General features: G+C 48.3%; 1 protein-coding gene across 2 annotated transcripts; it reads left to right on the forward strand.

Moving 5' to 3' along the window:
• Positions 1–32,268: 32,268 nt before the first annotated feature.
• On the forward strand, positions 32,269–52,589 carry ETS2 (ETS proto-oncogene 2, transcription factor). 2 transcript variants are annotated; one of them, XM_021070986.2, is made up of 10 exons: positions 32,269–32,481; positions 36,687–36,758; positions 39,832–39,943; positions 41,280–41,399; positions 41,724–41,924; positions 43,382–43,465; positions 44,665–44,889; positions 45,741–46,004; positions 48,040–48,158; positions 49,252–52,589. In XM_021070986.2, exons 2-10 carry the CDS (start codon positions 36,687–36,689, stop codon positions 49,465–49,467), a joined length of 1,413 nt encoding a protein of 470 aa, XP_020926645.2. In that variant the 5' UTR covers positions 32,269–32,481; the 3' UTR covers positions 49,468–52,589. The 2 variants fall into 2 exon arrangements, with proteins under 2 accessions (XP_020926645.2, XP_020926646.2); XM_021070987.2 differs by lacking the exon at positions 32,269–32,481 and adding an exon at positions 32,571–32,703.
• The last annotated feature ends 18,734 nt before the right edge of the window (positions 52,590–71,323 follow it).

The raw sequence follows: 71,323 nt of genomic DNA on the forward strand, positions 1-71,323 counted from the left end.
TTGGTATTGCTATTGGGTTTATATATATATATATGTCACTTTTAGAAATAACATTGAGACAACACCAATGAGAAAAGTAACACCAGTTGCATAGAAAGCAGTTCTAACAATGGAAATCATAGTATCAATAAACCTTGATATTCTGAAACATACTATCACCCTCCCATCAAGTGTCTATAAATATAGTTCTAATAATTGATACAGAGAGAACAGCTAACAAAGATGGCAGCATGAGAGCGACATTCAAAAGTTTAAAAAGAACTGGTGACGTGCATGTTAAGGTAAGGACTTTTTTTCCCATGTATGCAAATATATCCAGGATTTTAACTGAGTAGTAGCAGTGACTAATGACTTTGTTCTTCTAGAAATTGGGTTACACGATCTAGCTTCTAGGAAGAAAGGCTGTGAATTCCTTGAATTTATGCCAAGAGTATTCATTGTCTCTCCTTTCCAGAAATTCTAAAGGAACATATAGCCAGCTATTTTTATTAATATTCAACATGAAATCTAGCTTAGCATCATTGTGCTCATTCTGCATAATAATAATTATTCCTCAGCTGTATTGACCTACAGCTAGCTCCCTTTTGAGACATAAGGATGGATCTTCTCCATATATGTTTCATCAAATGTAACCTTCTCACCATTTTTGCATGATTTGTTTTATTTTTGTGCTTCTTTTGCAGGTGAAGAGTGTAAAGCTCAGGGAGCTTAAATGATTAATACAGGGGCATATGCTCATTCAGTAGTAGAGCAGAGGTGAAGGTTCAACTGAGTTGGGGCTCAAGGATTGCCAGGAGCAAAACCAACACTGGGTATCTCAAGTGAAATAGTATGTGTAGTAGTCAGGGCTTTCTGCAGGGACAGAACCGATGGGATATGTAGATATATAAGATATAAGAGGAGATGTATTATGGAAATTGGCTCACACAATTCCCATATTCCCTATAATTGGGCGGAGAAGTCCCACAATATTCATCTACAAGCTGAACCCCTAGAGAAGCCTGTGATGTAACTCACGGTGAAGTCCAGAAATTCTGATGTCTGAGCACACTAGAGATGGATGTCCCAGCTCAGGAAGACTGAGAGAATTTGCCCTTCCCATGCCTTTTTGTTCTAGTCAGGCCCTTAATGGTTTGGATGGTGCCCACCCATATTGGCGAGGGCGAATTTTGGAGCACTCTACTGAATCACTGATAATCTCTTCCAAAAACATCCCCCACAGACACACTCAGAAATAATGTTTTATCAGCTATCCAGGCATTCCTTTGCCCAGTCCAGTTGACACATAAAATTATGCCAATAAAGGGAAATAAGTTAACTGAATATGGATAAAACTAACTAACCAATGGAAGGATGTGGGAAAGGGCAAATTTTTGTTGATTGAGCCACCTGGTGGTTTGTGGTACTTTGTGATGGGAACGATATAGACAAAGACTCCATCTTCAAACTGTACATCCATGATTTATGCATCTGTGTTTCTTCAACAGCAGCCACAAGGGTTTTCTTCTAGTTCCCTTTTTGTTATTGATTTCCAGTGTGGCAATGGGACCAAAGAAGATGGCACAATTTACCATTCATTTGAAATTAGTTGAGGCCTGTCTTCTAGCCCAGTGTGTGCACACTGTAGGTGAATATTCTCTGAGTGCTAGACAAGAAGGTGAATCTATAGTCATGGCTCTGTGGTCCTTCTACATCTGTTGGGTCAGGCAAGAAAGCTCAAGAGAGGCAAGTGACAGTGGCCAACTCCCTCGCTCCAGCCAGCTAGAAATAAAAAGCCTTGGGTGGTCCTTGTTTATTTCCACACATATTTAGCTGTTTGGGTTATTTTATTTTATTTTATTTTATTTATTTATTTTTTTTTTTTTTTAGGGCTGCACCCATGGCATATGGAAGTTCCCAGGCTAGGGATCCAATTGGAGCTACAGCTGCTGGCCTACACCACCGCCACAGCAACACCAGATCTGAGCCACGTCTGCAACCTACACCACAGCTCACAGCAATGCCAGATCCTTAACCCACTGAGCGCGGCCAGGGATCAAACCTGCAACCTCAAGTTTCCTCATCGGGTTCATTTCCATTGTGCCACAATGGGAAGTCCCTGTTTTGGTTATTTTAACCACCATTTTCAGTTGTTCATTAACCTATAATGTGGTTTGGTACTTCTCAATGGATGGGCTCCCCCCTTGCCGAAATTTCTACAATGAAGAGCTTGCTCTGAACGTGGACTCAGCAACGCTCCTCTGTGTCTCCCGCTCCCCTGGCCTCCCAGGTCTCTCCTAAACTGCCCTTGAGGCAACAGGCTTCCTCTCTTTATCTGTTCTCCACACGGTGGCCAGACACCTTCTAGAATGAGCATCTGCTCACCTCACTGCTGCGATCCACCACCTCCAGCCCAGCCTCTACCTCCAAACCCCTAATGTAAACTCAAGGAGGCGCAACCCCCACCCCCCAGCTCATCGTGCTGTGTAGAAATCTGCACAATTCTTCCTGAGAAAAGTGAGATCCTCACAAATGGTGAAATGAACACGGTCGTGGCTCGCCCGGTTTCACGCAAGAGTTGGTAGTGGGCATCTGAAGCCAGGAGCCCTGGGTGAAGTGCTGGAGTTTGGGATTCGCCTCCCCGGCTCTCAGAGTCTGACATGGTTGGGAACTGGAAGAAAGATGTTGCAAATAACTGAGGCGGGACCTCAGTGGGAAGGTGGCTTTTGGATGGGCATCGCTCATCGCTCTGGGAAAAAAGCCAAGATGAAGAATCTGCCTGTAGGAGGAGAAACTCATATGCGAACATCCCAATGGCAATTACCTTGGTAGGGGAGAGGGTGGAGAGAGAAGAAGGGAGAAGAGGGAGGAGAGGAAAGGAGGGGGGAGGGAAGAGAGAAGGAGGAGGGGGAGGGAAAGGGAGAGTGTGGGGGGGTGGCCTGGAAATCTGCGGAAGTTCCTTTCTGCCCTGAGTTTCTGTTCTACACCCACTGCCAGAAGCTTTCTAGTATCACTCTGCTCAAAATAGAACCTAGCCTGAGGTCAGGAAGGGCCTCCCTGTAAGGTGGCCCTTAGAATGAGAGCTGCAGGAAGGGTCCCCCTAGAAGGGAAAACTGGTGCCCAGAATTTCCAGCTCTACTGACGGAATGGCTGCAGGGAGCTGGTCTACCAGTTTAAGTCTGAAATCTTAGATGGAAAATATTTAAATGTAAAGGATTCCTTTGTTTTTTTTTTTTTTTTTTTTTTTTTTTGTCTTTAACTGTGGCTTATGGAGGTTCCCAGGCTAGGGGTCGAATCGGAGCTACAGCTGCCGGCCTATCCCACAGCCACAGCAACATCAGATTCAAGCCATGCCTGCGACCTACTCCACAGCTCATAGCAATGCCGGAATCCTTAACCCACTGAGCAAGACCAGGAATGGAACCTGTGTCCTCATGGATGATCGTCAGATTCGTTTCTGCTGAGCCACGACGGGAACTCCCTCCTTTGGCATCTTAACCTGAGCATGCATTAGTCCAATTGGGTTCTTCAGGAAAAGGAGAGAGAACTTTCTCTCTGGAAGGTCTCAATCAAGTCCTTATCAAAGAAGAAGGCTTTCATCTTCAAGACTGTAGATGGACAGTTAAGACTCATTCGTTTTCATCCAGTGGTTTACTTTGCTCGTGCCAGAAACATCGCTCATTGCTAACCCAGTATCAGGCTCTATTTAAATCAAAATAGTTTCTATTTACATTGCTTAAAGAAGGGATTTGGAGAAGGAAGAAACAGGCTTTGCTGACAGTATTGGCTCCAACCCAGCTCTGAGCAAACATTGCCTCATTAATCTTCGGTACAACCGGAGGGAGGTTCAGCGTTCCATCTTACAGAGGAAGAAACAGGCTCTGTAGCCCAGGGGCTGGCTCCCCACAGCCTCGGGGCCATAATGTCTTCCTTAAAACAATAGGTGGATTCACACCATTGTCTGGTACAATTACACGGAAATTTTCTAAAATCATTTCTGCTCTATACACAGCAGTGGGACAGAACAAAGACCAGAAAATAGTACCTTACAGCGTCTTCTCCGTTTTCCATTTTTACTATATTCTACTAGATTCTCAAACTACTAGTTCTCAAATTAGAGAAGCAAGCAGTCCCACAGGTAGGGATGGAGTAGGATAGTTACCCAGGTGGTTGTAGACACCCCAGTAAGGGACCCCGGATAGAGAGGGAAACCTAGGGACCGTGGGGAGGCCACTCACTGTAAGTTAATCATTGCTCAGGAAAGCCCTCAGAATGAGGCAGGCTTGGTGGACTAGTGGAGGCGGGAGATAGGCCTCAGGTCACTGGGTGGGGGATGGAGAGGCCTGCAATTGGGTTCAGATTCAGGGCAGAAGTTTAAGGACCCCCCCTTCTGCTGATTTGAAGAAGCACCATGACAGTCTTAGTTTGACCTTATAGAGTCAAATACTCTCTTACCGGATACCAAGGAGGAGCTACTAGGTGAAGAAAGAGGAAAAGGCGGTCTTTTCCCACCCCCACTCCCCGTGGATGATAAAAATGTAGTCCATCGGATCCTTGGGGCAAAGTCTCCTTGCCTGCCTGCTTGCATCTCTCACAAGCATCCTGTCTTAATCAAGCTCTTTCTTGCCTATCACTACGTCTCTCGCCGAATTCCTTCTGTGCAGAGGTACAAAGATCCTGAACCTCAATAAGTCCAGACACTGGGTGAATGACCCTCATTTAAAAACTGTGGGTTCAAGTTCCAATCTGGGTTTCGTCTGGGTTCAAGTCCCGGCACATGGGTTCAAGTTCCAATCTGGGTTCCGGCTTGGTTCAGGGCATAAATGCACGTCCGTTTCACAACTTTCCACCAAAGCGTAGAATCACCATGATAGATCACTTCCCTCTGGCCAGAATGACCATCCTCGAAACGTCTACAAGTAACGAATGCTGGAGAGGTTGTGGGGAAAAGGGAACCCTTCCACACTGTCAGTGGGACTGTGAATTGGTATAACCACTATGGAAAACAGTATGGCAGTTCCTTAAAAAACTAAAACTGGAGTTACCATATAATCCAGCAACCCCACTTCTGGGCATATATCCAGACAAAACTATAATTTGAATAAAATACAATAGCCAAGACGTGAAGCAACCTAAATATCCATGGACAGATGAATGGATAAAGAAGATGTGGTACATATATACAACGAAATACTACTCAGTTATAAAAAGAGTGAAATAATGCCATCTGCAGCAACAATGGATAGAACTAGAGAGTCTCATACTAAGTGAAGTGAGTCAGAAGCAGAAAGACAAACAGCATATGATGTTGCTTATATGTAGAGTCTAAAAAATGATACAAATGAACTTATTACAAAACAGAAAGAGACTCACAGACATAGAAAACAAACTTACGGTTACCAAAGGGGAAAGGGGGGGAATAAATTAAGAGTTTGGGTTTAACGTGTACACACTACTAACTAGATAAACAACAAGGATCTACGGTGTAGCCCAGGAACTGTATTCAGTATCTTGTAATAACCCATAAAGGAAAAGAATGTGAAAGAGATTCTTATACATATAACTGAGTCACTTAACTGTACACCTGATTCTTATACATATAACTGAGTCACTTAACTGTACACCTGAAACTAACACAACACAGAAGTCAACTATCCTTCAATTTAGAAGAGAGGGGAGGGTGCGTGTGGTAGAGAATAAGGTTGAATCATTTTTGATGTAGTATAATTAATGACAGCAACTGTATTTCCTATACAGATTGTGTTGAAACACTGTGGCCTGGTCTGCAGACTGTGTGATGAGTAGGTATATAGAAGATAGATACAGAGATAGAAGATAGATACAGAGATAGATCAATCAGTCATCAGAGTGGCTACTGACCCTCACAATACCACTGAGGTAGGTGCTATGATCGCCACGTTTCAGCTGTGGCCCAGAGAGGGTCAGCATCTAGCCCAAAGTCACACAGCTAGTGAAAAGCAGAACCAAGAGCTAATCCATAAACCAGGGTCTAATCCACACTGTCAGGCTGCCTCTCAAGATACATCCAAAACAGGTGTTCCCGTCATGGCGCAGTGGAAATGAATCCAACTAGTATCCATGAGGACATGGGTTCGATTCCTGGCCTCATTCAGGATTCACCATTGCTGTGAGCTGTGGTACAGGTTGCAGATGCGGCTCGGATCCCGGATTGCTGTGGCTGTGGTGTAGGCCGGCAGCTGCAGCTCTGATTGGACCCCTAGCCTGGGAACCTCCCTATGCTGCAGGTGTGGCCCCCCACCCCCACACACAAAAAAAGATACATCCAAAACAGAACTCACCCTATACATGGTGTGAGCAATTCATTCTACTGGGTTGCTACTAAATCGAACTACAAATTAAAATATCCCATCTCAAGAAAATAAAAGTTAAAAAAATAGACCGGCATACTGTATATTAGCCTACATAATATACTGCATGTGGCTGCTCTGGAGCCAACTATTTCTTTGAAGGTTGTGTCCTAAAATTCAGTTTTTATAGGTTTCTAATCCCAAATTGGGCCTTTTAGGCCTGTTAAAGTAATTAAACAAGGATGCCATTAGCCTGATGTGGCTTAAGGCCACGGCAGCTTCATAAACCGGCCAGAACTTAAGCCTGTAAATGCCTCAAGGGTCTGAAATCAAAAGCTAAAGACGACCAGTCGTAAACAGTCCTGTAGGCCTTCTGCTGACAATCAGGCCTTTCCTGTCTTTGCTCCACGCTCTCTCCCCTGGGGTCTGTGCATTGGAGTGTCATTTCCAGTGGGTGCAGGCAATCTGGATAGAGTTTTGCTCAAAGAAATTAAAAAAAAAAATTTTTTTTGGAAGTGTAGTTGATTGAAAATGTGTTAATTTCTGTTGAACGGCAAAGTGATTCAGATGTAGATACACACACACACACACACACACACACACACACACACACACACACACGTAGATCCTGTCCTAATATTCTTTTCCATTATGATTTATTTCAGGGTGCTGAATAGAATCCCTGTGCCCTACCGTAGGACTTTGTCGTTTATCCATCGTCTGTCTTAATGGTTTGCATTTGCTAATCCCAAACTCCCAAATTCTCCAACTACCAGGCCATCCCTCCTCCGGCCCCCTCCCCCTTGGCAACCACAAGTGTGTTCTCTAAGTCTGCGGAAACTCAAAAAAAAAATTGCACTGTGCCTTTGTTCCTCTTTTAACAGGCCCCCAAAGTAACCATTGCAAAATGATTTAAGAAGACACCTTAGGTGATACGAACAAATTTTATTTCCCCCATCGTGAGGCAGACCGTCTCCATTAGGAGAACTGCAAAATGGGGCAGAAGCCAGGAGGCTTTTACAGAATAAAGAAGAAAAAAAACCGGGAGTGCTGTCCCGAGTGGCCTTGGCCTTGGGGGACTGGCTCATAGGAGATTCTGCATTTCCAGGCAAGCAAAGCATTTACAGGGACACAAAAGTCATCTGATTTGTTTGCAGATGTGGCACCTTTGGGCCAGAGCAGGGGAGCTTCCAGGTGTATATATAGCTTTTTCAGGGCCATACCTGTGACACATGGAAGCTCCCAAGCTAGGGGTCCAATTAGAGCTGCAGCTGCAGGCCTGCACCACAGCCAGAGCAATGCCAGATCCAAGCTGCAGAGAGCAGCAATGCTGAATCCTTCACCCACTGAGTGAGGCCAGGGACAGAGTACACGTCCTCATAGATACTAGTCCGGTTCATTACTACCGAGCCACAACAGGAACTCTCAGGGGAATTATATTATCTTTTTCCGTGAGGGTGGAGCCAGAAAGCCTGGGAGCACTGTTCGGTTATAAACCTTGTGTTTGCATCTTGACTGCCCAATTTCTCAAGTTTCTCTTGCAATTCCTGCATATCCAGTATATCCACCACTGAGCAAGCATCTTTTAAAGATTTTTATTTTAAATCAAGATGGGAATTTTCTTGTTAAATGTATGGTTTAATAACATCATAATATACATTATTTTCTTAGGCAGTCTGTTCTTGGCACTGATTTATTTCGCAAATATTTATTGAGCACCTACTCACTGCTGAGTGAATTGATGTAATGAGAACCAGGGACCTGCATCATTGAGAAGCCTGCATTTTTTTCTCCATTTTTTAAAATGGCAGTGGGCGTTGCCCTTGTGGCTCAGCGGAAACGAATCCGACTAGGAATCATGAGGTTGTGGGTTGGATCCCTGGCCTCGCTCAGTGGGTTAAGGATCCCGCATTGCCGTGAGCTCTGGTATAGGTCACCGATGTGGCTTGGACCTGGCATTGCTGTGGCTGTGGCCGTAGGCTAGTGGCTACAGCTCCGATTGGACCCGTAGCCTGGGAACCTCCATATGCCGCAGGTGTGGCCCTAAAAAGACAAAAGACAAAAAAAAAGAATAGTTGATTTACAATGTTGCTTTAGTTTCAGATGTACAGCAAAATGATTCAGTTACACACATTTTTTTTTCATATTCTTTTCCCCTATAGGTTATTACAAAATAGCGAATATAGTTCCCTGTGCTTACAGTAGGTCCTTGTTGGTTTTCCACTTTATATATAAGAGTATGTGTTACATATATGTTATAGTGTATATGTTAATCCCAAACTCCTGATTTATCCCTGCCCCCTTCCCATATGATAACTGTTAGTTTGTTTTCTATGTCTGTGGGTCTATTTCATATAAGTTTGCATATACGTTTATTTGCATCATCCTTTTTTTAAGATTTCATATATGTGATGTCACACGATATTCGTCTTTCTCTGTCAGGCTTATTTCACTTAGTGTGAAAATCCCTGGGTCCATCCATGGTCTTTTTTTCATGATTAATAGGCTCTGTCTTCCTTCCCCTTTCATCTGTTGATAGGAAGCCTGCATTTTCTCATTCACTATACTGCACCCCTGGGAAAAACAGCGCCTCTGGTTCCAGTAGGCTTGGCATGCTCTTATGAACAGGCTAAGTTGAGGAAGAGGTCCAAGTCCTTGGGATCCATGATGAGGTGGCATTAACTTTGTCAGACAAAAGCAAAAGCCAAGCTTTCTCACCTTACACACCCCCACAACACTGACCAAGGCAGAGAGCCTAACGGGCAGGTGACTGGCCGTCACCAGTCATAAGTGACACAAAGGAGTGAAGCCACCAGCAAGAAAGTCCAGTTCCTGTAGGGAGAGAGATGAGGGTATTTAAATGCCATTTCACGAGAAATAAGTCAATAGTTGTTTCAACTATTCGACATTTTCGCATTAAATATGGGGTAAAATTAGTTTTATATTCTAACTTTTGTCCAGGTGATGTTTCTAGATTTTAAAGCAATGACTTCTTTTTAAGTTGGCATGGGCATTGAATCCTCTCGGAGCCAGTATTTACAGGCCCAGATGTTTTCTTTTTTCTTTCTTTTTTTTTTTTTTTTTTTTTTTGCCTTTTCTAGGGCCGCTCCCTCGGCACATGGAGGTCCCCAGGCTGGGGGTCCAATCGGAGCTGTAGCTGCTGGCCTGCACCAGAGCCACAGCAACGCGGGATCCAAGCCACATCTGCAACCTACACCACAGCTCATGGCAACGCCAGATCCTTAACCCACTGAGCAAGGCCAGGGATCGAACCTGCAACCTCAAGGTTCCTAGTCGGATTCGTTAACCACTGCGCCACGACGGGAACTCCCCAGATGTTTTCCACCTATGCTTAATTATAATACAGCTTTACAAACAAAGAGTTGGACATTGAAAAGGGAAACATGAAAATGAATTATTTTAGAGTATAGTTCATTTAAACATCACCTTAAACTTTCTCCAGAGTCTCAGTAAACATGGCAAATATTTAATAACTCAAATTTATAATGGTTATAAAAGCCTTATCAACCAAATTATTTTATGATATCAAAAACATCTGAAGCGGGAGTTCCTGTTGTGGCGCAGCAGAAACGAATCTGACTAGTATCGGTGGGGATGTGATCTTAATCCCTGGCCTCACTCAGTGGGTCAGGGATTGGGCGTTGCCGTGAACTGTGGTATAGGTGGAAGATTCTGCTCAAATCCCGTGTTACACTGGCTGTGGTGCAGGCTGGCAGCTCTAGCTCTGATTCCTAGCCAGAGAATTTCCATATGCTGCACGTGCAGCCCTAAAAAGCAAAAAAAAAAAAAAAAAAAAAAAATCTGAGAGGAGTTCCCTGTTGGCTCAGAGTGTTGAGAACCTGGCCTTGTCACTGCTGTGGCTCTGATTACCACTGTGATGCAGGTGTGAACCCTGGCCCAGGAAATTTTGCATGCTGTGGGCACAGCCAAAAACAAAAAAAGAAAGAAAGAAAGGCTCGGAGAAAAAAAAAATGAGAAACTAAAATCTTAAAATATAGGCTCTTAATGAAAGCCGTTTATTAAAAGAATAAACTTTAACACCCAGGAGTTGGTCTTCCTAATCCTAATAACAGCCTATTTCTTTCACTTCAAAGCCCCCTTCTCCTTCTTCCTCTCCAGAAGCCCCTCTACCTCGACCCCCTGGTGCTGGTTTGGTTTTTTCACACCCTAAAAGGGGGACGGACCCCTGTGCAATATCAGAGAGAGAGTGCACAAGTGTTACAGGTCCTGGGCACCAGCTTAGAGATACTCCCAGCTCTCTCTGGGCCCCGGCAGCTGGGGGCAGGGGGCTGGGGGGCAGCGGGGGCACCACTACGCTTCTGGGTGGTGAAATCCTTTCTTGCACAATCCCCGCCAGGCCCATCAGGTGAAGGGTGCCATATTGATTTTCCTGCTTCCTTTCTGTTTGTCTCATTGGTCTTTGGTGGGCCCAGTGACTCACTCCCAACCCAGTCAGGACTTTCTTCATCTTGATAACACCTCGATGACTCATGCCCACAACACCTGGGGAGCTGGGTGAACGCACTGTTTGTTCAGAACACACTCACTCCAAGGCCTGTCCTTCCAGGAATCAAAATCAACTGGTGACCCTGGGCGGCTGCATCCCCAGGGTCCCGAACCAGAGCAGTTGACCCATTCACACTAGGTGGCTGTGATTAAGCCGACCTGGGGCCTCCTGGGACTGAAGTCAAGGTGTGTCCAATACACCTGTCTAGAAGGTAGGATGCTCTTCCAAGTGTGACCAGCTAACACAGGGCAGCTCGTTCCCTCTCCTTCCTTCAAGATTCAGCTTAAAGCACCTTTGTTCCATTCATCAAAAGGAATATTTACTGTTATGGTAATGACTCCCCTCACTGTACTCAAGGCTGCACCTAAAACACACAGGTCTTTCAGAAAACACAAAGGGGCATTGTGCAAACCACAGACCAGGGAGATGGATGGAGTGGTAAACACGCCTTTGACAGCTGTGTTGGAGGGCTGGGTGGCCATTGGGTTGCTACCGTATTTACTTCAAAAGTTGGGCCTTCGTTTTAAGCATAAGGAAATAACTCAGCCCTTGCTTTGCATTGAAATAACAAAGCACTGGGAGTTCCTTGTAGCTCAGCAGGTTAGTATCCATGTGGATGAGCAGACTAGTATCCATGAGGATGTGGGTTCAATCCCTGGCCTCACTCAGTGGGTTAAGGATCCGGTGTAAGCTGCAACATAGGTCCAGTGTCGCCATGGCTGTGGCGTAGGCCTGCAACTGTTGCTCCCATTTGACCCCTTGTCTGGGAACTTCCATATGCTGCAGATGTGGCCCTAAAAAGCAAAATAAATAAGTAAACTAAAGTGAAAAAACCAAGCCACGGGAATTCCTACTCTGGCACAAGACTGAGCGGCTCAGGCTGCTGCGGAGGCAAGGGTTCAGATTCGGTCTGGTGCAGTGGGTTGAAGGACCCGATGTGGCCGCAGCTGCAGTGTAGGTTGTAGCTGGTGCCATAAAAATAATAATAATAATAATGATAGCCAAGCAACAAATAAGCATCATGCTGGGGAGAGATTCTTGGGCGACGGTGAGATGTTGTGCCTCTGGACCTCAGGACGTGCTCCTGCTCAGCTGAGAGACCCCAGAAACTCACACTGTTGCACCCAGGACCTCTGTTTTCTCATCTGAAAAAGGAGGAGATTAGAATAGACCCAGGCAGTGGTTCTCAAAGTGTGTCCCGGGCACCTAGGGGTCCCTAAGCTTTTTCCCCCCCCCGCCAGCATCTGTGCGATTAAAACTTTCTGGAGGATTTTCTGTTTTTTCACTCTCACTTTCTCACGAGTGTCCAGTGGGGCTTTTCAGAGGCTTCCCGATGTGCGATATTACAGGGGATTGAACTCAGGAGCAGAGAGGAGAATCCAGCTACCTCCCAGGAAGTCAGACATGAAGGTTCACAAAAAATGTAAAACGATTCCTGTTTCGCATGCATTTTTTGTTGTTCTAGAACATGTAGTTACTTTTCATTATGAAATGTTACTCATGTGAACACATATGAGGGTATTATCAGTATGTTTAAACAGATACATTTTTTCAATATTTTTCAAGTTTTATTTCTAACGAGGTAACAATGGATAGAACCTACATCAACAAGAACTTTTCAGGATGTAAAGGAATCCTGAGACAAAATTCCCTGGGCACTAGATCCTCGTAAGCATCCTGTTTTTCCTAAGTTAGATTTCTTTGCCTTATTCTCATTTTTTTTGTCTCTTTTTACCCTTTAGGCACTTATTATTGTAATTACTCAATACTTTACTTACTTTTTTGTGCTTCTTATTTGTCATGTATATTCCTCTGCTCTTATGTAAACTCCACGGGGGCTGATATAATTGTCTATTTTGTTCATTGATGTGTCTCGGGCTGCCTAGAACTGGGGTTTGCATGTGGAAGTCCTTTGATTCATGTTTATGGATGGGGGGGGAGTGGAGGGGAAGGAGGAAGGGGCATAGCTCCTCCAGTATCAGTATAATTGAGAAAGCGGGTTGCATTACCTCTGTTTTATGGGAAAAATTGAGACAGGCTAGGACTTGGGACCCTTTACTGTTATGGCTGCAAGGCTTGCAGCTGGACAAACATATCCTCAAGCAATAAAATACAAAGAAACTATAAGTGGCCAAAACAGCTGCATAAAGGAGTTCCCGTGTGGCTCCGTGGGTTATGAGCCCAACTTGTATCCATGGGGACAAGGGTTTGATCCCTGGCCTTGCTCAGTGGGTTAAGGATCCAGCGTTGCCGTGAGCTGTGGTATAGGTAGCAGACGGGGCTCAGATCCGGCGTTGCTGTGGCTGTGGTATAGACCGGCAGCTACAGCTCTGATTCAACCCCTAGCCTGGGCACCTCCATATGCCGCAGGTGCAGCCAAAAAAGGTAAAACAAGCAAACAAACAAATAAATAAATAAAAATAAAATTACTGTATCCATGTGCAGTTGGGGCAAATTATAGACAACAAGATACCAAAAAAACTACAAAAAAGCACCTGCCACTTCTCAAGAGTTGAGAGAAAAAGCAAGGTGTTGAAAACCCTGGACCCACCACCAGCTTCACCCCACATGAGAAACCAGCTCACACACACCCCTCCCAGCAAACAAGCAAGGAAGCGAACCTAGTGTTGGGTTTTGCTCCTCCCACTGCAGCAGGGACCCCAATAAAGCTGTGCCTGAATTTTCCTGTCTGATCTCTTATCCATTTCTATTAATCAAAGAGGCCAAGAACCCTGCATGGGAACAAAACCAAGGCATCAGAAGACAGGGGCCCCGTTCAAGATCCCATGATGGAAACAAAGCCCAAACTTCCTGCTGTGGCTTCCTCTGTCCCATGGCTCTATTGTCCAACCCCACAGAGCTGCTCCGGCTCCAGCAGAGCCCAGGGGTATCCAAGTCCCCCGGAGTAGGTGTTAATAGCGAACCTGTGTCCAGTTGACCCTGAAAGATGCATAGGGTTCCAGTAAAACAACTCAGAGCCCTTTGGAGGATCTCAGCAGGAAGCCTCAGATCCACCCGGCTGGTGTGAGAGCTCTGGGTCTAGGGACCGACCCGGACCTTGAACTCCGCTGAGAGCCTTTCTTGTTCAGTGCAGCAGCACAGGTCAGGCGCTGTTCACCAGCTATGGTGCATGAGACTGCTAGGGGCCACCTGTCACTTTTGCTCCTGGCCAGTCCCTGATTCAGTAACCATAAGCACAGACCAAGCCTTGCCACCTCTTCTGGAAAGCTCTCGGAATGAAGGGTCACATTGCCATCAGCCAGCCCGGATCCTGACACCGACTGAGCTTGTGTAGTCTCGTTCCATCTCAGCCCCTCCAGTCTGGAAGTAACCCTACAACTTCCCTAAAAGACCCGGGGATGCTCAAGGGAAATTAGGAAGCTGAGTGTTTCTAGGGAGAAACAGGCAAAACTGATCGTTACAGCCCAGGAGTTAGGAGCCAGGATTCTGCTCGGAGAGCCAGTGAGGTTACTCCAAAGACCATGTGCCAAACAGAAAGGAGCCCTCGTGACTTGATCACCTCTTAAATCCCTCACCCCCCAGCACCATCTCAGTGGGGGTTAGGGTTCAGCATGAGAACTGGGGGCTAAACAAACAGTCAGACCATTGCCGCGATTACTCAATAAGCCCTCCTTCCATTTCTGGTCTCTTTTCTCCTCACTCTAGTCCCCTTCCCTTGGCTGGATCTTGAGGCTGGGGAGGAGGAGTGGGAGATGAGGCTGGCAATGCAGATGGAAGCCATGCCAAGCTGCTTCCCTTTCATTTTAAAGGCAGTGCAGAGTCAGCAAATGTTTCTGAGGGGAATCACACCATCAGAGCAATGGATCAGGAGTCGTATTGGGCTGCCTGGTATAGTAGTGACTACATGGAAGATGTCAGAGGGAGGGCAACTGATTGGAAAAGTGCCGGGCACTCCTGGGTCTGTCCCTCTTAGATCAATAAGAATAGGAAGAAAAGGTTGACTGCTAGGGAAACAAGAGCAGAATCCACAGTGCCAGTTCCAGATTGATTAGGCGAGGAAAAGAGATAGAAGAGCCTGAGGAACTAACTGGTCCACAGGGAACTAACCCAGGGGGAAGGGGCATATCTCAGGGATGGGGCATATCTCAAGGACTCTGCATGCCCTGTGGTTATCCATCCTTATCACAGGCTCACCCAACTGAAGACTACGCTTCCCAGCCTCCCTTGCAGCTAGATGAAGTCATGTGACTCAATCCAGACCAGTGGGAATGAGCAGGACAGCTATGCAAATTTTTTTTTTTTTTTGTCTTTTTGCCATTTCTTGGGCAGCTCCCGCAGCATATGGAGGTTCCCCGGCTGGGGTCTAATTGGAGCTGTAGCCACCAGCCTATGCCAGAGCTACAGCAACGCAGGATCCGAGCCACATCTGCAACCTACACCACAACTCATGGCAACGCAGGATCCCTAACCCACTGAGCAAGGCCAGGTATCGAACCCACAACCTCATGGTTCCTAGTCGGATTTGTTAACCACTGCACCATGGCGGGAACTCCCAGCTAAATCTACAGCTTCTTTTTTTTTAATTTTAAGAAAAAGAATTTTTGGGAGGGGTAAAGGTGTGGCATGTGGAAGTTCCCAGGCTAGGAGTCCAATCAGCCTACACCATAGCCACAGCAATGCCAGGTCTGAGCCGTGTCTACGACCTACACCACAGCTCATGGCAATGCCAGATCCTTAACCCACTGAGTGGGGCCAGGAATTGAACTCACATCCTCATGGATACTAGTCAGGTTTGTTTCCACTGAGCCACAAGGGGAACGCCTCGTCTTCTTTTATAAATTAGTTAATTGATTTGATTTTTTTTTTGACCATGCCCTTTGGCACATGGAAGTTTCCAGGCCAGGGATAGAACACATGACACAGCAGAGACCCAGACTGCTACAGTGACAATGCCAGATCCTTAACCCGCTGCTCCACAAGGGAACTCATGTAATCCCAAGTGCCCCTAAGGGCAGTATCTTAGCTTCTTTTCCCTCCTGTCCCAGGAAGGAACCTTGCTGTGGCAATGAGCCATCTTCCTCCAGGCGGACGAAGGCTGGGCAAGATGGGAGGAGCCTAGGTCCCAGCATCACCAAGCCACCAAAACTGACCTTGGGCCACCTTGCCCTCAAGTTACGCCAGTGACCAGCAAAACTCTATCTCATTTAAGCCCCTCTACTTGTGGTGTCTGGTTTCTGACGTGTCGTGTTTATGTGCCCTTCTACGTGAAGAGCAGACCCACTTGCTTTCGTGGTATTTCAAGGGATCAATAGATTGAGAAATGCATCTCTGTCCCAAAGCCTCTCAGAGCCAACCATCCCTCTGCCCACAGGCTCTGCATTGATCTGTAGTGTGCAGAGCACCTGTGAGGCATCCACGGCCCGTGCCAGCCTGGGCACAGAGGCTTCTAGGGTCTGCAGCAGGCGTCCAGGCAGTGGGGGACACTTCACAGCTGCTCTGGCAAGACTGAGCCAGAAAACGCACTGGGCTGAACCTGGGTGTCAGGCTCACCAAGATTTCATAAAAACAAGTCATGTCAGTGGGACCTGATAGGCTTATTGGTGAACAGAAAATATGAATGTGACAGATGTTACTTGTTCTTCAGCAGGATATTTCACCCATGTCTCCTATCTTCAAGGGCAGTTATAGAAAAAGAGTTAATCATCCCCAGGTTATTGTCATCCAGAGGGAGAGTCCTGGTGACATACTAGTGTCTCTATCTTAGTCACTCTTTGCTCAGTGACTTGCTTATCAAGGTTCTAGGTGAGTCAGAGTGGTTAGTAATGGAAGATCCTTTGGATAACAAAACTCAGGGGTTGTAAAGAGCTGAGAGACAGGAGTGGCGCACCGCCTCCAGCCGGGTCATTCCTTCATTCGCTGAAGGCTTATTCATCGACACCTAGAACATACCAGATGCTTTTGCAGGTGCTGGGCACAACAATGAGCAAGTTGGACAGGGTTTGGCTCTTACTGAGTTCATGGTTTAGGATGCAGCAGAAAGACAACACCTTAAAATACACAGGTGGATTTTTTTTTTTTTTTGTCTTTTTGCCTTTTCTAGGGCCACTTTCAAGGCACATGGGGGTTCCCAGGCTCGGGGTCTAATTGGAGGTGTAGCTGCTGGCCTATGCCAGATCCGAGCTGTGTCTGCGACCTGCACTACAGCTCACGGCCATGCCGGATCCTTAACCCATGGAGTGAGACCAGGGATTGAACCTGCATTCTCATGGATGCCGATCAGATTCATTTCTGCTGATCCACAACAGGAACTCCAGATATTTTAAGATAGATTTTGAAGTGCTAAGTGCTGAGATGTGACAAGCATGATGTGACAGAGAAGGGAACGCGAGGTTCTCTCTGATCGGGGGTCAGAAAGGCCTGCGGTAAGCCAGTGACATTGATCTCAGATGCAGAGACAAGGCAAAGAGAATTCTGGGGAAGAGCAAGTGCAAAGGCCCTGGGGTGGGAGCAGTTGGAATAGCCAGAGATTGGCGTGCTGGAGCATCAGTGATGGGGAAGGAGGCAGGGCTAGCGTTCTAGGGCACTGGGCCAAGTTGGGATTCTAATCTACAGGGGATGAGAAGGGTTCCAGGGATTCTGAGGAGAGAGGTAAGCATTTTGGGATTTGCTTTTTCAAGCCTGGGTTAACTGCTGTGTGAGGATGAATCATAAGAGGAAAGGAGTGGAGGGTCCTCCCGTGTTAGGAGACCAAGGCACACTCGGTCAAGGTGAGCAAAAAGGTGACGCGAGTACAGAAGCAGAAACATGGAGACACGGTTAGATCTGAGATACGTGATGGGAGTGGAGAGCACAGGATTGGCTGAGGTTTATGGGGCTGAGGTTTATGGTCAATGCACCCTGGTCCCCTCCCTCTACTCACAGGGCAGTCGCCTGGCTGGCTTTCCTGCCGCCCCCCAGTCATACTCCCTCTAACGGAGTATGTTGAGATCAGTCCCCGGGTCCCACATGAACACTCGCATATTCTAACAGGTTGGAAGGAAACTCCAGTGTGGTTCATGCGCAGAGGAGAGGTAGACAGGTGGTTACTGTAGAGAAGGGTCCTTTGATGGCAGAGCTTCGCCAGGGAGGGGATTGAGGACACCAAGGGGAGAAGACGGAATTAAAGAAAAGCTTAATCAGTGGTTAACGAATCCGACTAGGAACCATGAGGTTGCGGGTTCGATCCCTGGCCTTGCTCAGTGGGTTCAGGATCCGGCATTGCCGTGAGCTGTGGTGTAGGTTGCAGATGCGGCTTGGATCCCGTGTGGCTGTGGCTCTGGCGTAGGCCTGTGGCTACAGCTCCCATTAGACCCTTCGCCTGGGAACCTCCATATGCCGCAGAAGCAGCCCTAGAAATGGCAAAAAAAAAAAAGAAAAGAAACACTTTAGCATTTTCTCAGTGCTGTGAGTTTGGTGGTGGGACTTCTGAATCTTTGCTGTCTGCCTGAACCTCTCCAAACACACATAGCATGGAATGAACACCTAAGCATACTAGTTTCCATTTCCTTAATTAAGAGGAAACGACCGTTTCTGAGAAGGCGGAACCAGGTGGCATTTGCATGAAATTAAAATTAATTTAAATATCCCTGGTGGCCTAGCAGCTAAGGATCCAGCGTTATCCCTGCTGTGGCTCGGGTTTGATCCCTGGCCTGGGAACTTGCGCGTACCACGGGCTCAGCCGAACAAATGAACAAACAAAAAAACACAAAAGCAGAAGCTCCACCCTGGAGACCAGAGATGAGGGGATGAGATTTTGGGGCACAGAAGAGCAGAAACCAGGGGACCTCTGGGGACCCATCAGCAAGCCTGGTTCCCATCCCCGCCAGCCCACAGTGCTGCCTATTGGTGGACTTTTGGTCCCTGTCCAGAAGTCCACGGGGCCAGCCTAGTTCTTTTCTCAACTAAGAACAGGGCCTGGATCAGATCCCAAAGTTGAGGAGCTCCGGGGAGCTCAACTAGGAGAAATTAGCAGGGGGTATGGTAACAGGAGCTCTTAAAACAACCTCTGGTTTCTTCTAATCTTCTGTCCACTGACCACTTCACACCGTTATTAACATGTAATTGATCTGAATTCCAAGTTCTTTTTTTATTTTAATAATTTTTTTCACATGAATTTCAGCGGGTGACTCACCCCTGAGATTGCACTTAAGCTTCCAACATATAATTGCCACCATAAACACACGTGGCGGCCACTGGCTGGAGCCTTCAATAAAGCAGGTTCATGAGTCCCTTTTGCTCCTTTTCCTGCAGAGAATGTCAAAGAGGACACTCACTGCCTAATGTACCTTTTTACCCTTTATTTTTTCAATGTATTTCAAATTTGCTTCCTCTTGTTAAGATCCCTCACTTTTCTTTTTTCTTTCTTTCTTTTTTTTTTTTTTTTGTCTTTTTGCCTTTTCTAGGGCTGCTTCCGAGGCACATGGAGGTTCCCAGTCTCGGGGTCTAATCGGAGCTGTAGCCGCTAGCCTACACCACAGCCACAGCAACTCGGGATCCGAGCCATGTCTGCAACCTACACCACAGCTCACGGCAATGCCGGATCCTGAACCCACTGAGCAAGGCCAGGAAGCGAACCCGCAACCTCATGGTTCCTAGTCGGATTCGTTAACCACGGAGCCTCAACGGGAACTCCAAGATCGCTCACTTTCTGAGAAAGCTCCCTGTCTTTTGACTTTATCCCGGTGCCTCTTATCCTGCTGCCCTTTCAGGGCTTGTCTCACGAAGGGATCGTATGAGTTTCCTGTGGCTGCTATAACAACCCACCACAAATGCGGTGGCTGAATAAAAAACAGACGTGAATTCTCTCACAGGTCTGGAGGCCAGAAGTTCAAAACTAAGGCTCCCTTTGGGGGAGAACCCTTCCTGCCTCCTCCAGCTTCTGGCAGCTCCAGCTTTTCCTCAGCTTGAGGCCATGTCACTCCAATCCCTGCTCCATCTTTACCTGGGCTCCTCCTGTCCTCCATGTGTCTCACCTCAATCCTTATCATTAAAAAAAAAAAAAAATGTAATAGCTGTACCCGGGGCATGTGGAAGATCCCAGGCCAGGGACTGTCTCCCAGCCTCAGCTTCGACCTACGGCAGCTGTGGCCACGTCAGATCCTTTAATGCACTGCACCAGGCCAGGGATCACACCTGCACCACCACAGCAACTTGAGCTTCTGCAGTCAGGTTCTTAACCCACTGCGCTACAGTGGGAACTCCAACAATTATCGTGTAACTGAGGGCCTGCCAAGATAACCCTGCATGATTTCATCTTCAGAGTCTTCGCTAAGATCATGTGCAAAAAGTTTTATTTCCAGATAAGTTCACATATGTTTGTTTGTTTGATTTCGCTTTTCAGGGCTGAACCTGTGGCATGCGGAGGTTCCCAGGCTAGGGGTTGAATCAGAGCTGCAGCTGCCAGCCTACACCACAGCCACAGCAACTCAGGATCCGAGCCTCGTCTGAGACCTACACTGCAGCTCACAACAATGCTGGATCCTTAACCCCACTGAGTGAGGCCAGGGATCAAACTCCACGTCCTCATGGATGTTAGTCAGGTTCATTACCACTGAGCCACAACGGGAACTCCGTAAGGTCATGTATGTAAAGAGTTAATATGGAGTCATAACTTTGGGGGGCCACCATTCAGTCCACTTCAGGGACATGATTCTTCCACCTCGAGAAGAAGGGGAACCCACCTGGAACCCTAGTCAAGGTGAAATGCACCTTGGGCCGTGGGGGAGGTCGCCCCACCCCCAAAGCCACATGGCCGGAGCTGTTGAGACACGTGTCTCAGCCACGTTTCAAAACCCAGCCCCCCAGGGGTCTTCAGGCTGCCTTCCCAGGATGGAACTGACTAAGAGGACAGCCTTGAATGCCAAGGGTCAAGTGCACCTCATTCTGCAAAGCACAAGGATGGCCTTGTCTGTCCTCAGGTCAATACAAGAGCGGAGGCCTGGTCTTGGCCTTCAGCTTAGCCAGCTGGCCTCGGGGCAAGAAGCTGGCCGAGCTGAGTCATGGTGTCCCTGCCGGTTAACCGGGGATAACGGGGCATGTTCTGCTCACCACTGAGCCAGGGACAGAGCAGCCGATGTCTGTGAAACAGTCTGTAAATTGTCAAGGGCTACGTCATATGAAGGACTGTTCTATTTCCTTTAGTAGGAAGGTATTCTCCATGCAAAATTTGGGAGATTTTGCCTCTGAATCACCTTTTTGGCCACACCTGCAGCATGCGGAAGACCCCCAGGCCAGGGATCAAACCCACATCGCAGGAGTTCTTGTCGAGGTGCAGCCGAAACAAATCCGACGAGGAACTATGAGGTTGCAGGTTCAACCCCCGGCCTTCATCAGTGGGTTGAGGATCTGGCATCGCCGTGAGCTGTGGTGTAGGTCACAGATGCGGCTCAGATCTGGTGTTGCTGTGGCTGTCATGTAGCCTGGCAGCTGTAGCTCCGATTGGACCCCTAGCCTGGGAACCTCCATATGCTGTGGGTGTGGCCCTGAAACACACAAACAAACAAAAAAACCCCACACCACAGCAGGGACCCAAGCCGCAGTGGTGACCATGCAGGATCCATAACCCGCTAAGCCACAGGGGAGCTCCCTGAATCACCTTGAAGTTTGCTCTGTGACTTTGGGCAAGTCATTTAAACTGGAAGTAGTAACGCTATCTAAAATGAGTAATGTTGGCAGCAGGTTAGGGATCTGGCATTGACACTGCACAGCTGTGGCTTGGGTTTGATCCCTGGTTCTGGCACTTCCTCATGCCACAGGCATGGCCAAAAAAACACACACAAAAAAACAAAAAACAAAAAAACCACCCCCAAACCAGAAAAACCTTACAAAATAAGTAATGTCCTGGCAGATAAGCTTAGGAAAATAAAAAGTACTATACAAATGCAAGGTTTGTCACTATTTTCTGTTTTTATTATTTCAGCAACGTATTCCACAAGCCATCGCATGACGTTTTAACCTCTTTTTGTTGGTAAAACTTTTACTATCTGTATCCACATTTACCAACCAGCATTTTACGCGTTCCTCAGACAGGCGACAAAAATTCATCCTCGGGACTCATGAGCATTCTTTCCCTAACACAGATTTGAGTGCTGGGTCAGGAATGTTCTGAGCACTGCAGAAAAGGGGTGTCCCAAATGGATCCAACCCCCTTCCTAATGGAGTCAAATTCATGCTGGGGAGACAGAGAGTTAACAGGGTGAAGAAAGTGAAATGGCAAAAGAACATGAAGTCCCAAGCAGGGTTTTAGAAAAAAAAAAAAGTCATGCCGTGTCTGATGAGGAATGGTTGCAATTTTCGATGGGGGAAGTGCTTTCGCAGGAAAGGAAGACTTCTGCCTGGTGTTTGGGGGAGGCTGGCTGGTGCCCCAAGGAGGAGCAGGACTGGGGAAAGAGGCGAGGACGCAGAGACAGAGGGAGGCCAGGTCACAGGACCTCAGGGGCCTGGGGGGCCTCCTGTTTTTCCTCGGAGTCACGCGAGGCCTTTGGAGGGTTTTAGCTGAGGAGGCACAGGTCTGACGGCTGTATTGAGAATAAACCAGAAGTCTGCAGACCTAAGAAATCAGGAAGCTCCTGTTGTGGCTCGGTGGTAACGAGCCAGTATCCATGAGGATGCAGGTTCAATTCCTGGCCTCACTCAGTGGGTTAAGGATCCGGCATTGCTGTGGCTGTGGTGGAGGCCGGCAGCTGTAGCTGTCATTTGACCCCTAGCCTGGGAACTTCCATATGCCACACATGCGGTCCTAAAAAGCAAAAGAAAAAAAAAAAAGAAAGAAGTATTCAAATTCGCGAGACCCACGGAAAAGTCATTCTTAAAATGTCAAATGATGCCAAATTCTGTCTCCGTAAAACTGGAATGAATGGATGGATGAATGAGTGAATGAGTGAATAAATGCTTACTTTTTTTTCTCGAGCTAGATCCGGTGGTTCTTGCAGGGAAATAGTTCACTCATTTTTCTATAAAAACACCAAAATGGGGGGGATAATAAAAAAACAAGAAGCCACACCTCGCTACGTGTCATCAAGCATTCTTCTCCATCGTTTCCAAGAAACACAGGTACTTGAGCTCAGAGGGGAAGGACCTCCTTGGCCTCCCCTCCCCCACAACATAGACGGCCCAGCTCTTCCTGGGGCAGCCCCCCCGCGGCAGGGCTTCTGTGGGGGAAGGACAGATAGGACCTTAAGGAAGTCCAGTGATGGACGGCCTGGCACAGCCCAGGCCCCTCCTGCCTGGACTGGCATCACCTCTTCTCTGCTGCCCAGGCTGAGGCTGGTCCAGGAAAAGAGCATCAGGGATCACTGCCCTCTGGATGTTAAAGATGCCATAAGACTCGCTGATAGGCCAGCGGTTCCACAGGTACCACCCGCCGGCAGACACCAGACAACTGGAGGTAATAACATACAGATATCGGCCGTAAAGAAAAATGAAATGTGGAGTTCCCACTGCAGCACAGTAGGTTAAAGGTCCTGCATTGTCTCCGAGGCAGCACATGTTCAATCCCCGGCTGAGCGCCGTGCCTCAAGCTGTGTGGTAGGTCCCAGCTGTGGCTCGGATTTGATTGCTGGTGCAGGATCCATATGCTGTGGGTGTTGCCAAAAAATAAAGAAAAAAAAAAAAAGAAACACAGAGAATAGACTTGTGGTTGTCAAGGGGGAGGGGGAGGGGGTGGGATGGACAAGGGGTTTGGGGTTCGTAGATGCAAACTCCTACATAGAATGGATAAGCAATGAGGTCCTGCGGTACAGCACAGGGAACTATATCCAGTCTCTTGTGATAGAACACGATGGAAGATAAGATGAGAAAAAAAGTGTGTATATGCATGACTGGATCCCTTTGCGGTACAACAGAAATTGACAGAACATCATAAATCAACCATACTTTTATTAAAAAAAAATTGAAGAACGGGAGTTGCCACTGTGGTGCAATGGGATCAGCGGCATCATGGGAGCGATGGGACGTGGGTTCGATCCCCAATCCTGCACAGTGGGTTATGGATCCAACATTGCTGCAGCTGTGGCTTAGGTGGCAATGATGCCTCAGATCTGATCGCTGGCCTGGCAACTCCGTAGGCCACGGGGCAGCCAAAAACAGAAAGAAAATAATAATAATAATAATAATACATTTTTTAAATTAAAAAAAAAGAAAAGTGAAATGCTGACCAGCCTACCGACCTTTGTGGACAGTGTGCTGACAGAAAGAAGCCAATCACAAAAGACCGTACACTGCACAATCCGTTCCACGGAAATGCCCAGAATAGGCCGACAGAAAGCAGATCAATGGTTATTAGGGATGGAGGGGGTAGAAGGGCCAATGTGGGCACAGCTAATGGGAACAGGCCTCTTTGTGAGGTGATGAAAATGTTCTAAAATTAACTCCAGAGATGGAGGCACGTTTTTGTGACTATTCTAAAAACCACTGAAGCGTTCCCATCATGGCTCAGTGGTAATGAAACTGACTAGTTTCCATCAGGACATGGGTTCGATCCCTGGGCCTTGCTCAGTGGGTTCAGGATCCGGCATTGCCGTGAGCTGTGGTGTAGGTCGCAGATGCGGCTCGAATCTGGCGTGGCTGTGGCTGTGGTGTAGGCTGTCTGCTGTAGCTCTAATAAGACCCCTAGCCTGGAAACCTTCATATGCCGCAGGTGCGGCCCTAAAAAGACAAACAAACAAACAAAACCATTGACCTAGATACGTTAAATAGGTTGGTTTTATAGTATGTGAATCATAGTTCAATAAAGGTGTTTTTGGGTTTATGTCGCGAGCAGAGACTAGTTTGAAGAGACCAAGTTAGACTGACACAGGGGCTGGGACCTGCCTTGGAAGCAGACTGAGAGTCTGCTGTGTGATCCTTTAACAGAAGTGCCTGCTGGCTCCCTGCATGTGGGGAAAGGCCTGGGAGAAATGTCCTACTTGGGACTGACTACATTCTCAGACCCCACTGCACAGCGGAAAAGAGCCTCTTATTTTGGAAAAAAAAAAGTATGAAGTATTGAAAGTGTTCAAAATTTCAAGATGGCGCCTGGGACCTGGTCCCTCCATTGTGGTTCCCCCCAGGCCTGGAGGGGGTGGGTGTCCCTGCTCAGTGTTCTGACAGCGTGTCCTTGCCAGTCAGCCCTGTTTGGTTTTGATGAAGGGGACAAGAAAAGCGAGGTTTCTTTGCTGGGAGAGCTGGGGTGACTCCTGTGGCACTCTTCGAGAACTTTCCGGAAGGTGAGAGTTGCTGGTTCTTCACCTTGACAGCTGAGTGTGGGGGCTGGGCTGTCCTCTCTACCCTCAACCCAAACCAAAGAGGCACCTTCAAGGGTGAGAAGTCTGGCCTTGAGAGGTAGAGCAAGCCAAGCTTCTCATTAGCTTTAATGAGAAGAGGTGATTTACATAATGGCTCTAAACGAGAGGTGCCAACAGCCAGTGGGTCTGAAATAGACCTTGATACCAAAATTCATAAAAGTTAAGAAGCAAGGGGTGGGGGGGAATCTTGCAGCGATTGCAGAGCCGTTCCTCAAAAGAATGGATGAAACAAATACCCCATTTTAGTGGATCTATTCACTGGCGGCTCCGGGGGTTAGGTGATTGAGCTTTAAAACCCTAATCCGGGATTCATGTCGTCACGAAAAGTGGCAGGAGGATTAGCCTTCCTGAATCATTTGCTGGCACCGTAGTGCCTAAGTCTTCCTCTGTGTGAAGACCAAGGGGTGCGGGGTCCAGTTTGCCCGATAAATAATCATGTGGGCAATCAGAGCGCTCTTCAGTCCAGCGCATATGCTGTGGGAATCGTCCTGCAAATCAGAAAAAACACACACACGACTCCAAAATCATCTATCTGTACCTGTCTGACTCACATTTCAGACACATTTATTTAAGGATTATCAACTCTACAGAACACAACGGGTCCCTCTTCCTATTTTCGTTGTTGAGACTTGCCTAAAGCCTGTCATCATGCAGTTTGATATCGCAGTGGAGTTGGAAGGTGGTGTACACCCTCCAAGAGCACTGCCTTATAAGGGAAAATAACTGCATCCCGAGGCAGACCGAGGCCCCAGGTCTACCAGGAAATCGTCCTAGAAGCATCAGCCAGGAATCGATCTTCCCTGGGTCTCAGTTTCCTTATAAAAACAGGAGTCGATCTCATTTATTAACAGAGGTTTTGTTCCAACGTCAAGGTTCGGTGTTTCATTCCCTGGTCTCTCGACCCACAAGGCGAGAGAACCACCGTTGAGTCTGTGAGCGCCAAGGATGACACGGGTCTTGGTCTTATTCCTGGTTTGAGTCAAAATCCTGCTTAGAGCCCAGAAGAAGGCTGCAATCAGGGGCAGCTGAAAGCGTTGGCAGGATCAACCCTCCCTGCTTGTTTATCACAATCATAGACCTTATGCGCCAAGCATTATTCTAGGTACTTTAAAAAATATGAACGTGGTTCATCATCAAGCTGCCCTAGCAGAAAAAGCCTGGCTATTAGGCAACCTTGACAGAGAAGGAATCTGAGACCCAGAGATGTCAGGGCCAGAGTTGGAAAGCTAGTAAAGGCTGACCTGGGATTTGAACCCAGGGCGTGTGAGCCCACAGCCTGCCCTTAAGAGAATAAGATCACAAGCTCTGTCTCGTTGTCTTGCCCCCCAGCCCACAGGGAACACAAGGGACAAATGAGGTGCCCAAAGCAGAGAACAGGACATTTGGAGAAGCTTTGGACCTCCCATGGCTAGACCCATGTTGCCTGTTCTGGGGGAATCTTAAAGAAGAGGGTTATCATAAGATCCAGCAATTCTACTCCTGGGCATCTATCCAGAGAAAACCATGACTCGAAAAGATACTTTCACCCCAGTGTTCATTGCAGCACTATTTACAATAGCCAAGACATGGAAACACCCTAAGTGTCCATCAGCAGAGGACAGGATAAAGAAGATGGGGTACATGCATACAATGGAATATTACTCAGCCATAAAAAAGAATGAAATAATGGCATTCGCAGAATCATGGGTGGACCTAGAAATTATCATACTAAATGAGGTTAGACAGTGAGGGACAAACATCATATGCTATCACTCATACGTGGAATCTTAAAAAAAAGGACACAAATGAACTTTGCAGAACAGAAACAGACTCATGAACTTTGAAAAACTTATGGTTATCAAAGGGACAGGTTGTGGGGAGAGAAGGGTGGACTAGGGGGTCTGGGATAGAAATGTTCTAAAATTAGGGTTTTGTTTGTTTTTGTTTTTTGTTTATTTGTTTTGTTTTGTTTTTGCTTTTTAGGGCCACATCTGCAGCAGATGGAGGTTCCCAAGCTAGGGGTTGAATTGGAGCTGTAACTGCTGGCCTAGAGCACAGCCACAGCAACGTGGGATCCGAGCTGCATCTGCCACCTACATGTCAGCTCACCACATCACTGGATCCTTCACCCACTGAGCGAGGCCAGGGATTGAATCCACATCCTCATGGATACTAGTCAGATTCGTTTCTGCTGCATCACCATGGGAATGCCTAAAACTAGGTTGTGGTGATGGTTGTACGACAATAAATATAATAAAATTCATTGAATTTTAAAAAAGAAAGAAACTGCCGGCTCTTGCATAGTATGGGACCACCTGGGGGGTGCGGTTGGGAAGCTGCTGGATGACCCCAGGTTGGTCTGGATTCCAGGTACCCGTGCCAGCCTGTAGATGGGCAGGGAGAGAGGGCAGCTGGATGGTATCTGTGTTGGGTGCGTATTTGTTGTGTGTGGTGGTGGGGGTTGGAAGGTTATAAAGCTTGATTTCATCTCTTCCTTGACCCCAACATGCATCAGTGGCACGACGACGATGATAACTATAATAACTGGAATAACATCACCCAGTGACTGCAGGATGAATGGCCAGCAAAGGAAACCTCGGTGCCAGAATCTGCATGAATTGCATTATTTCTGTCTCTAACTACATTTTCTCCTCCACTGCCTGTCTCGCATTTGTGTGTAATTTTGCAGAACCGTCGACTTCATTTTTACTTCTTCCAGGGCAGGGACTAAGCCCTTACTCATCTGTCTTCTCAGCAGCTGACACTGTGTTTGCTGAATGAATAAATGATACACTGCTGACCACATGACGTCTGTTTAGCTTGCAACTGGAAACCACCTCCAACTGTATGTTGTCTACTGATTTGTATTTCAAGGTAAATACAGACATGTTTCTAAGGAAACATTTTTGTTGTTTGTTTGTTTTTAACAGGACGACTTGGCAAGCTAATCATTTTTAATAATTACAGCTGGATTCTAAAGAACACTTTCCCTGCATTTTACTCTCGAGACATTAAGTATTTATAACACATAGGTGCTATTGTAATTTCCTCTTTCCTCTTCTCTCTCTTCTATGCAAGGAGAGTTAAGACTCCTCTTGGAGTTCCCACTGTGGCTCGGTGGTTAACGAACCCGACTAATATCCATGAGGACGCAGGTTCAAACCCTGGCCTCGCTCAGTGGGTTAAGGATCTGGCATTGCCGTGAGCTGTGGTGTAGGTCGAAGACACAGCTCAGATCCCACATTGCTGTGGCTGTGGTGTAGGCCGGTGGCTACAGCTCCGATTAGAGCCCTAGCCTGGGAACCTCCACATGCTGCGGGTGTGGCCCTAGAAAAAGAAAGAAAGAAAGAAAGAAAGAAAGAAAGAAAGAAAGAAAGAAAGAAAGAAAGAAAGAAAGGAAGGAAGGAAGGAAGGAAGGAAGGAAGGAAGGAAGGAAGGAAGGAAGAAAGAAAGAAAGAAAGAAAAAGAGACTCTTCTTACACGAGGCTTGACGTGGTGCATCTGATCATTTCACCTCGTGTGCCTTCCAACTTTGAATTTCCTTCTAACACCTTCGACTTTTGATCTTGAACCACAAGGGCCATACTTTTATTAGGTTTAATTTACTGGAAAACCCAATGTTCCTTGTGAATCAAGCCATAATAGTCAATGAATAATCTCAGGCTGCAGCCAGGCCAGGTTTTAGTTCTGCCGAATAGCAAGGAAACTGACTTGTAACAGGAAGGTGGAAACTGTTAGGCACCCTGATATGGCCCCAGAACTAGGATAAGCCATTTTATTAAGAGCACATGACTGCCCAAGCATGGGGAGGGGGGGTAGGTCCCCACCTAGGACCCAGGACAAGGGGGCTGCTTGGATGAGCCCAGGGCTCCTCGGAAGGGGAAGTAGGGAATGGCAGAGGCCTGGATGGGAGTCAAGGGTCCAGGCCTGTGTGGGACCCTGGCTTCCTCCTTCCAGCCTCTGCATCTTTTTCAGCTCTGCCATTTGTGCTCCTGGTTAGATTGTTTTCCGCAGGGTTTCACATATTTCCATCTGAGAAGGAAAGGATGGGGTTTTTTTGCTTTTCTTTCTTTCTTTTTATTTTCTTTGTTTTGTTTTGTTTTTCCTTGTATGTCCGAACCCAGGGCATATGGAGGTTCCCAGGCTAGGGGTTGAATTGGAGCTGTTGCTGTCGGCCTACACCAGAGGCGCAGCAACGCTAGATCTGAGCCGCGTCTGCGACCTACACCACAGCCCATGGCAATACTGGATCCTTAACCCACTGATCGAGGCCAGGGATCGAACCCGCAACCTTATGGTTCCTAGTCAGATTCATTTCCACTGTGCCACGACAGAAACTATTTTCTTTGTTTTTTGGAGCCTCATCTGCAAGCACATGGATGTTCCCAGGCTAGGGGTTGAATCAAATAGGGGCTGCAGCTGCTACCTACATCACAGCCACAGCAACTCAGAATCTGAGCCTCGTCTGCGACCCACACCACAGCTTGTGGCAACACCCAATCATTAACCCACTGAACGAGGCCAGGGATGGAACCTGCATCCTCATGGATACAGTCAGGTTCATAACTTGCTGAGCCACAGTGGGAACTCCCTCCTATATGTTTTTTTAAAGGACTTTTCATAATATTCTCCCAGGGGGGAGCTTAGAAAAAGTCCCTTAGTAGTTATATCATTTCGAGCCTCTTTTGACCCTATGCTGAACAAGTTCTTTCCATTTTTGGTTCTATGTCGAATGGCCATTATGGCCAGATGACGTAGGTCTCAGGTCTCGTAAACAGCCTTGTTTCCAGAGGAGGGAACTGACTCAAGGTTTAGCGAGTTAGAGCAGAGAAAGGTAGTTTTTCAGGAGCAGACTGTCTCCAAACTCCTGTGCCCCTTTTTTTTTTTTTCCTTTTTTAGGGCCGCACCTGTGGCATATGGAAGTTCCCGGGCTAGGGATTGAATCAGAGCTGCAGCTGCTGGCCTACACCACAGCCACAACAACGCTGGATCCAAGCCCTGCATCTGTGACCTATATGGGCAGCTTGAGGCAATGCCGGATCCTTAACCCACTGGGAGAGGCCAGGGATCGAACCCATACACTTGCAGACACTATGTCTGGTCCTTAACCCACTGAGCCACAACGGACACTCCCTGTGCCCCTTCTTTTGACATCTTTCAGCTCAGATGTGATGGTAACGCCCCTTCTGTGCCCACCCCCCACTGTCAGCCCCTAAAGAAAGAAAGATGCCTTCCTAAAGGGTTAGTGGACCTCAGGGACTCAGGGGCCCCGAACTCTGAGCACTGGACACACATGGGTATGGGGGCAGGTGCTATGGACAAGGCAGCCAGCCCCACTCTAGGCAACTGAACTTGACCCAATGGCTGTCTGCAACAAGCTCCTAAGCGGCTCTCAAGGGCTGCATGAGTAGCCTGGGGGAAAAGACCCTCTATTAGCTGAAACTGCAGCCCAGATGAGTCAGTATTTTCTGCTACCATTAAAAAAAAAAAAAAAAAGTAGCATACTCTTTGCATCTCCATGGTAACTTACTATGGATCTGTATTCCATTTATGAACCTCCTTCTTGACCTATCAGTGGTTTCTGATCCAGGCCTGAATATACACAGAGAGACCATCAGAATCAATTCAACCTGCTGTAAATACAAACCCTCTCAGCACCGGGTTTTTTGAGCCTCCACAGACCCTGTCTCACCCACGTAATGATGATACCTGGAGACCCTCAGGTACCTGGAAACATTAAGGCACAATAGTATCTCAATTATCCAGATGACTCCGGAGTTAGGGTTGCCATGGAAACCGGGAACCTTGGTAACAGAGAAGGGAGGCTGCTCCTCTCTCCCTTCACAGCACTGCAGTCCCTGGCCTTGCCTAAGCTGAGCTATTGTATTTTCTATCCACCCCTGGGCATCTAAATATTTCTCCAAGGAGTTCCTGTCGTGGCTCAGCAGTTAACGAACCTGACTGGCATCCATGAGGGCGCAGGTTCCATCCCTGACCTCGATCAGTGGGTTGAGGATCCGGCATTGCCCTGAGCTGTGGTGTAGGTCATAGACACGGCTCGGATCCAGTGTTGCTGTGGCCCTGGCATAGGCTGGCAGCTACAGCTCCGATTGGACCCCTAGCCTGGGAATCTCCATATGCCGCCGGTGCCGTGAAAAAGAGAGAAAAGACAAATAAATAAATAGATAAATAAATACTGAGAATGTGACCGGAATCTGAATAGGAAATGTGTGCATTTCTAGCCATGGACTCAAGTATCTCCTGCTAAAAATGGAAACTCTGGGGGGGAAGGGTGACGGTTTTGACCATAGTTGGAAGTCAGATAGCCTGGAGTTTCAACCCTGAATTTCCCACTCACACGTCCTATGACTCGGCAAGTTATTTACCCAAAGGGCCCATTCCCTCATGTTTAATGTGAGGACAATTATCCTGAGAATGAGCCCAGGGAAGCTCTTTCAAAGGCTGGTTCCTACTAAGGCACCGCTCAACTCTAGGGGGCGCCACTTCCTCGGAGGCGGTAGGAACAGGGCTTCCCGGAGCAGAGGGGCGCTCTGTGACCCAGAAAAGGGCCCACCTTGTACGTCTATCATGTCTTTTAGTGTCTTTTCAGGACAGAAGAGTCAGAAGTCCACGAAGAGGTCCAAGAATTGGGCCAGAAATAGTCCCTTATGACCCAAGCCCTGTGGCCGCTCGGTGGCACCAGCACTGCTCCAGTCCTGCCAGGACAGGTTTTGGTGTTAAAGCCTCCGCACCAGCGGAAGAAACCAAAGAAAGACTCTCCTCCTGAGCTCCCGGGACACACACAGGGCTCGAGTCCTCGGGGTCCCCGGCCCACCACGGCCCCCCGAACCGCAGGCAAGGGACAGAGCCCAGTGACAGCGGGCGCCGAGCGAGGCCGGGCTTGGAAGGACTGGCTCCGCCCCCTGCTCTTCTCCTCCCCCCGCCTCGGCTCCGCTCCCCTCCCCTCGGCTTCCCCCCTCCCCTGCTCCCGCCCTCTCGCGACTTTGCTCCCTTCTCCACCCCCACCCCTCCCCTCCCGATCTCCTCCCCTCTCCCCTCCCCTCTCGCCTTTCCCCTCCCCCGCCCCCCTCCTCCCCTCCCCGCGGTCGCCTCCCCTCCCTCCTCCGTCCTCCCCCGGCTCCTGAAGAGCGCGCAGCGAAGGGGACCGGCCAGTTACTTCCTCCAGCGGCGGCGCGGAGCGCGGTGTCGCCCCAGCCCTGAGCTCCCGGAGCCCGCCGCCCGCCGCCCGCCGCCCGCCGCTCCCTGCCGGCTCAGGCCTGCCGAGCGCCCTCCCCGCGTCCCGGCCCCGCCGCCCGCGCCCTCCCCGGCGCGCACCGAGGAGTCCGGGCCCCGAGTCGCCGGCCGCCCTGCCCGAAGCGGCGCGGTAAGAGCAGGGTCGGGCCGGGTGGGCGGCCAGGGTCCGGCAGGTCCGGCGGGGAGCGCCCTCCGGGCCCCGGTTCCTCTGCCGAGGGATCCAGAAACGGCGTGGAGGACGTGGGTGGCGCGGAGAGCCGGATCCCAGGGCGCAGCCGGGGTCCCGGAGGGGTGGCGGCTATTCCTAGGATCCAGGGGTCGCGCTTCTGAGATCCGATCCGCTCAGCTCGTGGTATGGATGGCCCAGTGGCTTTGGGGGCGGCAAGTGGGGCGCGGAGTGGGCCCGGCGATGACGCGCGGAGCCGGCTGCGAACTTGGGCCGCGGTTCTGGGGTCGCCGAGCCGGCTGGGGCGGGCGGGGCGCGCCGACTTGTTTCACTTGCTTTTGTCTTAAAAGGAAACGCGGGCGTGGTGGGGGGCCCTTGCCAGTGGGCGCCTGGGAGACCTGATATCGCGAAGGGGCTGGGGGACGCCGGAGAGGGTGTCGGAGGGGCCCCGGCGCGCCCGGGTTTGTGGGTGACTTACTGGAGGGCGCCGGGCCCGGGCAGATCGGGGTCTAGGGGCGCATGAAACACCTTGGAAACTACGGATCCCCGAAAACAGGCGGATCCCAACCCCCCGGTCACCTGCTCGGCCACGTCCAGGGCCCGGCCGGGGCGGCGGGCGAGGGAGGCGCCGGGAGGGTCCTGGCGCTCGAGCGAGACCCCCGTGGGCGCCCCAGGTCCTCTATATCGCGGGCCCTCGGTCCTGCTAGGCGAACCTGGGGAGCCAGTCGGAAGTGGGGATGTAGGTGCGCCAAGCTGCCTTTCCCAGTTCTTACAGCATTTTAGATGAAGAGGTAACAGCGATTGTGCGTGTGTGTTTTTTAAAGCACAAGAGATTTTTTTATATTATCCTGTATTCAATTATAGGGTATCCTAAAATAGTAGTTGACGTGCGACTTATTTAGAAAGTAAAGAAGTGAGCCAGTCCCCCCTTTGGATTGAGAGGTAATTTATTTTAATTTACCACTGAGAGATGATGTTTGTTCCGCACAGTGGAAGCGCCTGTGCGCCCTGTGCCTGCCCACACCACCGCCGATCAGAGAGAGAAATCTCCCAGTTAAGGTTTATTAAAATTCTGAATAATATCACAGTACAATAAATGTTAGCGCTCTGGGTCCTGCAGGAAAATAGCTGAACACTCATTTCGGGAATTAGTCATTCCTGACTCTATAAATTGATAACCTTCAAAGGAAAAAGCAAATCAATCTTCGAAAGTGCGTTTTGAGGTTTTCTTTTTCTTTTCTTTTCTCCTCAAATTTACCGAAATACAAACCCGTGTTCTAATCTCGCAGAAGGAATCACTTGTCCCCCGAGGGTACCGTTGGCCGGCAAGTTTTGCTTGTTTAAAAATGTTATCCTTCTCAGCCCTTTCGTGGCTGCCATTTCCCGTTTGTGTTGTTGTAGTTCAAAGGCAACAATCAGGAGGGCACCCCCCCCCCAAAAGACCTAAATGTGAAATTGACTTAGGATGTGGAGAAACTTGGCCTGTCTGCCACCTTGACTGGCCTCGTGGAGTCAAAGACGGGAACTTAAATTTGATTAGTTATGTGTCTGCCAGAAACCATTGGTAGCGCGCTTTGATTCTACATGGTTTTTACAAAACAAATTAAAAGCTGGACAACAAAAGAATTCTATTCTGTAGCTAGTAATTACAGCTCTCTGTGTGGGAGGGGTAGATTGCCTTTCCTCCTGGTGTTTGTACACAAAAACCAGGCGAGGCTTAGTCCATTGCCCTCCACGTCCATTCTCTGCGAAGCTGAAATGTGGGATAAAACTGGACGAAGATGGGTAACTGTCCACATCCTTTCATTTGGCTCCTGTTTGAAGCTTGTGAATGTCATCAGCAGGTGACAGGACGTAGTCGACCCAGATAAATGGCAGAAAGCTCCATGAACCTTAAGGAGCATTTCAGGTAGTAAAGTCTCACGAGCAGGAACCTTGTCTAATGAGACTTGGGTGCCATCGCTGCTTTTTTTTTTTTTGATGAGCTGGGAGAAGGGCCCCGGCCGCATCCCTCGGGTTAATTGGGCTCCTGGAGGAGCGAAGGAGGGAAGGCCATTACCGGCCTGGGACTGGGTCTGCGCAGTGCCCCTTCGATGCCCCTGCTGTCGCTGCGTCCTCCTGCGCCAGGCACCTGAGGTCTCTGGATCTTTGTTGCCTCGCGGTGAGAGGTTACATCTACCTCTCAGGGCTCAGGCCTTTCAGCCAGCTGGGCTGGTGGGATTGTCCAGCTCAGGCTGAGCCCTTAGCCAGGGCAGCGATCATCCGTAGTGAGTACTGATCTTAAGGGCCTGTGGAGGACACCGTCCGATCCATCAAGGGGAGATTCTAAGCAAACCTGATCCCTTTTGATCCAGGACCATCCCTCCTCCCAACCCCCACCCTCACCCCCCACTCTTATTTATTGTCTAAGCTTCCAGCCTCCACTGGCAACCACGAAAATTCCCCTGCGTTCTGAGGGCTTTAACAGCTGCCCCCAGCGCCTCGGGCCTCCCCGGTGGCTGTCACTGTGCTGTCCTCCTCCCATGGGGCTTGTCTAGCCAAGGGGTGTGTGTGTGTGTGTGTGTGTGTGTGTGTGTGTGTGTGTGTGTGTGTGTGTGTGTGTGCTGAGTTGTTGGGAGGTCTGGTTTAGCCATAGTGTGTGTGTGTGTGTGTGTGTGTGTGTGTGTGTGTGTGTGTGCTGAGTTGTTGGGAGGTCTGGTTTAGCCATAATGTTGACCGTAAAGAGAAAACAAGAACGTACACACTCGAATGAAGTAGTTATGGCAAAAGTATGCTCTTTGCCTCCGCCTGTCAGCTCTTCCATTGCACAATATTTTAATTACTCAAGGTTCTTAGAGCAGGTGGGAACCACCCAGTGGGGACCACAGGGTGGGCAGTTAGGGGTACCCTGTAAGTCTTTACCGTAGACCCCTCATGACCCTGAAACCGGATGGATTTCCTGCGATTTCCCAGGTTATTTGAAAATCAGCTTAGTTGCTCTGGTTTTTTTTTTTTGTTTTGTTTTTTTTTTTTTTTTGATCTAACACTCCGGCGGGATTACCTAGGTACATTTCTCACTCATTAATATTTAACTTACCTGGCCACACAATTACATTTTAGGGCCCCAAATAAGTTTTTTGTCATTACAGCAATCGCAAGTCACGTAGGGGAACTGTCCAATTGCGAATTGCACATGTAGCTCTTAAGGCTGCTGAGAGCCACGTTAAACACAGTGAAACAGGTGAAATATTAACACTGATATACTAGCACTTTCAAAATATTACATAAACATGCAACAAAGCTAAAGTTAGCACCGAGATCTTTTCCTTCTTGCTACGCGGTCTTTGAAATCCAGGCTGTGTCTTCCACGCCCAGCACACCTGAGCTGGCCCGAGCCCTGTGCCAAGGGCTCAGTAGCCCCGTGTGTCTGGCGGCTACCCCACGGGTCAGCACAGGTCTCGGATCAACCCAGATCCATGAGGGGTATTACTTCCTCCTGCAGAAATGCACAGCTAAGCAGCACGTCAAAGAGACATATTTTGAGCTTGTGTACTCAGCGCAGGAGGATGTGGGACCCGGCGAGAGGGTTTGGTCTCAGGCAGTGGTTTTCCCTTTTATCTGCTTCCTGGGCCTGTGCTTCCTCCCAGCGTGGAGAGGGGAAGGGGCCTCCCGAGGCGGGTCTCCCAGCAGGCCTTCCTGGATCCGGATCTGCCCCCAGAGCTGCTGCTGGTGGCAGGTGTTCCCTGCCGCTTGCCCTCACGCTCCCAGATGGAGCTGACTGCCCCTGGTGCCGAGGGGAGGTGGCCCACGGCCCGCCTCTCCACCCCCAGGCGGCCCTCCAGGCCCATACCCTGAGCTGACCTTGGCCTTGGCCGTGAAAAGCAGGTCCACCCCCTTCCCTGGGCTCGCTCACCTGCCTTCCAGGAGGCAACCTTATCTGTGTGCCTCAAATCTAAGTGGCATTCAGTGGAGTCTCTGCATTATAATTTAATGACTTAAATAGCATCCCCTTTGTGAGAAGAATTCCTGGCATTCAGTTTTGAAAGGCCTGTGAGGGCCTAGAGGTTGACGGACTCAAGCCATCCATAATTCGTTGTGAATGTGATGTGGCCGTTGCAGCTTCCTAAAAATGGACCTGATATGTTGCCTCTTTGACACGCCTGTATTTCTTTTTTCTTTTCTTTTCTAAGATGAATGATTTTGGCATCAAGAACATGGACCAGGTGGCCCCAGTGTCTAACAGTTACAGAGCGACACTCAAGGTGAGTGACCAAGTCTTAATTAACACTTAAGAAAAAAAGAAGTTAGAAGACTCAGTCTCTAGGAGAAAAAAGAATGAGCTGGCTCCCAGAAGCCCGGCGCTAGCCCTGGCTTTGTAATGTCCTGGCTGTGTGCCTCCGGACGGTTGGCTTAATCTCTCTGGGTCTCAGTTTTCAGGTCTGTAAAATGGGCGGCCTGATGCTTGTTTGCCTTGGCCTTGGAGATAGGAAACCATTTAATTTGTAGATGGTGAGGCTTTTGAAGTTTATTTCTCAGGCTCCCATCCGGCGACAGAGCGTATGGATGCCCCAGAGAACAAAGCTGGAGAAGCTCTCCGTTCTCTCCACCCAGAAGTTTCCTTGGGTGGCGGAAGAAGGGCTGTTGAAGGGCTGACATGAAATCGCTTCGAAGAGGCAGGCGGGCCCTGTCCTGTTTATGTAAACCAATGAACAGATTAAACATGAAAGCACCTTCTCCGCCGCATAATCAACAGAGTTCTTGGAGCTTCTATCTCCGTTCCTCTGAGGAACATTCTTTTAGCAGCACCAACTGATAACTTCCCATGTGCCTTCTCCAAAGGTGCCAGTGAGACGTGATGGTTTTGTTGAGTGTGGTGTAGCCAACACGGTCATTTTTGATGGTCTCTCCCCAGCTTAGTGTTTTGTGCAATCACGTATCTCTGGTATATGTTGTCTTTTTCTCTGCGTGTCTTTATTTGGCCGATTTGCCCAAAGAGGCAAGACATTGGTGCAGGCCTGTCCTAACGTTTATCAAACTTGAGGCTCGTGAGGTTTTTTTTTGGTGTAATCTGATCAGCTGGTTGGAGTGTGGCAGAAACCATACGGTAGGAAGTTGGAAATGACACCTCGAGAGAGAAAAATGTCTCCTCTGAATGAGAAGAGGTTGACGATACCCGTGTGATTTCTGGGTTTGGAGAAGACACCCTTTGCTGAAATGGATGGGTTGAAATACGCAGCAGGAGTTGGCCTTGACTTTTGGCTTCCTGGTTTTCAAATAAGAACTGTCAGGTGTACAGGCGGGAAAGGAAAGGCATTTCTTAGTCACCTGGGCGATGCTCGTGGGAATTTAAAAAATCCGTGGGCTCTTTCACCAAGATTAGCGCTGCTCTAAGCTACTTTGAAAATCTGGGTTGGGAGTGTTTCTGCACTTGTTTGATGGGGTCTTGAGCAAGGGGACATCCTGGCCTTGGGTTTGGGGGCTGGGCTCCTGCCCGTTGGGACATCCTTGTCTCCAGGGCTTGGGAGGAGCCCCAGCTTCTGCGGGCTCTTCTTATGTAATGTTTCATTCATTGTTCTGCATTGCTAAAAGGAGAGCACACAGACCATTTTTTTGGTAAATGTGTTACCCATTTTTTAATTGATGACTCAAGGGATGGGTCACTGCATGACACATGACATGGGATTTCTAGCTTATATTGGAAAAATTTAACCTTTCTTCACGTTTTTCTTCCACAAGTTAGGCAACAATGAATCAGACCTTTATCTGTTACTTAAAAATCCGTCTTGTGTTAAAGGCTATTTCATTGATAAATGCTAAATAAAACGAAAAAAAAATAAAGTTGGAAAACTCAATCTCTAGGATTAAAAACAATGGACTGGCTCCCAGAAGCCCGGTGCTGGCCCTGGCTTTTTTTTTGTTTGTTTTTGTCTTTTTGTCTTTTCTAGGTCCTCGCCTGCAGCATATGGAGGTTCCCAGGCTAGGGGTTTAAATCGGAGCTGTAGCCACTGGCCTACGCCAGAGCCACAGCAACGCGGGATCCGAGCTGTATCTGTGACCTACACCACAGCTCACGGCAACGCCGGATCCTTAACCCACACTGATCGAGGCCAGGGATTGAACCTGCAACCTCATGGTTCCTCGTTGGATGCATTAACCACTGAGCCACGACGGGAACTCTGCCCTGGCTTTTCAATTTCCTGGCTGTGAGATTGTTCGAAATCCTCTCAGCTCCAGGCTTCTCTTTCTCTGTGTGCTTCTCCTCTTGCCCCTAAATTGGAGGTGGGTTTACTTTCAACTGACATTCTTTGGAAATTGTCCCCTTTTGATTGGTGGGGGTGGGGCGGTCCTTTTCATCAGACTTGACTTGTATAAAATTAAACCTTCAGGACTCTTCTCAATTGTCCTCCAGTTTTCTGCACCATTGAAATAGATCAGGGAGAACTTTAGTCTCTGTGCTCGTGTTTTACGGTCAACATCTCAGAGTAAATGCTTCCACAGATAAAGTAATGTATTTTGTCCTTTGCTTCTTGAGTTTTGGTCACTTGGCTTTCTTTTTAGCTGCGGTGGGCTGAAACTGTCTCCCCAAGGGTCGTTTTTCTGATGCACACAACCAGACGGAGCTTCTCTCCCATGGGGGTCTTCGAGGTCCCTCCCAGCCCTGTTGGAAGATTCCTTATGTTTAGGTTTGTTGACGGAATATATTCATTTACGTTGGTGAGACCATTACAAAGAAATTTCCAGTCATTCTGATGCTGCAGGTGATTACAGGGGTACCAAAGTGTTAGACTGCACCTGGCTTTGCCGCATCTTTTGCAAATTGAAGGTTGGTGACAACCTTGCCGTCCACAAGTCACTGGCACCATTTTTCAACAGCGTTTGCCCACTTTGTGTCTCTGTGTGTGTCACCTTTTCGGTGATTCTCACAATGTTTCAAACCCTTCACCAGCAAAAAGGTTGACTCTCTGTAGACTCAGTCGATGGTAGCATTTCCTAGCAAGGAAGGACTTTTTCAAATTATCTATGTGCATTGTTTTTGAAACATAAGGATATTCTTCTGACATAATTTAGATACAAGGATGCCTTAATAAAGATAACGTCTCTATACACTGGGAAACCAAAATATTTGTATGACTTGCCTTACTGCGATACCCACTTTATTTTGGTGGTCTGGCACCGAGCCTGCAAAATCTCGAAGACATGCCTGTAAGTCACCTAGAGGAAGATAGAATTCTTTGGATCGATTTGACCCTCTCAAAAGCATGGACCGCTTTTCAGACAGGTCATTAACTGAGTTGAACCGTCATGTGTCAGCCTTCTTTGCCTCTGTCTTTGCAGCGCCAGCCTGCCTTTGACACCTTGGATGGGTCCCTGCTCTCCGTTTTCCCCCCACTAAATGAAGAACAAACGCTCCAAGAAGTGCCAACAGGCTTGGATTCAATTTCTCATGGTAATTTGTTCCTCGGGACTTGACAAATTGAGCGTGATGTCCCTTAGCGGTTCAGTTAATAGAGAGATGACAGTTGGTGTCTTGAATCTTTGTAGGGAAAGTCAGGGAGAGGCTCTGGATCCGGGAGAAGGCAGTTTTCCTTTTTAATGCCCGTGGTGGGTGTCACCTGCCAGACGCCCCCCCCAAGGAGAGCGAGTTCCCTGCTGGGAGCAAAGGGACAGGGGAGCCCCTGAGCTTGCCCTGGGGTGTTTCAACACAGCAGCCAGCCCATCCTCACCTCCCAGTCCACCCTGCAAAGCAGACCAGTGGGCATTACACTGCACCCCAGCTTTCCATCCTGGGTGCCCAGATCTGCCCCTCCCCCACTCCGAGCCTGGGGACGACAAATGATTCCTGCTCATCTTGACCCGTCTGTATCGGCTTCTGTACTTCTTCATGTCGTTGTTTATTCTTTTTAAGGGACTCGCATGTCCGCGAATGCCTCTGCCATCACTGCGATGGGGTTATTAGTTGGAAGCATTCCAGAGATTATTTGGACACGTGAAGTTAGGTGCTAGAAAAACAGCCCAGAAAATTAATTAAAACACACGCTTACGTAAGCGTGCCCTCATGTGATGATCATGTATCCTTCTCGAAACTGCTGAGGGAATCCAGAGGAGATTGTTTTTCAGTAAAAACGGAAGGTGTGTCACCTTCCCGGGTGCTAAGTGTGATGCCCGAGGTCCCTTTGCTGGCGGCTGAGTTTAATGGAAGTCACTTCCAGCTTAGCCACTTACAAGCCCCTAAGCCTTTTGGCCAAAACCTACGCAGTTTCTTCCATTGTCTAAAATTTAAGAAGCATCTTAAATAGGAATGTTACCTAGCCATCACTGCTTTATGAAGTTTGGCAAAATCAAACTCGAGTTTTTAGATTTTTTTTTTTAATGTGTGGTTATGAGATGTATAATGTTGTCTCAATTTAAGTCAAAAGCATTTTTTGTTCATATTTATACTCTTGTAAAACATGATGCTTGCAGTTCCCGTTGTGGCTCAGTGGGTTATGAATACCACACAGGGTCCGTGAGGAGGCAGGTTCCATCTCTGGCCACGCTCAGTGGGTTAAGGATCTGTCATTGCCCCAAGCTGCAGCGTAGGTCACCGATGCGGCTCAGATCCTGAGTTGCTGTGGCTGTGATGTAGGCTAGCAGGTGCAACCCTAAAAAGAAAAAATTAAGTTCAAAATGATGCTGAAGATTGGAGATCAGAATTGTGCTTCCTGAAAAACAAGGATATTCTGCCTTCAGTCCTGCCTGTGTTGCCAGCTTGAACTAACGTCCCCGTGGGGTTTCTTTTGCAGACTCGACCAACTGTGAGTTGCCCCTGTTGACCCCATGCAGCAAGGCTGTGATGAGTCAAGCCTTAAAAGCTACCTTCAGTGGCTTCAAAAAGGAGCAGTGCCGCCTCGGCATCCCAAAGAGTAAGTGCTGCCTCCTGTGCTGCTTTCTGCACCTGCCTTGTGCTCTGCGGACGCCCCGAGACCCCCATGGCTTGGGATGACTTGATTTCAAGCATTTGTGTAGGGCATCTTGCAAAGAGGAACAGAGATGTCTGTCCTTTGAGCCAGTGCTTCATTTCACCACCCATCCAATTGAACACTTCATCCAGCCATGCTCTCAGCGCCTCAGACTCTTCCTGGGTGTTTCACTCGTTTCCTTGGACCCTGGTGCCCATCTGGGCTCTGCAGGTAAACCAGGAGTGCGTCTGGTCTCACTGTCTCCTTTTGTTCTTCCTTCTCCGGTAGATCCCTGGCTGTGGACCGAACAGCAGGTGTGCCAGTGGCTTCTCTGGGCCACCAACGAGTTCAGTCTGGTGGACGTCAACCTGCAGAGGTTTGGCATGACCGGCCAGGTGTTGTGTAACCTTGGCAAGGAGCGCTTTCTGGAGCTGGCCCCTGACTTTGTGGGTGACATTCTCTGGGAGCATCTGGAGCAGATGATCAAAGGTATCTGCCCAGCGACTGGGCTCCCTGGTGGGATGAGCGTGGCAGGGAAAGGGTGGGGGGGGCGCTCGGTGCTCTCCAGCTTTGGGGGGGGGTGGTCAGCCTTTCCAGTGATGTGGGGCAAAGCTGTCTGCAGGTGCCATTGGAGTGAGTCAGCTTCGTGGTGGTGATTCCAGATTCTGATCCATTTAAGTACGTGTGTGGGGAGCATTAGCCACAAGGCAGGAGCCTGAGTCACCAGGTGCTCGTTGTTGCCAGATGTCACGCATCAGAGGTGAACGTGTGGCTCAGATTGTGGAGGCGGCAAGGGTGCTTGTGTTTTGTGGTCACTTTATGGAGCCTTAAGAGATAAGTCAGCCTCAGTGAAAGGGAGCCTTTCTTCAGATAGCCCTTGACTCTTCTAGTAACTGTTCCTAAGACCAAGAATTTCTTTTATTTTCATAAACAAATGTAGAAGGAATTGATACAGATTTACACACCGATATGCAGAAACTGGCCTTTGAGGAAGGAACTCTCATCATATAGAAAGTCTTGATTTAGACCTTAAGAGAGCGATGTTGAAAGTTCATTGAGTTTAAAAGGAAAACCAAAAAAACATTATCGTGAGGGGTCATTCAAGGCAAAAATACAGGAAAATAAGTCCATTAGAAGGGTTCAGGAAATTATTTCTTATTTAATTGATTTTAAACTCCGCGTTTCAATGATCATAACAGACTGAGACTCTTAAAACGACCTTAGGGTCATTTGCCAGCTTTTTTTAGTTCTGGCTTCTGTTATTTTTAAAGACTCAAATTTTTCCTGAATTTGGACAAGACTGATTGATGGGACAAGTTTCTGGTGAATCTGTTTTTCAGCAGGCAGGTTGGACTCTTTTTGCCATTTCTCAGTGTGGGAGTCTTTGTGTGCGTGTGTGTGTGTGTGTGTGTGTGTGTGTGTGTGGTTGTGTGTGTGGAGGAAGTAAGCAGACAGGTGGGGGTGCTACCCTTTTCCCTTTTCAAGTTCCTGGGCAGGTGGTCCCCGTTCAGACCCCCATGGCACTGCTTTGACTTCTCTTTCTGTCGCGCTCACCACCCTGGACACACTGTCAGGGTTCGAGCCAGTGGGTCATGAGCCTCAGCAGGACAGAACCCCGTCCTCGGGACTAACCTGGAGTCCAGCTCCAGGTTCAGGTGCACTTCCCAAGCATTTAACCCTTTGTTGATGGCACCATCTGGATCTCTCACATGAGGCGATAGAACATTCACCTTGGCTGATGGCCGCGTGAATTTGGGAAGACTTACTCTCATTACAGGAAAGCCCGTGTCTGTCTCTCGTGTTTGTAAATAACCCGATGACGTGGAACGCTATCCGATGAAGTGTCAAGTGCTCAATGCCTTCGGTTATGCTGAAACTCCTGTAGAACAGTAATCCAGAAAGGAACTTTCTTCCCCAGTCTTATGTCTCCTGGGTTTCTTTTTCAGAAAACCAAGAAAAGACAGAAGAGCAGTATGAAGAAAATTCACCCCTCAACTCCGTGCCTCAGTGGATTAATAGCAATTCATTAGGTCAGTGGAATCAATTCTGCCCTTAGGAGCTTGGTTCTAGGTCTTCCTGTCAGGTTGATGGCAAGTCCAAGGGCACCTTCACCTGCCCATACGGTGCCCATAAATCCAGACACTAAACATGTGAAGTGTGGCTGGTCCACCTTGAAAATATAACACACACCCTCAGATCTGAAAGTCTCAGTATTGGACAAAGGACGCAGGCAGCTCCTTAATAATTTTCAAAATTCTGATTACATGGTGAAATGATAATGGATCGCTGAGGTCAAGTAAAAGGTTCAAATTCATTTCACCTGTTTCTTTCTTTTTTTTTTTTTTGGCCTATGGAGGTTCCCAGGGTAGGAGTCGTATCAGAGCTACAGCTGCCAGCCTCCATCACAGCCACAGCAACACGGGATCCTTAACCCACTGAGCGAGGCCAGGGATCGAACCCGAACCCGCAACCTCATGGTTCCTGGTCGGATTTGTTTCCACGGCGCTACAATGGGAACTCCTCTTTTTTGGTTTTGTTTAATGCGGTTACTAGAAACATGGCCTTGGTGGCTTGGGTTATCTTTGCGTTGGGCAGCATTGGTCTCAGGAATCTATAACTAATCGGGCAGAGTGGAGGGAACTGATTCCTGTGGTCGGATGAGCATAACAAACAAAGGTGGCAGATACGGGAAGTGTGTGGACAGCAAAACCCAACTTGCTCTGAACTTTGGCATGTAAAGAGGTGTCGTGGAATTCAGGTCTTTCCTGCTGGTGGTGGACCCTGGCGAGTGTAGGTGACCGTGGTCCCCAGCCGGTGTGGGCAGGTGGCTGGAGATGTCCCCTTACGAATCACGTACCGGATGGCAAGTCACTCAGCCTGCCTGAGCCTCAGGTTCTTGGGGAGCTGAACGTGGTGGTGCCCCTGTGATCCTGGGGCTCACTCGGAAGCCCTTGATAAATGAGAAATGTAGGGATAGTCACGCGAGCCATTCCCCCAGGGTCCAGAAATGCTGCAGGCATTTTGGGAAAAGCCTCATTGCCTAAGAGGATGAGGAGTTTGAGAAGAGGAGGGCTTCGTGGGAAGCCTGCCCACTGAAACCCCCATTTCCAGCAAGGTCTTGCAGAGAAAAGGCTGGAGTGGGCAGGGCTGCATGGCTGGGTGTGTGGAGGTGTCTCTGGTCCTCACGTCATGTCACCTAATAGCACTGCCGTCGGTGGTTCTGTTCCAGGTTTTGGGGTGGAGCAGACCCCGTATGGGGTGCAGACGCAGAACTACCCCAAAGGCAGCCTCCTGGACAGCCTGTGTCCAGCATCCTCCGCGCCCAGCACACTCGGTCCCGAGCAGGACTTTCAGATGTTCCCCAAGGCCCGGCTCAGCACCGTCAGTGTCAACTACTGCTCCGTCAGCCAGGACTTCGCCGGCAGCAGCCTGAACCTGCTCTCCAGCGGTGCTGGTAAGATCCAGGCTTCCAAGCGCCCCTCTCAACAGGGCCATTGGTTTAATTCCCAGAGCCACGCTTGGGCGGCGGCATGAGCTTCTTAACCAGTCTTCCCGTGTTGAGCCACTGGAGGTCAGGGACCTTTCTGTCTGGTCACTGTCAGAGCCAGCGCACCCCTCACAGGCTTCGGGCCCCAGGCTGGGCCGTGGGTGTCGGGTAAACGACACCGTCTCTGCTCCTGCAGCCAGATTCCTCCACCCAGGGGAACACGGGGGGAGACAGGGTTGGAAGGTGACAGATCTCTTTTTAGGGAGATGCACGTATGCCATGCGCAAAGCCCAGGTAGACTTTATCCACAACACACCTGTGTGACAGCCGCCCAGATTGACATGGAGAGGGAGCCCGCACCCCACAAGGCTCCCTCGCACCCCCTCCCAGGCAGAAGCAGCCTCACCCCAAGGTCGTGCCATTGACCTGACTTTTATCACCGTGGTGTGTCCCGTCCTTGAACCTGGTGTAAGTGCAGTCGCACCTTCTCTTTCCTCCTGTGTTTGTCTTCTGCTCACTGTCATGTCTGAGAACCATCACGTGGCTGGACGTGGTGGCCAGTGGCCCCTTCTTGCAGTCAAGCACCCCACTCTGGAGCGACACTAGTGCCTCCATCCTACGGTTGATGGAAGATGCACTTGGGTGGTCTCTGCGTCCTCAGGAATAGGCAGCTCAGCTGAAGGGCCTCATGCAAAGTCTAGGAGATTCCACACCAGCTTGGAAGGGGCTGGTGGCCACGAAGCCACCATCATCACTAAGTGGTGGCGCCGGGCATCCCGGGGGCCTGAAGGGTCAGAGCCTGTGGTTCTCTCTCTCAGGGAAGCCCGGAGACCACGACGCCCCCGAGAACGGTGCGGACAGCTTCGAGAGCTCCGAGTCACTGCTGCAGTCCTGGACCAGCCAGTCGTCTCTGCTGGACGTGCAGCGGGTCCCTTCCTTTGAGAGCTTCGAGGACGACTGCAGCCAGTCCCTCTGCCTCAACAAGCCGACCATGTCTTTCAAGGATTACATCCAGGAGAGGAGCGACCCGGTGGAACAAGGCAAACCAGTTATACCTGCGGCCGTGCTGGCCGGCTTCACAGGTGAGCACGCTGCCCCAGGTCCCCGCCCCCTCCCTGCACCTGCCCAGCCCCATGCCTTGTGTACCCAGGGCGATGCTCGTTGCTCATTGGCCCACCTTGCGTTGTTCCCCCATGTTGTATGTGTGGGCATCCGATCCTGAATCCAAGAGAGCCATGACTCCGGTCTGTCTTGGGGGGAGGGTGTTCGAGAACCCCCAGGCTGCTCCCTCACCTGGAATGTAAGTGCTCCCGAGGAGCCACAGGCCTCGGAGGCTTAAGCTCTGACTCAGCCATGCCAGGAATTTCTGAGAATGTTGACTGGCTCGGGGAGGGAGGCAGAGCCCGCCTCACATAACACAGCCACTGCTTACCTCTTCTCGCTTCTCCAGTCCGTCTTGTCCTGAAGGTTTGGGTACGGGCTATTCGAGGCCAGGGACAAATATGAAAGCTGTTTTTAGAGCCAGATATTTTCAGTACTTAAGCGAAAATATTAGAAAATTTTTTTCATTGCTTCTTGTGTCCTTAAATGTGCTTTTTTTTTTTTTTTCTTCCATATTTGGACCAAATGGAGCCACTGGGGATTAAGAAAAAAATCTACTTTAAAAAAAAATCCAGTAGGTTAAAATAAGAATAGGGGGCCTGCTTTTTTTTTTTTTTTTTTTTTTTTTCTGTCATGGAAAACAAACAGCCATGGAAATGGCGTTAAAATGCTCAGCGTGTGGAAACTGCTGGAATTTTTCTGCGTGGGCGTCAGAGCCTGATAAGGAAAGAAACAGCCGTGGTGGTCGTGTTTTTCATTTCACTCTTAGTTACCATTTGTTGCTTGCCAGCTCTTTTTGGTTAACTGGGCGGATGGTCAGTAGACCCCAGAACAGCCTGGCGTGAGTGGTATTAACCCATTTTAACGTAGGCTCAGGAAGAAACTCCCACACTGACGTATTGATGATATAGCCTCTGTGACTTGGAGAACGGCTCTTGGACAGGCCTGTGATCCAGGACGAGGCACTCACTAGCCACTAAGCCCATTGTAGTCTTTTTTCTTTAGGGCCACACCTGCGGCATATGGAAGTTCCCAGGCTAAGGGTCCAATCCAAACTGCAGCTGCCAGTCTACACCACAGCCACAGCAATGCCGGATCCGAGCTACGTCTGCGGCCTACGCCACATCTGTGACCTGCACCACAGCTCATGGCAATGCTGGATCCGTAACCCACTGAGCAGGGCCAGGGATTGAACCTGCAACCTCATGGATACTAGTCAGATTCGTTACCAGTGGGAAGTCCCCACCTTATTCGTATGTTTAAAATGTCCATACAGCCGTACTCACTTCATTAGGCGGCGGCCATTCTAAATGCTAATCGGGAAAAGATAGGAGTTCCCCGGTGGTGTAGTGGGTTAAGGATCCAGTGGGTTGCTGCTGCAGCACAGGTTCAATACCTGGCCTGGGAACCTCTTCCTGCCACAGGATAGAGCCAAAAAAAATATATGAAGAGCCCGTGGCAGAGCATATACCTCACCAGACAGAGGTGGTGAGGCTGTAGCTACCAGCCCACATGCCCACATGACTGCTGAGCAAACCAAGTCTCGGCTTAAGCAATTTGGCCGCCATCATCTGGCAGGAGAGCCCAGCATGAGATTCCAGAAGTGACATGCCTTGTTCTGTGTTGAAAGGCCCCTTCAACCTCCCCCACCCTGTCCCTCGGCTAGTTTCAAGTAGTAAACCTGGACAGTTATTACATAAGAAGCAATTAAACAGGGTGAGGAATTTTGATGCCTAGAGTTGGTGGCTCAGAATTTTTTTTTCCCCAGAAAGACCAAACCCAGCAATCGAAGGCCTAGTGACCTCTTTTCCAGGTGGAGGAAACCCTTGCCTCAGGGAGGGGTCTGACCTCCTCCCCTTCAAGCATCTGAGACCGTCGCCAGCACCCAGAATGACCCCTTGAGGTTGGCACCCAGTCCAGAGCCAGGCCTCTCATCCCTTATTTCAGTAGGAGGACGAAAGCCAGGCTGTATTTTAAATCTAGAGATAAACATCTAGCCCACCCCCTTCTCTGCAGGAAGTGGACCTATCCAGTTGTGGCAGTTCCTCCTAGAATTGCTCTCCGACAAATCCTGCCAGTCTTTCATCAGCTGGACGGGGGACGGATGGGAGTTTAAGCTCGCTGACCCAGATGAGGTAGGTCCAGAGCTTGGGAAATTGGCCTCCGGGCTCACACACCTGATTGCATCACTGGGGCTTCCCAGATTCAACTCTCTGGCCCTTAGAAAGGGTTCACCAGGGTCCAGATAAGAACACTTCTACAGGATGCATTCCTGGCTGCTGGGAAACATGAAGTGCGGTCTTTTGTTTCGGTGATAAACATTGTAGGGTCCCCCAGTGATGCACACAGCACCGGGCAGGCTTCACCGTCTTGCTCCATCATCTGATTAAAGGGGAAAGGTATAAACCGAGGCTCTTGCCTGACCCTCTGAAAATGTCCTAGGAAATGTGTCCTTTTTCCTGGGAGGCCTGAGCCCCTCGTAACTCCGTGCCAGCCCGAGGGCTGGGCTCAGCTCCTCAGCTGAGCTGGGCAGGGCTTCACAAGCCGCGTCTGGAGGAGAAAGCTGTGGACAGGTCCCATACAGGTCCCTCCAAGACAGCATACGGGGAGCCCTTGGTCTCTGGCACCAAGAGTGCACCGTCTGTCACCTCCCCGATTCCCTGGGGCAGCGGAAGCTAAGGGAGGCAGAATGTCTCAGGGTCCCCATTGCACTCAGCAGCTGGTGATTGCCATGCAAACCCGGGGGGTAGGGGCGGGGGGACCTGACAGCATTTTCCGGATTCTGAACCCTTGGCTCTTGGAGGTTTTGCTGAGGGAGAGGCCTTAGCAGACGCAGCTGTGGCTGGGCTCACCTCCGTCCATCCTGGGAGCAACAGCGGGGAACACGGAGCCGCAGCAGGTGCACCAGTGCAGACAGTCCCTCTGTGGAGCTTTTGTAGCAGTCGAGGCCTCAAGGCTGATGCATCAGAATCATTGTGAGGTCCCGTTGTGTCTCAGAGGGTACAAACCTGACTAGTCCCCATGAGGATGCAGGTTCGATTCCTGGCCTCGCTCGGTGGGTTAGGGATCCCGTGTTGCCTTGGCTGTATGTGTAGACCATCAGCTGCAGCTCCGATTCAGCCCCTCACCTGGGAACGTTCATAGGCCAAAAAAAAGGCCTCTTGGGGGAAGGTCATTCACTTTGTCTTGTTGCCACAGTGATGGAACCCATCTCCATCCTCCCCACAGGTGGCCCGCCGGTGGGGCAAGAGGAAAAACAAGCCCAAGATGAACTACGAGAAGCTGAGCCGAGGTCTGCGCTATTACTACGACAAAAACATCATCCACAAGACCTCGGGCAAGCGCTACGTGTACCGCTTCGTGTGCGACCTCCAGAACCTGCTGGGGTTCACGCCCGAGGAGCTGCACGCCATCCTGGGCGTCCAGCCGGACACGGAGGACTGAGGCCGCCCGGGGCGGTCCTCACCCATCTCACACGGACCCTAAACGGCGGGATCGATGCGTCCGGCAAGGTCTCCAAGAAGCAGTGGCCTTATTTCATCCGAAACGGCGGTCCTTCGCCGAAAGCAGCGCGGGTTCTCGCTTCTAAAGCCTGCTGACAGGGACACAGTATTTATGATGCTCTTACCTTAGAGTGGCCTCGAAGGACACGCTGGGCCGCCGGCCTGGCTCCAGCAGACTGCGTTGTAACAGGATCCCTGGGGCTGGTGGGGCTTCTCCAAGGAGCAAGCGGGTCGTGGACGCACATGCTTCTTTGGATTTTCTTTTGCTGTGGCCGCCGGGAATCTCAAATGCAAAAGAGGTCTCTGTGGTTCAGAGGGGGAGAAGGTGCCAGGACCACTCATTCCATTTCAGAAGTTAGTTTGTATATAGGACGGTCATCTTATCGTTGGTATCCAAACCCCCCCTAACAGTCCTATTTAACAGAAATTGTATATTGTAATTTAAAATAATTATATAACTGTATGTGAACGAAGAAGGCAGACATCCCGTGTGTATTCCATTTTTCAAGAGCACAGATGGCATTTTGCAAACATTTAACCCGCCAAGGGCGGGCTGAGGCAGGTTGTACAGTGTGTATGATTAACAGTTATTATATGTACAGGAATAAGGTCTAAGAAGGTTACTATTCCTGTGTTCTGTTTTTTTGGCTTGCCTGGGTTATTATCTATGGCAAGGACTTTGTACATTTGGGAATTTTTATAAGAAACTTAATGTTATTGTCTGGGGGCCCGTCCGGCCTCTCTCCTCTCCTTCAATTGTAAAGTAAAAGCTATAAAGCAGTATTTTTCTTGACACTTGGCACATGTTCTCCATTTCTATGCATGCCTTTAAATCGGTTTCTACACAAAACTTCGTTTTTAGTTCGGTTCTGTTTTCCCAACGACTAACCTCCCCCAATCACAGCCATTTCCTCTCAGCGCCCCACCCCCGCACCCCAACGTCTTCTGTACGATTAAAATAGGAATACTATTTTTGGAAACCGGCGACTCCTTTTCAGAGATCAGGAGGGATTTATGTAGCAGCTATTTTTACTGCAAAAGTAATTCACTGGGGAAAAAAAATGGAATTTGTAAGAAAGTTTTATTTTTATCTCAGTGCCATGTAAAGTTAACCTATTGTACAGAGCTGAAGGTTCGGGATGGGGGGGGGGGAGTCTATTAAACCTCTTGGATGTGAGCGAAGCATGATTTGTCCCATCCTGTTCACCTGTCGCGTCTTGGGCTTTCTGGATACCCAGCTGCTGCTTTCTGTTTCGAGTCTGCAGTTTCTTGCTTGTTTGTTTTCTTATTTTCTCAGACACAGACTGCCCGGAGGCAAAGAGAGGGTAAGCAGATGGGGAAGAAAAGGCATTGGGATCATTCAGCCTTGAACAGGGTGGAGACTTTTGTAGTCGTTCCAGAGGAACCCCTGGGTCAGTATGTGCTCCTGGCTTTGGCGAATGATCAAGTCGAGTTGACTTCAAAGTCAGACGGCCTTCCCTAGCAACATGAGGGACAAGTGGGCCAGCAATGACATCTGCAAAGAAGAATCGAACCATCCATGCGATGAGCGGGAACGGGGCATTGGGTGGTGGGGCAAGCGAGAAGGACAGAACCAGCACGGGGGTGACTCGGTCTCAGTCCTGACCCAAGATCCCTTCCCATGTCTTTAAGCACAGGATGTTTTTCTCACGCAGGACCTGTTTATCTCTCGGACATCTGTTTAAAACATCAACAGACATGTGACTGGAATATCTTGCTGCTGAAAGAAATCTCAGCCATCAGCTCGTTTTACGTGGGGTTGGACCCTGTGAAACTGCCAATATTTGTCTGTTTTATCTACAGGGTTGGCAGTTTCATGTGGTTCAACTCAAAGAGTTATGGGACATTAAAAGTCCCTTGTCAACCTTTGGCGTGGTAAAGAACAGAACTTAAGTATAAAAATTTTGTAATTTGGCTTTTTCTCTCTCCAATAATAAAGTATTTTGTTTATACAAACTCCTCCTCGTAAGGGTCCTCGTGCTTTGTCCCCATCCCAACATGGGTGGGGTGCTGGGGCCAGAGCCTCTGGCCACTCAGCAGTTCTGTCGCTCAGCGTCACATGTCCCTGGAACTGGTCATACCCATCGCCTGGTAAATCGGGATCAGGCTGGAGCCAAATGTGAGCCCTTCCTGAGGGAATTCCCCAAAAGTGTTTCTTAAAGCAAAAAATTCTTTCCAGAAGAGATTAGAGTAGAAAGCTGCAGGCATCTTGTCTTTGCTCAAAGTTTGGCAGAGGTAGATTTTAGGATGTTTCTATTAAGAACATGAGGATGTGGAGTTCAGGGACTTTTGTAATTGAGGCCAGGACTCCTAGAGCGCTGACGTTGCCAAGGTGACTTGCCAAAGACAAAGGCGATGGCCCCAGGACACCTGTGCTCACATTCATTCTTGGGCCTCCTTTTCACGCTCCAAAATCTGAGGATTCCAAAAACTAGGTGGATTATATCATTGGCGTCCTGGCACCCACTGGCCACAGGCTAATGGTGCAGGCCTCTTCCCCACTTTGCCTCAGTGAGGTGTTGGTAGCTTGAACTTGGTCGGAATGAGTATTTACACCATGGAAACTGGCAAACACTCCAACTCGGGGCTCCCCCACCCCCAACCCTTCTCAGGGAGCTGGTTTTACCAGCTCACCACTGGTCATCAATGTTAGAAATTAAAACAAACTTTAAAATATGGCTCCTTTTTAAAATAACATGTCCACATTCACATTTTTCGGAGAAATAATTTTTCCCCCAAAGTGAGAATGGCATTGTTTCACATGTTTTCAAATCTCTGATGTCTGGTTTAATAGCAAAGAGCTGGATTCTGATACTGGCTTCTGCATCAGTCTGTTGTGATACATTTTGAGGGAAATGAGGCCTCACACAGATCTGTGATTGGAAGAGGGAGGAGTGTTTATGAGCTGATAATGGCATATTGTTTTATAGTACACCTAAACCGACAAATGATAGTTTCTTAAAGGTTGATTGCTGTTAGAATATGAAACCGTATCAATAAACTTGCCTATGATTGCAATAAATTACGTTGATCCGTCTTGCACTTTGAGTGGATCTTTTACCCGTGTGTGATTTTGTAACACGCATTAGTCATCGGAAAATATTGCTTCAAAATGTTGACCCATTTCAACATACACTATGAAACTATCACAGTAGTTACTACCACCACTAATTTCACCAGAAAAAATCCCTGAGAAGCTATCAAGCTCACAGTGGCAGATGCAAGTTTTCAAAAAATTCAAAATTTCACTTGAAAGCTCAAATTTTATCATGGGCAACAGATATTCTAAGGGTTTTTTGTTTGGTTGGTTTTTGGGTTTTGGTTTTTTTTGCTTTTTAAGGCCACACCCGTGGCATATGGAGGTTTCCAGGCTAGGAGTGCAGTCAGAGCTACAGCTGCTGACCTATACACAGCCACAGCAACATTAGAACTGAGCTGTGTCTGCAACCTACACCACAGCTCACAGCAATGCCAGATCCTTAACCCACTGAGCCAGGCCAGAAATCGAACTGACAACCTTGCGGCTCCTAGTCGGATTCGCTTTTGCTGCACCATGACAGGAACTCCATTTTTTTTTTTTAAATACCTTTTCCAAAAGGTATTTCATTTACTTTTTGAAATACCTGTCAAATACACATGTCTGAATAAATGTAATTCATCAGTTCTTTCAAATACAAATGGTGCTTATGAATGAGGTGGTTAGTTTAGCTTGCAACTCAAACACACCACTGCATTTCCCGGGACAACCAGTCTACTTCAGTAGCACTAGAACTGTGTACCTTCCATATTATTACCCAGAAATGAAAAAGATGTGTATTTACTTATTAAGAAACTTAATTTTTACTACTTCCTCAGGGATAGTTTTAAAGAAAACTGGTATTTTTTTCCCCTGCGAGTACCTGGCAAAAAATGCATTATGATCCAGTGCAGTTTTACCCACCTTTGGTTTTGCACCATCAGTGCAGACATCAACAAAGTTTAAAAAGCAAATATTTAATTGTTATAAAAATATTTTGACGTTGAGGATACCCCCTGAAAGGGTGTTGTCTTTGGACTTCACTTTGAGGACTGTTCTAGAAATCAGAGACTCTCACCAAGAACAACAGGAGTCGAAGCGGGGCAGGGAGGTGGGAAGATAAACATTTTCCCTTTGTCTCACTAATCCAGTGTCTGTATTTCCAATATTACCCTTTCAGAGTCAGTTGAGAGGAAGCACTTTTTATTTAAAGCAAAAAAATAATTCTCCAAATACCATATGCTGTAACCTATGTGGTGTCTGAAGAATAATACGATCTAATGTATATGCAAGACAGAAACAGACTTTCAGATAGAGAATACAAACTTGCGGTTGGGGGGAGGGGTAAAGGAGGGGGTTACAAGGGGAGGGGTATGGGGTTAACAGATACACTCTACCATACATAAAACAGAGAGGCAACAAGGATATGCTGTATAGCACAGGGAATTGTACTCATTATCTTATAATAACCTAGAGTGGAATATAATCTGCAAATATACTGGATCACTATGCTGTACATCTGAAACTAACACAATATTATAAATCAACGACACTTTTAAAAAAGTAATGAGGCGTTCCTGTTGTGGTTCAGTGGTAACAATCCCGACTAGTATCCATGAGGATGTGGGTTCGATCCTTGGCCTCGATCAGTGGGTTAAGGATCTGGCGTTACAGTGAACTATGGTATAGGTCACAGACGCTGCCCAGATCCCGTGTTGCTGTGGCTGTGGCGCAGGCCAGCAACTGTAGCTCCGATTTGACCCCTAGTCTGGGAACTTCCCCTAGTCGCCCTAAAAAGACAAAAATAAATAAATAAATAAATAAAAATTTAAAAATTTATAAAATAATAAAGTCTGCCATAAAAAAAGGAGAGGTGTTCCCTTGTGGCTCAGTGGGTTAAGGATCCAGTGTTGTCACTGCTGTGGCTCAGGTCACTGCTATGGTACAGGTCTGATCCCTGGTCTGAGAACTTCTACATGCGGTGGGCGTGCCTCCACCCTCCAAAGAATTTTTTAGTGTCTCTGTGATAAGTTTCCTTCACACGGGCTGAAGGGGACCCTGTCAATGTCTTTCCAGCCTCACTCTGTCCTTCTCCATGTTCCACTCAAATTCCAAGCCTTGTTAAACATGTATATTTTATTTATTATTTATTCTTCATTTTTTTTTTTTTTTAGGGCTGCACCTGAGGCATATGGAAGTTCCCAGGCTAGGGATCAAATGGGAGCTGTAGCTGCTGGTCTAGGTCACAGCCACAGCAACATGGGGCCCAGGTCGCATTTGTGACCTACACCACAGCTCATGGCAATGGTTGATCCTTAACCCAGTGAGTGAGGCCAGGGATCAAACCTGCATCCCCGGGATACCAGTCAGATTTGCTTCCACTGAGCCATAAAGGGAAATTCCTTCCCACCCCTGCAAAAAAAAAAAAAAAAAAAAAAAAAAAAAGGTATTTTAAACACTACTATTTAAAAAAAAAAATTTATTTTCCTAAATAGTCAATATGAGGTCAAAATGAGATGAGGTTCTTGTCTTACAGCTTTTTCACATGGTGGAAAAAAAGCAGAACTAATTTGCCTTTAGCCCCTGCCCTCCTCCCCACGTCCTGGCCACTCCTCATATTGGTGACCGGAGAGCCACCAACGGTGGGCACCCACAGCACCTAGTGACCGGGAGCCTGATGGGGCTGTTGGGTTGGGTGCGTGAAGTATAGGGTGTGGGGCCAGCGGAGGTGGGCAGGGTCCAAGGAGAGGGGCGGGGAGGGGAGCAAACTGTTTCATCACCGCTTTTGGAAACATCTAATTGGCAGGAGGATTTACTGTGCTTCGGAACCAGACCTTGGGTTTTAGATCTCACCCAGCTGTGGTGCACTTGTGTATGACCGTGGGCACGTGACTTACTCTGTGCCTCTGTTTCCCGGATGGCAGTGGGTGGATGCACCTGCTGTTGGTGTCAGACTGTTGGGTGTCAGTGGCTTGGGCTCCATTTAAGTCATGACCAAGCCTTCCAGGAAGGGTTCTGCCAAGGACAGATGGCTCCTGACGGTCACGGCTCTTTTTCCAGAAGAAGCCCTGAGAAACAGCTGGTCCTTTGGTGACCCACCCAGGATTCAAACCCGGGTCTTCGGTTTCCTGGTGTTCTCTTGCCGAGGTGACCACCCACATTTTGTTGATGTCCTTATAACTACTACCCAGGGGCTCTCCCAGGCTTCCGTGACTGCTCTTGGCTTAAATTTTAATGATCTGGGAACCTCTCACCAGAGAACACACTGTCCTTATTTGTTTGATCAGCAGCTGGCAGTGGCTCGGCTCTCTCATCCAGAGCCTGGACCAGAGATTCATCTGCCTTTTCTCTAAGAGCAGAGCAGAGCAGAGGGTAAGACTCAGGCAGGGAAGGAGGAAACCCCTTATTGTGTAACTCTTTTGAAACATCTGGGCAGGGTTAGAACATGTGATGCTGCTTGAAACCTAACATGTGAGGAAAGACCATTTTTGGTAAGAGCTGGTGTGTTGACACCTTTGCAACTGGAATTGGTATGACCTCTGCCCATGTGCGATGAGTAACTGATGCCTCCTTGTCTACCAAATGCATGTTCAGATGGCAAAACAGCCCAGGATTGCCACATCAAGTCCTCGTCCGTTGTTTCCACGCCTATGGCTTCATACTCCAAGTGCATGTAACCAGGGCTCAGCACGCGCATGTGTGTTTGCCCGGCATGGGGCCAGAAATGCTGATTCAAGGGGGCCATGGCCTGGGTTGGCTGGAGGATGGAGACAGAAATGGAGGACCAATGGTAAACAGAAAATGAACAAAAATATTGTGTATCAGCCACGATCCATCTCCATGTAAAGCCCTTCAGAAACATTTTCACTATTCACTAAATGCCACCAAACTGGGTATTGAAAACATCTTTCATCACAATGCAAATAGGTAATTAATAATTATCATTGCTGGAGTTCCTGTTGTGGCGCAGTGGAAACGAATCTGACTAGGAACCATGAGGATGTGGGTTCGATCCCTGGCCTCACTCAGTGGGTTAAGGATCCAGCATTGCCATGAGCTGTAGTGTAGGTCACAGATGCAGCTTGGATCTAGCGTTGCTGTGGCTCTGGCGTCGGCCTGAGGCTACAGCTCCGATCAGACCCCTGACCTGAGAACCTCCATATGCTGAAGGTGTGGCCCTAAAAGGACAAAAGATAAAAAAAAAAAATTATCGTTGCTGTGAGCTCTGGTGTAGGTTGCAGATGCAGCTCGGATCCTGCATTGCTGTGGCTGTGGCATACGCTGGCAGCTGTAGCTCCGACTGTACCCCTGGCCGGGGAACCTCCATACACCACAGGTTTGGCCCTAAAAAGCAGGACAAAAAAAAAAAAAGCAGCAAAAGTGGATCCCGAGGACACGAGTCATGAAAGTGGACTTGGATCGGGTGTATATGTACACAGCAAACTCAAGGGAAACTATTAAAGATTTGTAAAAGATGTATGATTGATAGGCTAAGGGAGAAGATAAAATAGAAACTATTCCTATAACTTGCAGAAAAAACATAAAGACAAAAAAAAACAAGGGCAACAAAGAGAAAATAGTAATAAAAGTGGTAGATATTAATTCAGATATGTCAGTAATCACTTTAAATGTCAATGGTCTAAATATGTGAATTAAAAGACTGAGTGGATTAAAAAGGACTCGATTTTGTGTTGTCTACAAAAAACCCCATTTTAACTATAAAAGCACGGATAGATTAAGGGTATAACAATGGAGACAGATATACCTTGTTCACATTAATATTGAAAAGTTGAAATCACTATATTAAGAAAGCAGACCACAGAGCAAAGAAAATGATCCCGGGGCTCGGGGGAGGGAGGGGTGCAAGGGAGGAGCACTGAGGGATTTTTAGGGCAGTGAAATGATTCTGTCCAGCGCTACAGTGGCAGGTACATACAGGACATTAGGCTTTTGTCAAAACCCACCGATTGTACAACACAAATGTAACCTAGTGTAAATCATGCACCAATAATTCCATTGACAGATGAATGGATTCTGAAGATGTGGTACAGGAGTTCCTGCCATGGCTCAGCGGAAATGAATCTGAGTGGTATCTATGAGGACACAGGTTCAATCCCTGGCCTCGCTCAGTGGGTTAAAGATCCATCATTGCTGTGGCGTCGACCAGAGGCTACAGCTCCGATTTGACCCTTAGCATGGAAACCTCTGCATGCTGCAGGTGCGGCACTAAAAAAACAAAAAACAAAACAAAATAAACAAAAAGATGGGGTATACACACACACACACACACACACACACACACACAGAGTGGAATACTACTCAGCCATAAAAAATGAAATAATGGCCTTTGCAGCAACATGGATGCAACTAGAGATTCATATATTAAGGGAAGTAAGTCAGAAAGAGAAAGACAAATACCATATGATATCACTTGTATGTGGAATCTAAAATATGGCACAAATGAACCCATTCACAGAACAGAAACAAATTCATGGACATAGAGAACAGACTTGTAGTTGCCAACAGGAAGGGGGAGGGAGTGGGGTGGACTGGGATTTTGGGGTTCGTAGATGCAAACTATTCCATTTAGAATGGATAAGCAATGAGGTCCTGCTGTACAGCACAGGGAATTATATCCAATCTCCTGGGACAGAACATGATAGAAGATAATATGAGAAAAAGAATGCATACATATGTATAACTGGGTCACTTTGCTGTACAGCAGAAATTGACAGAACATTGTTAATCAACTATAATTTAAAATTTTTAAAAAAATATAATGCATTGGTTATAGTGGATGAACCAGACTAAAGCTAGATGTCAGCAGAAGGGCTATTCATGGGGGAGACAAGGGGGTAGAAGTGAACTCTCTGTACTTTGTACTCAGTTTTCCTTTCAACCTAAAATTGCTCTTTTAAAAGGTCTAATTAAGAAGAAAAAAGGAAACAACTCTCACTTCAGCCCGAGGAGGCCACCTCCTCCCCTGACCACCAAGCCTCTGTTCTCCCTATCTGAGGGGCCCCTGCAGCTGGAGCCCTGGCACCCCCACAGCACCCCTACACTGGCCTTGGCTACCTGCTGTCTCCTATCCCTCTTGGATAAGGGACTGGGACCAGCCTGTCATGGCAGCATTCCAGGGGAAGGACAAGGAGGCTCTGAGCCAGAGAGATACTAGGAGAGATACTAGGAGAGATACTAGGGGAGATGCTAGGGGAGATGCTAGGAGACATGCTAGGGAAGATGCTAGGAGAGACGCTAGAAGAGACGCTAGGAGAGACGCTAGGGGAGATGCTAGGGGAGATGCTAGGGGAGATGCTAGGAGAGATGCTAGGGGAGATGCTAGGAGAGATGCTAGGGGAGATGCTAAGAGACATGCTAGGAGAGATGCTAGGGGAGATGCTAGGAGAGATGCTAGGGGAGATGCTAGAAGGGATGCTAGGAGAGATGCTAGGGGAGATGCTAGGGGAGATGCTAGGAGATGCTAGGGGAGATGCTAGGAGACATGCTAGGGGAGATGCTAAGAGACATGCTAGGAGAGATGCTAGGGAAGATGCTAGGGGAGATGCTAGGGGAGATGCTAGGAGAGATGCTAGGGGATGCTAGGGGAGATGCTAGGAGACATGCTAGGGGAGATGCTAAGAGACATGCTAGGAGAGATGCTAGGGAAGATGCTAGGAGAGATGCTAGGGGAGATGCTAGAAGAGATGCTAGGAGAGATGCTAGGGGAGATGCTAGGAGACATGCTAGGAGACATGCTAGGGGAGATGCTAGGAGACATGCTAGGGGAGATGCTAGGAGAGACGCTAGAAGCTAGGAGATGCTAGGAGAGATGCTAGGGGAGATGCTAGGAGAGATGCTAGAAGCTAGGAGATGCTAGGAGAGATGCTAGGGGAGATGCTAGGAGAGATGCTAGGGGAGATGCTAGGGGAGATGCTAGGAGACATGCTAGGGGAGATGCTAGGAGACATGCTAGGGAAGATGCTAGGAGACATGCTAGGGGAGATGCTAGGAGACATGCTAGGGGAGATGCTAGGAGACATGCTAGGGGACATGCTAGGGGAGATGCTAGGGGAGATGCTAGGAGAGATGCTAGGAGACATGCTAGAGGAGATGCTAGGAGAGATGCTAGGAGACATGCTAGAGGAGATGCTAGGGGAGATGCTAGGAGACATGCTAGGGGAGATGCTAGGGGACATGCTAGGGGAGATGCTAGGGGAGATGCTAGGAGAGATGCTAGGAGACATGCTAGAGGAGATGCTAGGAGAGATGCTAGGAGACATGCTAGAGGAGATGCTAGGGGAGATGCTAGGAGAGATGCTAAGAGAGATGCTAGGGGAGATGCTAGGAGAGATGCTAGGGAAGATGCTAGGAGAGATGCTAGGGGAGATGTTAGGAGAGATGCTAGGAGAGATGCTAGGGGAGATGCTAGGAGAGATGCTAGAGGAGATGCTAGGAGACATGCTAGGAGACATGCTAGGAAAGATATTAGGGGAGATGCTAGGCTGAATGGAATAAAAGATGGAAAGCTGAGCCAGAAGAGGACTCCCCCCCTCCCCAGATGTCCACCTCTGAGATGACCTAATGGATTTGGACTCTTTCAGGGGCCACCTCGAGACAACTGAGCCGAAGACATAGGGTTTCATGAGGGCGCTGAGTCACCCCAGAGAAGGGTCACTCCCTTCCAAGTGTTACTAATTCCAAGTTCGTGTGCCTGATGCCCATGGAGGCCAAACAAATCCCAAAACATTGGAGTTTGGAGCAGAGAAATGTTCACTGCAGTGCCGTGCAAGGAGATGGGTGGCTCATGCTAAAAAACCCCGACCTCCCTGAAAGTTTTCAGCAAAGCCCTTTTACTTTTATTTTTTATTTTTTTGCCTCTTAGAACCGCACCCACAGCATATGGAAGTTCCCAGGCTAGGGGTCGCATCAGCAACACAAGATCCGAGCCACATCTACGACCTACGCCAGAGCTCACTGAAATGCCAACCCTGACCCACTGACCAAGGCCAGGGATCAAACCCGCCTCCTCATGGATACTAGTCAGATTCGTTTCCACTGCGCCACTAAGGGAACTCCCGCAAAGCTCTCTTAAAGGGACGTGACTGGTTGTTGCAAACTTCTTGGCATAAGATCCTTTTTTTTTGCAGGTGTCCACACAGGTCAGGTCACAATACTTCCGTAAACCACCAGCCTATACCAGAGACACAGAGACACGAGATCCGAGCCGCATCTGTGACCTACACCACAGCTCACGGCAACGCCAGATCCTTAACCCACTAAGCGAGGCCAGGGATCCAACCTGCAGCCTCACGGTTCCTAGCTGGATTTGTTAACCACTGCGCCACGACGGGAACTCCTCATTATATTTTTAAATTTTGTTATTTTGTTTAAAATACTGTTTGATGTTTAAACACTTTTCATCTTTTTTTTTAGGGCCGCACCTGTGACATATGGAAGTTCCCAGGCTAGGGGTCGAACTGGACCTACAGCTGCCGGCCTACGCCACAACCACAGCAACGGCACAGGATTGGAGCCACATCTGTGGCCTGTGCCATGGCCTGTGGCAAAGCCAGATTCTTAACCCACTGAGCAAGGTGAGGGATCCAACCCACATCCTTATGGATACCAGTCGGGTTCGTAAGCCACTAAGCCACAATAGGAACTCTGACACTTTTCAATTTCATGAAGGAAAAATAAAGATGCTCTCTTCTTTCCTCCACACCTGAGACGTATGGATGTTCCCAGGCCAAGGACTGAATCTGAGCTGCAACTGTGGCCTACGCACAGCTGTGGCAACTCTGGATCCTTAACCCCCTGCACCACACTGAGAACTTCAGAAATAAAAGTTTTCTGTTGATGGCAGTCACATGTGCACCCGCACACATGCACACACACACACACACACACAACATATACACACATATACAAAGACTACAATTACAAGGGACAAGTCAATTTCATTACTTCAGTAGCTAAGGAAAATACCCAAAAAAGAGAAAATTTAGTTAAAAAAATAAAAATCATGTATGTACGAGTTGTGTACACGGAGAAAAAATTTCTAAATCGTATACGTAGAAAAAGAGTTATTAAGAAGGGGGGATGGAGTTCCCTTCATGGTTCAGCGGTTAACAAACCTGACAAGGATCTAGGAGGATGTAGGTTCGACCCCCAGCCATGCTCAGCGGGTTAAGGATCTGGTTGCTGTGAGCTGTGTTGTAGGTCGCAGATGCTGCTCAGATCCTGTGTTGCTGTGACTCTGGCGTAGGCCGGCAGCTGTAGCTCTGATTTGGCCCCTAGCCTGGAAACTTCCATATTTTGGGGGGTGTGGCCCAAAGAATAGCAAAAAAAAAAAAAAGGAAGAAGAAGGGGGAAAGCGAGGTAGCCTTTCCTGGTGCTCCCACGTGGAAGATGGCATGGCCTGGTTTCCAGGGCCCAAGGATGTCTGGAAAAGAAACTTGTCATTTACGGTTTCTAAGCTGTGACAGTGCGGAAGCCAGGAAACAATGGCAGGAGATGGAGCGGGTGGAGTTTGGGGTCAAGGCCGGTGAGGCCAGTGAAATGAGAAGAACTGCCTTTCAATATGCACCTTTAACTGTGGGCTGGAATTTTTCGGTTTAAAGAGTCAGAAAAGATACAACAGAAATTGACAGAACATTGTAAATCAACGAAAATAAAAATAAATTTTAAAAGCCCCTTGGAGTTTCCGTGGTGGCGCAGTGGTTAACGAATCCGACTAGGAACCATGAGGTTGCGGGTTCGATCCCTGCCCTTGCTCAGTGGGTTAACGATCCGGCGTTGCTGTGAGCTGTGGTGTAGGTTGCAGACGCGGCTCGGATCCCGCGTTGCTGTGGCTCTGGCGTAGGCCGGTGGCTACAGCTCCGATTCGACCCCTAGCCTGGGAACCTCCATATGCCATGGGAGCGGCCCAAGATACAGCAAAAGACAAAAAATAAAAAATAAAAAAAAATAAAAATAAAAATAAAAACCCCTGAAGCATTCTAATCACAAGGAAAAAAAAAATAAAGAGGAAAGAAATCTCTGAAGAGGTCAAATTATCAACAACTGGGATGGAGAGATGACAGTGGAAGAGTGAAACTATCACCTCTTTCACCGACTAGAAACTCAGATTATTACCAACCTGAAACATTGCATCTCTTCCGTATTGTTATATTTAACATATTTATTTATTTTTTTGGCCACACGTGCATCATCGGAAGCTCCCAGGCCAGGAATTGAACCCGAGCCACAGCAGTGACAATGCTAGGTTCTTAACCCTCTGAGCCACCAGGGAACTCCATTTTCAAGTGTCTGATGACTTACTTAAAAAAATACCAAATATCAGATGTCTAAGGGGAGTCCAATAATCACAGATGGTGAAGGTTTGGGAAACACGGCAAGGGTCCCTGGGCACAGCCTGAGGCAGATTCCCTTGTTCCTGCCCATCCCCCATCAAGGCACTCGGGTTCCCTCAAAATCTGCCCTCTTCACACCTTTCTGTAAACTCAGTTGGGGGATGCACCGGCTATGGGAACAAGTCTGACACCTGCCCCCGCCATTGGACCAGAGCTTGATTGTCACCTCACAGTCAAAGAGGGGAGCTAGGCTCCCGGCTAGACTTGCTGGATTTGAATTCCAACTCTGCCTCTTTCCGGCTCTGAGTCCTGGGGGAATGCATCCACTCTCTGAGCCTCAACCTTTGCATCTGTTAAATGGGCGAGTTCTTCATCCCACCTCAGAGTGTGGTTGCAGGAATTCTCTTAATAACATTTGTAAAACTCATGGCACCGTGCTGGCACAGAGAGTGTCCTGGGCTCCCATACATAAAATACCATTTGCAGGTTGACAAATAAAACCAAATACGGTGTAACACATCTCGAAATATAGTTGCAATTGACCTGCTTCTGCATGAACATGTTGCAGAATAAGTAGCACGTCTAGTAGATTAAGTGATTTCGAAGCGGTAATGCGCAGAAGTGGTTATTTCAAGATTTCTCAACGACCTCAACACATATGAAATACCTGTGATTGCAGCTGCTGGTGAGGGTTCCAGTCTTGCTAATGCCGTTGTCATGGGTGGCCTCTATCCGATAAAACGCTGCAATTTTGGTTGTCAGCTAGTGAAAATAAACCATCATAGGGTTTTTTGTCTATTCAAGATCATTCATGGACTCTGAAGAATCGTGTCTCTGGGTCCTCCCGTGATCGCCAAGCTGGGGGCGGCAGAGTCAGGACTGGAAAGAACTCACCCCGGTTCCGAGCCTGGACCCGAGGAAGGTGCAGCGTCACTGAGGAGCCCTGGTCCTGCCCCTCCCCGCGCTCCTCCTGAGAAACAGATGCTGAGGGAGGAGGAGATCTGCTCCCGACCAAGCCTTCTCTTGATTGACCGGAATATTCAGTGCAGAGATGCTCTTGTCTTACAAAGGACCCCTGGGGGGGGGGAACATGTTATAATTTTTTAATCCATTGGACCCGTGGGCATAGCCTGGAGGGAGCTTGTGCCCATGCACAGTGCCTGTCCCCTAGGGATGGCCAGGGTGACTGGCAGCCCGTTCTCCGGGCTATTGAGGTGACATTCTTGGGTTTTCAGAGTTGCAAGGTGGTCAGCCTGCAGGGGATTTGAGAGGCTCTTTGTCTCCTCCAGCCTCTGCTGCTCACGGTCTCCCAGGTCTCACCAGGCAACCAGGAACACATCCCCTCCTCTGGGAGGTTGGTCTCTGAGCATCACAGTGGAAGCCAGATGCTGGGCAGCCCCCCGCATCTCCGCCCCGTTCCCTGCCCTCCTCAGCCTGGGAACAACCTCCATGCCTGATACACAGGGCAGACATGAGACCTCTGCCTCTTTCACAGATTAATACAGATGCCAAGAAAGAAGGGACTTCTCTCAGTCCGAAATCCTGAGCACCAAGAATCCTGAAATCTCGGGGCACCGAAGGCCATCTCGTCCCTTCTAGAGATTTCCTGTTTGAGAACAAGCTACAGCAGACAGAGCAGTGAAGCCAAAAGCCGGAGAGAGCCAGAGTCCTGGGAGCTGGATCCTGGATCCCACTGTTCCTGATGCCTCGTATCCTAGTCTCCTAAGTGCCTTGAGCCATTGAGTCCTCTTTGAGGCTTATGCCAGATAGAGCTGAGTTTCTGTCACTGTAGATGAATGAATCCTGCTGGTCATATTTTGTAATAATTGGCTGATAGCAAATTCGGTCTTAAGTAGAACACTCTTCAGAATCAAAGAGTCCCTCAGAACAGATGAGGTGACAGCTCACAGGAGCTGTTGGCAACACTTGAGCTCATACTTTACAAGTGTAAGAGCGGTGACAAGTGTCCCCGTTTCGAAATATCCTCTCTGTCCACCACTGTTGCACCCTCCCTGGGGGCCCTGGGGGAGGGGCACTCTTTTTGATCTGGCCTCTAAACCCCCCAGGGAACACTGCAAGGCTCAGCCTTGGCCAATGATCCATCAGGCTCACATCCTGGGAGCAGGGCTGGGGCCGGGACTCCCACCCTGTGTGTATAGGAAGCATCTCGCTTCTGGGGAGGCGTCGCCACTCCCTGGGGCGGGGGGGAGAAGGGTCATGAGGGGTGAGACCCAGGCTTTTCTGTCCCCAACACGTGCTGTCTGGATTTCGGACTGAGGGTTGTTCCTGGACCTTGGAAACCCAGACCTGAGGCCACATCTTCCTGAGCATCCACAGGGCTGAGGCTGCAGCAGCTGCCCGAACATAGCCTACAGCTGCCCGGGCAACCTTGCCCAGGGAAAAGGCAGGAGTTGGTCCTGATGCAAGCCCCATCCTCAGCCCCAGAAGTTATCAGCAATGCTGGAAGAAAAGCTGCCTAATTAGACAGGTCCAGGGAGCTCTCGTGTCACCTGCCAGCTCCATTTTTCTGCCATTTCATCCCATATCAGCATCTGATGTCAACCTTGGCAAATACGCACCCATACGATTCTGTCATTAGTTTCAATGATGGGCCAATTTGCAGCTGGTTTTTCTATTTGAATATTCTCTCCTGTTCCCACTGCTGATGAAATTTCCAGTCTGAATCACGAGGTCAGGATGAAAAAAACCTGGTAGATTCCAGCAGTTCTAAGACTGGAACTAGTGGGCAAAGTCTATTTCCCATGCCTCCTAAATATTTCAGGCGTCACACAGAACTTGCAAGCGAAAATAAAATCCCTACCCACCTTTGTCTCTCTTAAGGGAATGAGACAATAAGACAGCTCTTAGCCCGTCTATCAATCAAGATTGATTAAAAATAGATGGCAGAGGAGTTTCCGCTGTGGCTCAGCAGATTAAGAAGCCAACATAGTGTCCAGGAGGATGCGGGTTCGATCTCTGGCCCTGATCAGTGGGTTAAGGATCCAGTGTTGCTGCAAGCTGTGGTGTAGGTCATAGATGTGGCTCGGATCTGGCGTGGCTGTGGCTGTGGCATAGGCTGGCAGCTGCAGCTCCGATTCGACCCCTAGCCTGGGAACCTCCATATGCCGCAGGTGTAGCTCTTAAAAACAAAAACAAAAAAACAGAAGGCAGATAAAAGACATATATATATATGACGATGTATATGTATACATATATACATGTGCAAATATATAGTTCCTCAGTATGAGTCACACACCCCACAGGGGTCACCTCAAAACCCGTCTGCATCAGGGATCAGGCCGAGGCCAGGTGAACTTACAGTCAGTGTCCTCAGCTTTGGTGAGAGGGGATGGGGAGGAACTTAGTACCTTCTGAAATGTTCCTTCTTTTTACGGCACACCTTAGGGGATGTCACAGCTTGAATTCTAGTTAAAACTTCGCTCTGTAGCATCCAATGCTGGGGTTAAGAGTTACATTCCAAAGGATCTCTGGTCTTTTTGTCTTTCGTATTTTTCTTTTTTATTCAGATGCAGCAGATGCACACACAGCAGATGCACAAACCTTAGGAGCCCCACTCAGTGAGCTTTAATGTATGTCTCCAGCATGTGACACCTCCCCAAGCAAATGCAGAACATTCCAGGCCCCATCAGCAGCCCCTTGTCAATCACCAGCCCCCCATCAACTCCCTGTCCTGAGACCTGGGGGCAGCTCCTGGCCGGACTCCAGCACCACGTGTTCCCGAACTTCCTGCAGATGGAATCAACCGCAGCAGGCAGGCTGGGACTTGCCCCTCTCCCTCAGGGTTGTGTCTGTGACGCGTCCTTGCCTGGGGCAACCCTTGTTGACCGCTGTGTACTGTCCCACTGCGTGATCACACCACCATTTATTCACTCTGTCCCTCAACTGAAGACCGCTTCTTGCTGTCACACGTGAAAGTGCTAGAAACAAACTCACACGGGTCTCCTGGTGGCCAGAGCCCTCATTTCTCTGGAGCGCATGCGCCCAGGAACTACTGGTCGTGGAGACACGTGGGTTTAGCTGCAGAGGACACAGCAGACCTGGTTTCCAAGGTGGTGCCCTCTGCACGTCGGCCATCCATGTCTGAGAGCCCCTGCTGCTCAGGTCACGGTCACACCCATCAGTCTTTTGAATGTCACCCTAACGGGTGTGCGAGGGTGTCTTATTGTGGGTTCGGTTTGCACGTTGCTCTTGGCTGATGATGCTGGCACTTTTCACATGATTACTGGGCTCTCGGATTTCTTCTCCTACAGGGATCTGCAGATTTTTCTGGAAGGGGCTGAGAGTAAATAGCCTTGGTTTACAGGCCACATGGTCCTGCCCCAACTACTCAGCCCACTGTGGAGAAAATCAGCCATTGACTGTAGGGGGGTGGATGGGCAGGGCTGTGTGCTAAGAAAACTATTTATAAAATGGGCGGGGCGGGGCGGGGCGGGGGTGGGATTCGGCCTGCGGGGCCTCCGTTTGCGGAGCACCCCCCCTCCAACCCCCGCAACAATACACTCTATTGTGAAGCATCAGCTCGGGACGTCTGCCCATTTTACCATTGGTTGGTTTGTCTTTTTCTTAGTGATTTGTGCAGATTCTCGGTAAGTTCTGGATCCCAGTCTTGCGTGGTTAAACACTGAGCATGCTCTGGCATTGACGAGAAATTTTGTGTTCCGCTGGACCACTGCTCCAGCTTTGCCCTCGAAGGCGCACCTTAAGGCCCGAGGGATGAGCTGACTGTGGTCGCAGGGAGCCATCCCCTGACACGTGGCCCCAGGGGCCGGCCTTTGCCATGCCCACCTCAAGGGACAACCGCTGCCCTGCCTCTGCACCTCTTGCTACATCTCTCCAAGCCAGGACGGGCGGCGTGCCAGTGGCCCTGACTGGTTCAGATGGACGCATTTTCCAAAAGGACCGTGAACTGAGCGTGGATAGTGAATGTGTGTGCCAGCAGAAATTTTGTTCATTTGAAGGATGTTTTCCAGTTCTTCGGACCAAAGACGGTCAGAGTGAGGGAGGGGTGTGAGCTGCCTTTTCGGTCGTGAACCTTCTTGAGCTGGGCGTCGGCTGACAGTGAGGCTGGGGGGGACATTGCCCACTTTCTTAGTTACTTCAACCAAAACTATCGTTGTCTTCACACTGCAAAACCTTGTGCACACGTAAACTCCTGGCGGGGACCAGCCAGGTAGGAGGGAGTATCAGGAGCGGAGGTGGAGCTCATGTGAGCACACGTCATCTCATTTTGCAGCAAGAAAACTGAAACTCAGACAGGTTAAATGACTTAAGGTCAGAGATTTAAGGAGTTCCCTTGTGGCGAGCAGGGTAAGGATATGGTGCTGTCACTGCAGTGGCTCTGGTTACAACAGTGGCTCGGCTTTCAATGATCCCTGACCCGGGAACTTGCACATGCCATGGGTATGGACAGAAAAAAAAAAAAAAAAAAATCAGAGATTTAATAACTGAGCAACACAAGTGTTTTACTCCAAAGCCCACATTCTTTCCACTGGGCCGTACTCAGATCTCCCTTACAAAGGTCAGGCTGGAAGGGCTGTTACTGGGAATTTGGTCAAGTTTTCACTCCAATGAATGAGACCTTGAGGTCTAAAGGGGGCGGGCGGGGGGGGGGGAGGTGCAAAGGTCTCATGATTCAGCAAGCAAGCTACAAAACCGGGATGAAAGCCCACAGTTTCTAAGTCCAAAGCCTTCCTCACATCTTTCTTTTCTTATTTAAATAATTTTGGGAGTTCCCTGGTGGCTCAGCAGGTTAAGGACCTGGCCTTGTCATGGCTATGGCTCAGGTTGCTACTGTGGGGCGGGTTCGATTCCTGGCTGGTGAACTTCTGAACTTCTGCATGCCGTGAGTGCAGCCAAAATAATAATAATAATAATAAGTATTTTTGATTTTATGCCATCGATCACAAAGTGAGCTGCATAAAAGTAGTGATCTATTTTGCCTTCTTTTCACTGCACCTGGCGTCTATAACAGCATCGATGACAGAGATGCTCTACTTCTTGAACAAAGTCCTCATGAGAAAAAGGGGAGGAAGTGGTTCAATTTCATCCCGCAAGAGAGCCTTGATGCTGTTCCTCCCCGTGGCTCCCTCGCAGGTTTGGGCCCAGATGGAGAGGGTGGCTGGATGCCCAAACATCAGCCAGGACCCAAGGCCAAGAGGAAACTCACATCACCAGGCCTCTTCCTTATACTTGACAAAAATGGTAACCAAGCGATAGTCCGGTTCCTTGACAGATCCTCTCCTCGTAAAGCGGTAAGATGGAAACACGGGGAATTCTGCCTGTCTCATCCCTTGTGACTCTGGAAGGCCAACTATTCTGACTTTCAGTTTCACTCACTGCAAACACACAGCTCCTTTGGAATGGAGAAAAGTTGTTCTCAGCCCTTAACACGGCATTTATCAACTCATGTATTGTTTATTCTTGTGCAATTAGCAATCTCGTTTCTGGAAAAAAAAAGGACTTTCGGGATTGAATAAGCCTATTGGTGTCATTTTCCTAGCAGTGATTCTGCTTCCTTCTGCCTGCTCTTATTTCATACCAAACTGGTTTACGGGACGTTTGGGTAAACAAGGCTCTTATGAGTAATTAGTATCCAATTAGGCTAAGTTTCATGTCTGTGTGAGCCAAGCCCTCTTTTTCCAACCTCTGGGAGGGATCAAGTATGTCAGGCCTCTGTTTACAGAGCAAGGCCCATGGCTGACTGCCCCCGAGGCTCTTTAAAGGTTGTTGTTGGTAGCTGGACCTCTAGATTAAGCTACTACATATTTTTGTTGGCTTTTGCTCCTGGGGAAAGGGCAAGACTGGTCGCCCAGTGATTTAGGTCCTTTTCTCCGTGTTCCTCTTGCAAAATGTTCCAGGGCCCACCAGCATCCCCATCAAGAAGCTTCTTCCTGACACAGAGGGAAGGTTCACAACACCGCCCTCTGGGCAAAACTCTGCCCTTCCTACCATGAGCCGATTTCAAATGCAGAATCTGGTGTGAGAGCTTTTCTGCTGAAAGCTTTGATGCCTGATCTCTTTTTCCCAACTTTGTGTTACGAACATGTTCGAATACGCAGACAAGACCAAAGAAGAAAAGGGTGAACATTCTCACAGCCACCAATTAGATTCAAAAGTTCAACTCGCCAGTTGTCAAAGTTGTGCGGAACCATTTGAGTATTTGAAATGGCAGATATTTCTGCATGTTTATCTTAAAAATAAGGACTATCTTAAATCCAACCAAAGTAATAGTGGGACAAATACTTTATCATTTCATTTACATTATCAAAGTAGTTGGAGTCATATTGCTCTTATTTTCTATTATCATGTTAAAAGCTATAGTATCTGTAGTGATGCCTCCATTTCACTCCTGAAGTGGTAATTTGTGTCTTCTCTCTTTTTTTTCTGAGTAAGTCTAGTTGAAGTTTTATGAATTTCATTATTTTTTTAATCTGTAAGAAGAAATTTGAATAAATATTTATTAAATTCAATTCTTTCATGAAATTAATAAGTAAGAATAGGTGTATTTCATGGCACAAAAATCTGGTTATCACATACATTTAAGTGAAACAAATAGTTTACAAAGCACATGTTCAATATTTGTTTTAAGAAAAAATATAAATTTAAGCATTGAAAAAAATTCCTGGAATAATACATACCGAAGTATCACATAATTTTCTCTACATATTAGAATCATGCTTGGGTTTTTTCTTGCTTGTTAAAAATAACATTTAAAACATCAGAAATACTGTATTTCCACTGAGTAATTTTTTTTTTCAAAGATGAGACTGTGGTTTTCGCTCATGTGGTTATGTATTGTTTTTTTATTTCATTGATTTCTACTTTTATGTTTATTTCCTATTTTTGTATTTATTTTTTCGTTTTTTCTTTCTCCTGCATTTTAAGATGGAAGCTTAATTCTCTCTCTTTTTTTTTTTTTTTTTTTGCTTTTTAGGGCCACACCTGAGGCATATGAAGTTCCCAGGCTAGGAGTCGAATTGGAGCCTACCCCACAGCCTCAGCAACATGGGATCCAAGCCCTGTCTGTGATCTACACCACAGCTCCTTGACCCACTGAGAGAGGACAGGGATGGAACCCACATCCTTATAGATCCTAGTCAGGTTCGTTAATGGCTGAGCCACGAAAGGAAGTCCTTAATTCATTTTTTAAAGCTATATCTTACAAATTTTGCTATGTTGTATTTTAATTCTTATTTAGTTCAGAATATTCCTAATCTCTCTTGTGGTTTCTGCTTTGACCCCTGGGTTATTTTAGAAGTATGCTGTTTAATTTCCAAATATTTGAAGGTTTTCCAGATATTCTTCTGTTGCTGATTTGTTTTTCTTTTTTCTTTTGCTTTTTAAGGCTGCACTTTGGCATATGGAAGTTCCCAGGCTAGGGGTCAAAT

This window comes from Sus scrofa, chromosome 13 (genome assembly GCF_054392235.1).
Source record: "Sus scrofa isolate SSC_HxYL_T2T_F1_AM1 chromosome 13, Sscrofa_HxYL_maternal_Yorkshire_Landrace_v2.0, whole genome shotgun sequence".
Taxonomy (NCBI): Eukaryota; Metazoa; Chordata; class Mammalia; order Artiodactyla; family Suidae; genus Sus; species Sus scrofa.

Coding starts and splice junctions, on each gene's coding strand:
- ETS2 (XM_021070986.2), top strand. CDS start 36,687: ATGAATGATTTTGGCATCAAGAACATGGACCAGGTGGCCCCAGTGTCT. Junction 39,944..41,279: donor CTTGGATTCAATTTCTCATG/GTAATTTGTTCC, acceptor TTTCTTTTGCAG/ACTCGACCAACTGTGAGTTG. Junction 48,159..49,251: donor AGCTCGCTGACCCAGATGAG/GTAGGTCCAGAG, acceptor TCCTCCCCACAG/GTGGCCCGCCGGTGGGGCAA.